Below are 69,887 nucleotides of genomic sequence, written 5' to 3'. Positions count from 1 at the left end.
CAGATCCCTAAATGGCCCCCTCAAGGATTGAACTCACAACCCTGGGTTTAGCAGGCAAATGCTCAAACCACTGAGCTATCCCTCCCCCCAAATCAAAACACATTGATATACAAGTACATAGCCAATATTCATAACAAAAATGATACACACATACAGACAGCATAATCATAATTAGCAAATCATAACCTTTCCACAGACACCTTACACGACAACCTTTGTACAATATTTGCTGCAAATATATAACAGTGGTTGCACCAATGATCTATACGGTCACAGGTTATATTAATAACGTCTCAGTTGGACTACAGAGAGAAAGCAGAAGCATGAGAATGGCTCTGTAGCCTGGTGGTTCAAGCACTCACCCAGGACGTGGGGGATCCAGTCCCCTGCTCCACTGACAATTTAGTTATCTGAAGTGCACCAGCCACACCAGGAGAGATTGACGAGCCCCATCTCAGAATGTCCCGTAGCTCAATGGTTAAGGTACTTTCCTGAGAGGTGGCAGATCCCTGTTCAAATCCTTTCCTTTACTGGGGGAGGAGGGACTTGAACCAGGGGTCACTCATGCTCCAGGTGAGCATCCTAACCACTGGGCTAAGTGGCGGGGAGGGGTGTCTCGCTCTTCCAACCCCCCCTCAGCTGCTGTGTGTGAACTCACTTCCAGGGCCCCCTCTGGTAGGCAGCCTCTGAGCACGCCTGCCGGCTCAGATCCTGCCTGCGAGGTAGGTGGCTCGACGTCTGTCTTGCCTGGTTCATGAATTCCTGCGGGGCTCAGGTGGGAGACGGGCTTCCAGGCACCTACAGGGGGCAGCAATGCATGAGCCCAGAGGCAGGAACGTAGGCGCCAAGAGAAATTTTGCCTGCAAACATGTTGGTGCCAAGTGTAGTCATCTTCGGAGCCAGTGGGAATTTGGTGATTTGCAGTGGAGCCTTAAACTGGGATTTAGGTGCCTAAATACAGATTTAGGTGCCTAAGCCTGGGGTTTAGGCACTTTTGTGAATCTCAAGGCCATAGTCTCTCCATTCCTCACCTGTACAATGGGAGTAACGGCCCTGCCCTACCTCCTGGGGCTGTTGTGACAATAAATACATCAAACGTTGGGGGGTGCTTAGACATCCCGGGCCCAGGGCCAGGTAAGGACTTCAGAGTTCTAGAGCAGAGCCAAACATGCCCTCAAAACATATACAGTTAAATAAAATGTTAATATTTTGTGTAGGGTTTCAATAAGAGCCAATTTCTCTTGCTAATGACCAATGACAGTTTCCCCTGCCCTCCCTGGAAGCTGCTGCTGGTCATTTTCATAAGGCAGCATCTTTAAAAGGGAGGGGGGAAGCATCTTTAAAAGAGAAAAAAAATTTCCATTGCAATGTTATCATTCCCCTGTGGAACTCGCTGCTGCAGGATACAGTGGAGGCAAGTTGTTTAGTGAGGATTACAAAGAAGGGATTGTAACACTGATACAGCTGAAGACAGCCCCCGCGGTCACAGTAGCCAGGAGAAACTTCTAAGGGTTTTCAGTCCTCATGCTTCAGGGCATGAGCTGGTTGGAGGTCAGGAAGGAATGTATTGCATGGCATAGGTGTGGTACATTTGGCAAGGGGAGGGTCCTGGTCATTAATATCTGCCTCTGTAGCTTTTGACACTGGTTGCTGTCTGCCACAGGAAGCGGGGACAAGATGGGCTATCTGGAGGAAGCAGGGTACCAGTCCCTGCAGCATGATGCCTCTGATCTTTTGAATTGTAACAGCTCTCCTGTGAAAAGAGATATTAACCCCATTTCACTGATGGAGAAACTGAGGCACAGTAAGGGCTTGTGATTGCCCAAGGTCACCCAGGGACAGGCCTGGGGTTAGAAGCCAGGAATCCTGGTTTCCAGTCCTCCCTAAATCCCATTCTCCCCCTGTTTTTTTTTTATTTAAATCCTGGAGGAGTCCCAAGCCCATATCTGTTTGGTATCAGCTGTCATCTTTGATGTGCAATAGCTCTGACCTGGAGAGTGACCTGGGAACTGACACAGCAAGAGGGGCGGAGGGTACTGAGCATTAATTTTGGCCCAGCTGTCTGAGAGCCTCAAGCTGCTCCTTTCCTATTGTGTTTTCCAGGATGCTCACCACCGAGCTGGTTCCGCTTCCCCTGCTCAGATCGGGGCCAGAAGAGAGTCGGGCACCGCACATGCCTTTGGAACGACAAGCTCTATCTTGTGGGGGGCTTTGGCCCAGATGGGAAGGCCCCCTGCCCTGAGATCTGCGTCTTAGAGATCCCCTAGTGAGGAAGAGGAGAGAGAGGAGGACCTCCCCCTCCTCTCCGGTGCCCTCCCCACTCATTCCCTGGCAATCGTGCGGCTCCTGCAAGCGACCCTGAGAGCCAGCTCTCTTTATGTGTAATAAAAGTGCCCCTTGTTGGCCCAGCTCCTCTCTGCAGGGAGCTGCACGCTGGCACCAGGGATTTAACTCAAACAAGAGAGAGACTGGGGAGAAAAAGTTTCTTTGCTAAAGAGTCAGACCCCCCCCGCCGGTCTCTAGGAACACACAGTCGGCTCTCTACGCGGCCTCCCGCACAGCCAGGAGAGGCCAGGTGTGGTGGTTCTGACATGTCTCAGGGGAAAAAGAAACCAAACATGGCTGAATGGGGCAGGTCTGCGTGGTCTGCTGAGAGCAGGGGAAGGGCAGGGAGCTGTTCTCTTCCCCCACGGATCACCGTTAAAATAAAGCCTTCCACCCTCTCGAGAATTCATCAGCGGAAACGACTGGCTGGCCCGTCCCTTGTCCCGAGGCAGGGCCAGGAAGCATCCTGGTGCTAGAACCAGGCCTGGAGAACGAAAGCTGTTCCCAGCCGTTCCCTAGTTCGCGTGTGAAATGACTTGAGGGGGCGAACGGGGGGGGGGTGCCCGCACCACCAGCCCCCAGGAAGGAGGCTGTGCCCTCCAGCGCACAGACTGGTTTCCCCGAAGTTCCAAGCCGCGCTGTCGGAGGATGGCTTAGTACGGCCAGCCCGGCCCTCAGCTCGTGCCAGGAGAAGGGACCTTGGCTTCCGTACAGCTCTCACGACATCACAGCCGGAAACTTTCCCACATTTGTATGCCAAGTGAGCGCTTGTAAATGAAAGAGGCCTCAGCTGGGACAAGTCCCCAGCCAAAGGACTTGGCGTTAATCACCTCCTAAAAATAACTCGGGCCTGTGATTGCTTCCCCATTCAGAGCATGATATGATGGGGCATCACGCCCTCTCAGACTCTTCTGCCAGCCATGTGGTCCTGCAGATGTACCCCACCCTACAGTGGGGCCATATGTGCCCACCACTTCCCTTGGGGGGCACACTCAGCAAAGGGCCAGGGACGGATCCCGGGGCGAGGGCTGGTCTCCTTTCTGCCCCCCACCTCTGAAGGTCACAGCTGAGGCACGGGGGTTTTGGAGCGAAGGGTGACTTGCATGCTCTGGACGCTGTAGAGGAGCAAAGAGAACCACCCTTGCTGGGGAGGGGAGGGGGAAGAGGGTGGGGAAGGCCTGCTCCAACATGTGCATGCCCACGCCCAGCTGTGCTCACCCTCTGTATGTTCCAGCCCTTTCCACCAGACTTGTCTAGTTAGGCTGTAAACTCTTTGATATGAGGACTGGTCCCCCAGTGTGTTGCGTGTGCAGCATCCAGCACAGGGTCCCCGATCTGAGTTGGGGTCCCCTTAGCACTGCTGGACTACATGCACTGACTGTTTCAGACTCTCTGCAAACTCAGACGGGCATCTCTGCAGCCGAGGTGGGTTTTCTTTGCACTCATAACACCTAGAGATTGAGTTATTAAAAATGTCTTCTGCTGAGCTGGTGGAGAACAAGGTCTGTGCATGCCCCAGCCCCTCCCTCGGGTTCTGGAATTAAGCCCCAAAACACTGGGCTGAACTGCCAGTTATCTCCCAGCAACCACTGGGGTCACAGCTCCAAAGTCCTGGCCTGGAATCCAGAGGGATTAGCGCAGATTGGGTCCAGGTTGCTTCTACCCAGCAGGTCACAGAGAGTTTGTCTCCGACTCCTGGCTTAGCTCCAGGCATCCATTCCCCACCGCCGGTGCAGGAGAGTTTTATTTCAGGCCCAGGGTTGCAGTTTCAGCAGGGAGCGGGGATGGACAGTGAACCTCAATCACCACGCGCAAGCTGGGTTTTGCCCTGGAAAAGCTGAGCCCTCTGACAGCCAGCACCTGAATGGGCTGGGAGGGTAGGAACAGAAGGATGGATCCTCTGCTGATTGAAAGGGTGCAGCACCATGCATCCATCAGCTACGGGGCAGGACTAGAATATGTAGCGCCCCTGGTTTTGTTTCACCAAAAACTGTACCACAATTAACTTTGTTCTGAGGCAGGGCTGGATGGGCTGTTGAGCAGTGGCTTTCAAGCTTTTTTTTTCTGGCCACCGAGTTGAAGAAAATTGTTGATGTCCATGACCCAATGGAGCTGGGGATGAGGGGTTTGGGGAGTGGGAGGGGCTCAGGGCTGGGGCAGAGGGTTGGGATGCAGGGGTGAGGGCTGTGGGGTTTGGGTGCAGGAGAGTGCTCTGGGTTTGGGGGGGCTCAGGGCTGGGGCAGGGGGTTGGGGTGCAGGAAGGGGCAGGGGTCGGCTGGGAGTGCAGGCTCTGGGGTGGAGCCGCGATGAGGGGTTTGGGGTTCAGGTAGGGGCTCTGGGTTTGGGGGGGCTCAGGGCTGGGGCAGGGGGTTGGGGTGTGGGAAGGGGGCAGGGCTCGACTGGGAGTGCAGCCTCTGGGGTGGGGCCACAATGAGGGGTTTGGGGTGCGGGAAGGGGCTCTGGGTTTGGGGGGGCTCAGGGCAGGGGATTGGGGCATAGGCTTAACTCAGGCAGCTCCCCGGCACCAGTGGGGATGCTAGGGCAGGCTTCCTCCCTGTCCTGGTATTGTGGACCACGCTGCACCCCAGAAGTGGCCAGCAGCAGGTCCAGCTCCTAGGCAGAAGCGTGCAAGCAGATCTGCGTGGATCTTGCCTGTGGGCACACACACCCCCAGCTCCCATTGGCCAGTTTCCGTGCTCAGGGTGGGGGCAGCACGCGGAGCCCTGTGCCCCCCCCCCCCCCGCTTAGGAGCCGGACCTGCTGCTGGCTGCTTCCAGGGCTCAGCGCGATGTCAGAATGGGGACTAGCCTGCCTCAGCTGGGCAGCACCGCCGACGGGACTTGTAACGGCCCAGTCAGTGGTGCTGACCAGAGCCGCCGCGGCCCAGCACCTTCCATTCTGCAACCCAGTGCTGGGTCACGACCCGCAGTTTGGAAACCACTGTTGTAGAGCAGCTGCAGTGATTCAGCCTAGAGCAAACCAGCTACAAATTCTCCAACCTAGGATGCAGCCCGGCCTCCCGTGTCCTTGTGCTAACACTGACGGAGCCACCAGTTGCAGGATCCCTGCTGCTGGAGGCCAAGCGGTTGAAGTTCAAGTCCTCTCTTCAAAAGCCTCTCAAAGCCAATGGCCGAGCGTGTTTGATGCCCTGCAAGCAGCCGAGGAATCCATGGAGAAGCAGAGGGACTGGTTCCGCAGGCAGAGTGCCCCACACGTGGTTACCGGCTTTGGCTCTAAAATTAGGCCAGGACTAAAAAGCAGGAGGTTTAGTGGCATCCCAGCAAACAGGGAAAGAAAAACAAGTAAGAGGGATAGGGATACGAGGGAAGGTGCTCGCATGGATTGGTAACTGGTTAAAAGATCAGTTTCAGAGTAGCAGCCATGTTAGTCTGTATCCACAAAAAGTAAAGGAGGACTTGTGGCACCTTAGAGACTAACAAATTTATTAGAGCATAAGCTTTCGTGAGCTACAGCTCACTTCATCAGATGCATGCAGTGGAAAATACAGTGGGGAGATTTATATACACAGAGAACATGAAACAATGGGTGTTACCATACACACTGTAACGAGAGTGATCAGGTAAGGTGAGCTATTACCGGGGCGGGGGGGGGGGGAGAGAGTGCGTGCGTGTGTGTGTGTGTGTGTGTGTGAGTGAGAGAGAGAGAATCAAGGTGGGCCATTTCCAGCAGTTGACAAGAACATCTGAGGAACAGACGGAAATAAACATGGGGAAATAGTTTTACTTTGTGTAATAACCCATCCACTCCCGGTCTTTATTCAAGCCTAAGTTAATTGTATCCAGTTTGCAAATTAATTCCAATTCAGCAGTCTCTCCTTGGAGTCTGTTTTTGAAGTTTGGGGGTTTTTTTGAAGAATTGCCACTTTTAGGTCTGTAATCGAGTGACCAAAGAGATTGAAGTGTTCTCCGAGTGGTTTTTGAATGTTATAATTCTTGACATCTGATTTGTGTCCATTTATTCTTTTACGTAGATACCGTCTAGTCTGACCAATGTACATGGCAGAGGGGCATTGCTGGCACATGATGGCATATATCACATTGGTAGATGTGCAGGTGAACGAGCCTCTGATAGTGTGGCTGATGTGATTAAGCCCTATGATGGTGTCCCCTGAATAGATATGTGGACACAGTTGGCAACGGGCTTTGTTGCAAGGCTAGGTTCGTGGGTTAGTGGTTCTGTTGTGTGGTGTGTGGTTGCTGGTGAGTATTTGCTTCAGATTGGGGGGCTGTCTGTAAGCGAGGACTGGCCTGTCTCCCAAGATCTGTGAGAGCGATGGGTCGTCCTTCAGGATAGGTTGTAGATCCTTGATGCTGCGTTGGAGACGTTTTAGTTGGGGGCTGAAGGTGATGGCTAGGGGCGTTCTGTTATTTTCTTTGTTGGGCCTGTCCTGTAGTAGGTGACTTCTGGGAACTCTTCTGGCTCTGTCAATCTGTTTCTTCACTTCAGCAGGTGGGAATTGTAGTTGTAAGAACGCTTGATAGAGATCTTGTAGGTGTTTGTCTCTGTCTGAGGGGTTGGAGCAAATGCGGTTGTATCGTAGAGCTTGGCTGTAGACAATGGATCGTGTGGTGTGGTCTGGATGAAAGCTGGAGGCATGTAGGTAGGCATAGTGGTCAGTAGGTTTCCGGTATAGGGTGGTGTTTATGTGACCATCGCTTATTAGCACTGTAGTGTCCAGGAAGTGGATCTCTTGTGTGGACTGGTCCAGGCTGAGGTTGATGGTGGGATGGAAATTGTTGAAATCATGGTGGAATTCCTCAAGGGCTTCTTTTCCATGAGTCCAGATGATGAAGATGTCATCAGTGTAACGCAAGTAGAGTAGGGGCATTGGCGGACGAGAGCTGAGGAAGCGTTGTTCTAAGTCAGCCATAAAAATGTTGGCATACTGTGGGGCCATGCGGGTACCCAGAGCAGTGCCGCTGATTTGAAGGTATACATTGTCCCACAAATGTAAAATAGTCATGGGTGAGGACAAAGTCACAAAGTTCAGCCACCAGGTTTGCCGTGACATTATCGGGGATACTGTTCCTGATGGCTTGTAGTCCATCTTTGTGTGGAATGTTGGTGTAGAGGGCTTCTACATCCATAGTGGCCAGGATGGTGTTTTCAGGAAGATCACCGACGGATTGTAGTTTCCTCAGGAAGTCAGTGGTGTCTCGAAGGTAGCTGGGAGTGCTGGTAGCGTAGGGCCTGAGGAGGGAGTCTACATAGCCAGACAATCCTGCTGTCAGGGTGGTTAAAAGATAGGAAACAAAGGGTAGGTATAAATGGTCAATTTTCAGAGTGGAGAGAGGTAAATAGTGGTGTCCGCCAGGGGTCTGTTCTGGGACTGGTCCTATTCAACATATTCATAAATGATCTGGAAAAAGGGGTAAACAGTGAGGTGGCAAAATTCACAGATGATACAAAATTACTAAAGATAGTTAAGACCCAGGCAGACTGCGAAGAGCTACAAAAGGATCTCTCAAAACTGTGTGACTGGGCAACAAAATGGCAGATGAAATTTAATGTTGATAAATGCGAAGTAATGCACATTGGAAAGTATAATCCCAACTCGACATATACAATGATGGGGTCTAAATTAGCTGTTACTGCTCAGGAAAGAGATCTTGGAGTCATTGTGGATAGTTCTCTGAAAACATCTGCTCAGTGTGCAGCGGCAGCCAAAAAAGTGATCAGAACGCTGGGAATCATTAAGAAAGGGATAGATAATAGGACAGAAAATATCATGTTGCCTCTCTATAAATCCATGGTACGCCCACATCTTGAATACTGTGTGCAGATGTGGTTGCTGCATCTCAAAAAAGATACATTGGAATTGGAAAAGGTTCAGAAGAGGGCAACAAAAACGATGAGGGGTATGGAACGGCTTCCATATGAGGAGAGATTAATAAGACTGGGACTTTTCAGCTTGGAAAAGAGACAGCTAAGGGAAGATATGATTGAGGTCTATAAAATCATGACTTGTGTAGAGAAAGTAGATAAGGAAGTATTGTTTTCTACTTCTCATAACACAGGAACCAGGGGGCACCAAATGAAATTAATAGGCAGCAGGTTTAAAACAAATAAAAGGAAGTATTTCTTCACACAATGCACAGTCAACCTGTGGAACTCCTTGCCAAAGGCTGTTGTGAAGGCCAAGACCATAACAGGGTTCAAAAAAGAACTAGATAAGTTCATGGAGGATAGGTCCATCAGTGGCTATTAGCCAGTCTGGGCAGGGATGGTGTCCCTAGCCTCTGTTTGCCGGAAGCTGGGAATGGGTTACAGGGGATGGATCACTGGATGATTACCTGTGCTATTCATTCCCTCTGGGGCACCTGGCATTGGCCACTGTTGGAACACAGGATACTGGGCTAGATGGACCCTTGGTCTGACCCAGTAGGGCCATTCTTATGTCTTATGTCGAAAAGCGAGCAAACACCAAATACAGTCAGTTTGCATTAAGCAAGAGCTAAGTGATGAATGCTTGAAATTTTGTACAGTTCCCAGCTGTTGACTTGTTCGTCCCACCATGTGTCCTATTTCTAGATGCATCCTAGGGGTTCAGGCTGTCAAACCCTTCAATCTCCTTCCCTGGTTGAGTCCAGGTTGATCCAATTAAATCATCATTGGGATGGGGGCCATGCTGCAGCTGCAAACTTTCTTGCTTAGCTCTGCGCTTTTTGGCTGTACATTTTAAAAGATCAACATGCTCAAGTTTCTGGTGGGGAGATCTTCCCAGTATCCCAGTGGAATTTTAGGGAACTGGACAGGTTTGCGTGAGGCCAGGGATTATGCTGAACTGTGATCTCCCTTCAGCAGCGGGGGCAGCAGAGCCATGAAAGCAATATCCTTTCACGGTGTAATGGAAGTGGAACTGCTCTGTGCTAATTTATAACCCCTGCGTGCTGGCTTGGTGACTGAGATGTTATTGGAAGACTAGAGTGGTTTAGTTTAATGAGGGTGCAGCTGTAAGGAATAACAGCTCCAGCTAAGAAAACGTGAGAAAGTCAAGAGACACTGCCAGGCTGGGAAGAGGGCTGGGAACCAGACAGTAGCAGTTTTAAGAGAGATCAGAGTCCTCGAATTCAAGGCCAGATCAGCTAGACTGAGCTCCCCTCTAGCACAGGCCGTTAAACACAACACGCGCACAAGCCGACACCCAGAATTAGACCATTGCACGTGTGCGTTGTAGGGGAGCTGTTCAGGGAGGGCTTTGGGGGAACCGTGCTGCTTTACACAAACCCCACTGGCGTGTGTCAAGTCAGGCCTGGCTTGGGGAGGGCAAGGCCTTACGTAAGACAGGCCTGGGTATAGACCATCTGTGATTTGAAATCCATTCCCTCCTAGTCACTTTGTTAAAATAAACAAGCCTGGGGTTTAAGAAGCTGCTTGATCGCTGTATTCACCACAGGGCCCAGCTGCCGAAGAAAAGAACCAAACCCAGCAGGACCTGGTGGGGAAGTGAGACTGAGATGCTGGGGGCTGTAGCCCAGGGCCCATGCAAAAAGTGGGACAATCATAGAAGATCAGGGTTGGAAGGGACCTCAGGAGGTCATCTGCTCAAAGCAGGTCCAATCCCCAATTAAACCAATCACAGGATTCCATGGCAGGACAGCTGAAGGCCCCAGGGTGGGGCAGTCAAAGCAGGTCCCGAGATGCCTCTAGACCCGTCCCTGCGACACAGAGCTCTGCTACAGCCAAGCAACCTCCACTGACGTCAACCCCGCAGCCAGAGCCCCATGAGAGAATGGCCACAGATGGGGAAATCAGCTTCGTCCATGAGCGTCAGATGCATCCAGCAGGGAGCCCAGAGCCTGGCCTCCACTCAGAACTTGGGAAAATGCTGCCAAGACCATTGGGTTTGGTGGGGTTTTAAAGTCATGGGGGGGTGCTGCTGGCAGGGCCAACGCTCTCATCCTTGGTTTGGTTTGTGTGTGTTCGGTTCCTGGGCCCGCAGGTGGCCAGGCCTGTGGGAGCAGGGCATGGACTTGCTCTCTCTCAGTTCTGTACGGCAAGAAGCAGCCTGGGAGCCCCAGCGCGTGGCAGCGTCCGAGGTGAGAGTTTCTGCAAACAGCAGACATTGCAACCGAACACAATTTTTCACGAACCCCCCCCGATTTTTCCATAAAACCGTGGAGGGAAAATTCTCCACCAGCCCTAACTGGAAGGCTCCCGGTGACCTTCCCTGCTGGCAGCAGGGAGGGGATTCCCATGGGACAAAACAGGTGAAATGCAGCCACTGACTCCCATCCCTCCATGGCCAATGCTGCGGCCAGGCAGCACATCTGGCTCCACTTGTTTCCAGGGGGCTGATTAGACTCATTTGTCACTCGCCGCCAGCCGGGGCTCCGGAAAAGGAGCCTCTCCCCGAGACAGGAGCCTCCAAGCGGGAGGGTCGACCAGCTGGAGGTTCTGGTGGTGGGCCGCAGATCCTTGTTCTTTCTACACAGCAGCACAAATCCAGCTACGGCATGGTCGCGAGGGACACCTGCTTGCTGGCGTACGAGAGCCACGCCTCAGAGCAGCTACTGGGAGCATAAAAACCGCAGGTGGTGTCTGGCTCCCGCACTGGCAATATCGTGAGAACTCAAGGACCCACCTATAGAGTGGCCATCCCTTCCCGGTAGCCGGTGCCCCTGCTCGGTGGGCAGAAGACACTAACCTCTAGGGGGCCAGTCCAGCCCCTCCCCCAGCCCCACATTCACCTAAGCTCGTGACAGAAAAATGTTTATTTAACAAAAAAAAAAAAATATTACAAGAGCGACACCAAATAATAAAGTTAAGCCTCAGGGGTCAGGGAGGGGGAGGGAGGCAGAAAGTCCTTTGGGAAGGGGCCTGGACACAGTGGTCTCCCCACTAGGAGACCAGGACCCCGGCAGAGCTGGTCTTGGCTCCCGCCCCGTCGGAGTTCTCCTTGGGCGGCGGTTTCTGGTCGTCCTCCCCCATCACGCGGATGTTGTGCTTCTCCCGGAACTCGTTCAGCTCCTGGCCCTTCGCCTGCAGCTGCTGGGTCAGGGTCTCAATGATTTTGTTGATCTGCAGGGTTGGAAGCAGGGAGGGAGGGAGTCAGGGCTGGGGTGCAGGGCGGGCACCAGCACGCGCCTCCCTCCACCCCCCTAGGGTGGGTCTATTGCAGGGATGGGCAAACTTTTTGGCCTGAGGGCCACACCTGGGAATAGAAATTGTATGGTAAGCCATGAATGCTCACAAAATTGGAGTTGGGGTGCGGGAGGGGGTGAGGGCTCTGGTTGGGGGTGCAGGCTCTGGGGTGGGGCTTGGGATAAGGAGTTTGGGGTGTAGGAGGGTGCTCTTGGGCTGGGACTGAGGGGTTCGGAGAGTAGGAGGGGCATCAGGGCGGGGGTGCAGGTTCCGGCTGGGGGTGCAGGCTCTGGGATGGGGCTGGGGATGAGAGGTTTGGGGTGCAGGAGGGTGCTCCAGGCTGGGACTGAGGGGTTTGGAGAGAGGGAGGGGGATCAGGGCTAGGGCAGGGGTTTGGGGCGTGGGGAGAGCTCAGGGGTGCAAGCTCCGAGCAGCGCTTACCGCAAGTGGCTCTCGGAAGCAATGGCATGTCCCCTCTCCAGCTCCTATGCGGACGCATGGCCAGGCGGCTCTGCAAGTTGCCCCATCCGCAGGCACCGCCCCTGCAGCTCCCATTGGAGCACCAGAGGGGGCCACTGGAGCGCACAGGAGCTAGAGCGGGACGATGCCGTCGCTTCCGGGATCCACGTGGGGCAGCCCCCCACCCAGCCCTCCGGCTGGAGCGCCAGAGCAGGGCCGAGCTGTGTGGTGTGGCCCCCGACCCAGTGCCCCAGAGTGGGGCAAGCCCCAGACTCTGCTCCACAGTGAAAGCTCTCGGGCTGGCTTAAAACGGCTCTGGCCCATGGGCCATAGTTTGCCCATCTCTGGTCTATTGCAATCCCAGGCTGAACAGTGCCATCCTCTCCTCTCCATGTATGATGGCAGGGTCACTTAGCCCCAGGCCAGTGTGTATGGCCAGAAACCCCTGCACCACCACCCAAGGGAGGAGATCAGGGCCACACTGGCCAGGAGTGGGACATAGCAGGGGAGCATATGGCAGTGGGTTGGTCAGTTAACGAGGGGACAGCAGCTGTGCTCACTGTGATGCCAGCAGGGCCCCCTCCCAGCTCCCTGAAGGGGAAAGGGAAGCAATGAGCACAGCCCTGCCTGAGACTAAAGATTCAAATTAGGGATTGAGAAGAGCCCAAGCACAGGAGCCCGGACGCCTGGGTTCTATTCCTGTCTCGGTTACTGACTCGCTGTGACAGCCCGTCCTGGGAAAACGTAGGAACTGTAATATTTTAACGAAAACAGACGCGACTCAGTGTCCCCACCCACACTCTGTGCTACCCCCTGGATGTGAAGGGGTTAACTGCTCCTTTGGGACAAGGGATGGCTTGGCAGCGTCTCTCTGGGACCCAGGGCTGGGAGTTCCACAGGGGCTCAGCTCCCCGTGAAATCCAGGAGACACTGATCCTTTCCAGCTCCCACACAGAGCCCCACGGAGAGGGGTCCAGCACCTCCCCACTCCCAGACATGACGCCCCATCCACGCTGCACTAATCACGTCATGGCCCCTCCAGCGAGATGAAGAAGACACTCCATCACCAAGAGAAACAGGGTGCAGCCAGCACCCATGACCCCCCTATACCAGTGGGGCTCAGAGCACAGCAGCATTCCACAGTGGGCGCAGTGCCCTCCCCAGATCCTGCCAGTGTCCGGCACCTGCATTACCTGCTCTTTGTTGCTCTCCAAGGCAGGGAGGACCTCCTTGACGGTGCGCTCCACCAGCACCCCGCCCACCATGCGGTAACACTTGCGGGTGGGGTCCACCTCCCGCAACGTGTCGATGACCAGGCTGTGGGAAAGGCAGATGCTGCTGAGGTCCCTCCAGACACCACAGAGAGCGTACAGCCAGGGCTGCAGATCCACAGGGCCTGGCTACGTTGGATAGTCTCAGGCCCAGCCTACTCTATACCCAGGGCCCTGTGTTCAGAGTCAAGATGGGATGGGATGGGGGGAGAGGGAGGACGACTCAACTCTTTGGCTGCTGTGCAGTTCTCCAGGCTCCCTAGCTCACCAGCCTACAGCCCCCAACGACCCAAACTCCAGCTCTGCCCGCCTCGCTCCCCCGTCTGGCCCCACTGAACAGTCCAGGGAGCACACACTGGAATCCAATTAAGGATCCCCTGAAGGGAGAGCTGGTGGGCAAGAGGCAGCAGCAGGCGGGTCCCCACGGGGAGCTGAAAAGGACAGCGGCCCACTCAGGGTGCCAGCTGGGACTTGGGAGACCAGAGTTCAATGCCCGACTCCACCAGAGTCCCTGTGCGACCCTGGGCCTGGGCCTCAGAGATTGGGGTTCTCTGCAGGAGCAGGGGTGGGGCCCAGACGCAGAGCCACCAAGATCAGGGCCACGCCGTGTCTGGCTCGGCCCCTGTGCTGAACTGTGGGGGGCTTGGGAGAAGGGCCACGTGCTGCTGCAGCGGGGAGCCCCCAGGGCCCCGAGGGGCTCGGAGCGCAGGGCTCCAGGCTGGCTGGTCAGAGGGCAGCTCAGCGTGGGGGGGGCCCGATCCTGCCCCCACCTGTGCTCGTTCAGCTCCAGCTCCAGCTCCGCCGCCTTCGAGGCCAGGCCCCGCTGCTCCTGCCGCAGCCGGTTGAACCCGGCCACCACCTGCAGGGAGAGAGGAAGGTCAGGCGGGGGGGACAGGACCTCACTCAATATACCCCCCCTTCGGGTGCGGTGGGCCTGCTCGACACACACACGTCCCCCCCATCGGGTGCGATGGGCCCGCCCGACACACACACGTCCCCCCCATCGGGTGCGATGGGCTCGCCCGACACACACACGTCCCCCCCATCGGGTGCGATGGGCTCGCCCGACACACACACGTCCCCCCCATCGGGTGCGATGGGCCCGCCCGACACACACACGTCCCCCCCATCGGGTGCGATGGGCTCGCCCGACACACACACGTCCCCCCCATCGGGTGCGATGGGCTCGCCCGGCACACACACACACACCCACACACACACGTCCCCCCCCCCCATCAGGTGCGATGGGCTGGCCCGGCGCACACACACGTTCCCCCCTCCATCGGGTGCGATGGGCCCGCCCGGTACCTGCTCCGCCGTCAGGCCTTTGCCGGCGGATGGAGCTGTCGGCGCGGCCTTGCTCTTCCCGCTGTCCGCCATCTTCCCGCCAGTTCTGCGCATGGTCCGTTCCTCCCCACTTCCGGGGTCACGACCTCCACCGGCCGGGAAAAAGGGCCCTTCGGGCGCCATATTTGTTTGGGGCACGTCCCCTAGCGACGCTCCTCGGCCGCCGTCGCCTTCCGGCTTCGCGGGCCCTTGCTCCGCTCTCCGCAGGCGTCCGGCGGGGCCGGTCTCGGGGAGCCAGGAGCTGCTTCGCGCGCCCCGTCCCCCGCGGCCTGCTCCATGTAACGGGCCCTGCTCGCGGCGGGGGCGGGGCGGGGCGGGGCGTTACCGGCTCTGGCTCGCCCCGCGGGGCTGGTGACTGGCTATAGGCCCCCCTTGGCGGGCCGGGCCGGGCCGCGCCCCCCCCCTTGGCGGGCCGGGCCGCATCTGATCGCGCCCTTGAGTTTCTGTCCGCCCAGAGCCTGAGAGTTCGGTTCCTGGGCCTGGGTTTCCCCCTTAAAAACTCGGCCCCGGCCTCGGCTTGGCGGCCCCTGGGCGAACTGCCGAGCTCGTGTAAATCCCCAGAGCCCGGCAAGTCCGAGCTGAAAGGGGAAGGGAGCCAAAGTGCTCAGAGCTCTGACTTGTGTGGACTTCAACAGCAAAGGCACGTCTTGGCTGAGGGAAGCCTTCGTGCCTGGGACGGCAGCCCTGCCCTTTGATCGAGTTGCGGGAGCTCTCTGCTCCCCGTGGAGTCTCACGCCCTCAAGCTCGTCTCTGGCGTAGGAGCCCTCCGGTCATGCATTAAGCAACTGCCTGGCATCTGGCATGTGTGGTTCTCGCTCCCTCTCCCTAGGAGAATAAGTGTGTTCAGGGGATGGTTTTGCTTTGGTGGGGTTTGTTCGTGTGGGTGGGGGCCGGTTGTGGGGGGTATTTTCACACGCACGTTGCTCTGCCTTTGTGTTGGAGGAGACAAGCTCAAAGAGCACTGAGCAAATATCGCTGAGCCCTCCCATAGCTCCTCCAGGCAACCCCGGGGAGGCCAGACTTGACCTTCCTGCTGTTGCTGAGATAAGCCACTGAGAGCAAGAGACTGATTTCTTGTCTCTGGCTGCCTGAGCCCCCTTCTTGCGGCCACGTTTCTAGGATGGTCAGTCCAGGAAGCCTCTTGGGTCAGATGTTCAGGGAAAGTGACTGCAAAAGGGACATGAATCTGGATGAAGAAATATTGGTGTTTGTTGGCACAGGTATTTTGGAAAGCTTTGCAAGGAGCGTGCTAAGCTGTGCTACCGAGCACCAGGCTGGTGTGTTGTGCTAGGGTAGTTCATGAGTGCTGGGCTGGCCGGGCTAGGGTTGTTGACGAGCGCTGGGCAGGTTTGTGTTGTGGCAGGGATGTTGACGAGCGCCGGGCCGGCCGGGCTGGTTTGTTGTGGAAAGATTGTTCTTGAAAACCGGGCTGGTTTGTTATGGTAGGATTGTTCACAAGTCCTGGGCTGGCCAGCTGGTGTGTGGTGATCGGGTTGTTTGTGAGCACTGGACTATTCCCATTTCCCATTATGATTATATTCTGTTGAAAAGGGAGACACTGATCTTCTTTTAAAGCCCCCCTGCTCTCACCTCCACTCATCACCCCGGGCTGCCAGCATCAGGCCTCCGAGGAAGGGGGTTGGTCTGGGCCTCTCGCTGCAGGGGTTGAACTGAATCATTAACCCCCCCCTTTCTCTGCGCATCCCCCAGGCTGAGAGTAGTGATCCAGACTGCCCTATGCCCGCTGCACCGGGCCTATCGCCGGGTTCCTGGGAGACAGCTGCAAAGGATCTCATCCCGCACAGCCAGCCGCAGGTACAATGGGCAGGGTTGTGGGGAGTTGGACTCCTGGGGAGGGTTGGAGGAAGCTGATGTTGGATTCTATGAGGCCTTTGCATAGGCTTCCTGTCCAAGGCCTTCTTTGGGAGGACCCTTTACACTCCCGTCCAGCAACATGGCCTCCCCACTGGGACCATAGAGAGCTGGGCTGGCTCTGGGCTGGAGCCCAGAAACTGCAGCCGTCTGCCCCTCCCCATATCAGTCTATTCCACTCTCCTCTTGTTCCTGGCCCCCAGCTCTTCCCTGCTGTCCTGTGCCCCTTGGCAGCCTGGCATAATGGCTGCCACTGCGCTGAAGCCCCTCATCGCCGTGTGCCAGCTCACCTCCACGCCTGACAAGGAGCAGAACTTCGCCAGTTGCTCGCGGCTCATCCGGGAGGCAGCACAACGAGGCGCCTGCGTCGTCTTCCTCCCTGAGGCCTTCGACTTCATCGGCAGCGACACGCAAGAGACCCTGAGCCTGGCCGAGAGCCTGGAGGGGGCCCAGATTCAGCGCTACGCCGGCCTGGCCAGGTACAGCTCTGTACGACAGAAGAGCAGTACGGGCGGCGCTGGGAAATCCCTTTCAGGGCCAGGGCAGGATTGGGCCCACTCGCTCAGCCCGCCCTTGTTCAAATGGCCTGCGTGATGGGGCTCCTGCCCCATCCCTGGGGAGCTGGCCCATGGCAGTACTCTGCTTTCCAGCCAAACTGTGATCCCGTGTTTCGTTTCGCCCTCTTCTCACTATTCTGCCCCCATGTCCCGCCCTGTCTGTCCCTCGTCCGTCTGGAGCTTGCTCCCCTGCCCATGTTGCTTTGAATCTTTCCCCATTGTCACCCCCGATTGTTCCTGAACTCCCTTCACTCTGTCATTATCGCTCTGGAAGCAAGGGACTTGGCGTGGGAGCTGGGTGATGGGAGGGGGCAGGAATGAGCTACCCTAGGTGGTGTCACATTTCTGAAGGGTCAGACCCTCAAGGGGGAGAGGTCAGACGTGACCAGAACCCTGTTTAGAAGAGCCCCAGTGGAGACGATGGGGCTTGTGGTCCCTTCCCAGGCTGGGTGGGCAGGGGATGAGGAGAGGCAGCAAAGCAGAGCTGGTTAGGGTTCACTACAGGCCTCCCAGCCTTGACAGTGTCTCTCTAAATGGCAGCGTGTACAACAGCCACTCTCGTTGGGACAAGCAGTGGAGACCGTCCGCTCTGGGCTGCCGGTTGGGGCATTGTCCCCATCGGGTCCCTGTTCCTATTGGACAGATGTGGCTGGCACTAGCCGGCAGAAGGGCCAAGTGCTGAGTGAGCCATGGAACCAGCGCTATCCTCTGGCGGGGCCTTGGCAGGGCGGGCGCACGCACACAAGCAGGGAAGTGCGGGAGGGAAGCTTGCCTTGGGCTGCAGCTGCTCTGGGGATTGAGGCTGTCAGGCTCCAGAGCCATTGCTCGGGCACGCGGGGGCAGCGAGGGTCTCCGCGCTCCCTGTGTAATGTGGGTGCATCTCTGCCTGACAGGGAGTGCCGAGTGTGGCTGTCTCTGGGTGGCTTCCATGAGAGAGGCGAGGACTGGGCCAGCACCCGGAGGATTTATAACTGTCACCTGCTCCTGGACCCCACAGGTGAGAGCATCGGGTACTGTGCCAGCCATTCCCTGCAGGGAAATCTCCAGGCACTGCCCCTTGTGCCCACTGACCTGGCTCCAAGCCCCTGCCATTGTGGGGTAACTGATGGATGTGAAGGGGTCACCGCTCTCTGCCCGTTGTCACCGTGCCTGGTATGGGTCACAGCTGAGAGGGCCAATCTCAGGTCAGACTGTCAAAAACTAGGCAGGCACTCCCACACTCGGGGTATAGTCTAGAATTAGATTTAACCAGAGCTGCAACAATTGTGTTTTCCTGGATCGCCATACTAGCTTAACCCGGAGCCGCAGACAGTCCCCATAGACATTCCAGTCTATATCATCACCCAGGCAGACTAGACTTCTGTGAGCAAAGGTTATTAAAACAGATCAGTGGATGCTCAGGACCTTAAACCAAAGACAACGCTGTAGCCAATCCTTTAGTAAACTAACTAAAGATTTATGAACTGAGAAAAAGGAATGAGAGTTACTAAAAGGCCAAAGCAAATAAAAGTTGGATCAAACTATGTTGTCCAAATGATAGCAGGATGTTAAATCTGCTAGTTGTCTATAAGTCTTCCTGGGTTGGGCCAAATAGTTTTGGGGACCTCAGTCCATTTATTTGAAATTTCCCCAGTTAGAATTCACCAGTCCTGAGATGAGGTAGGAAAGAGGTGGTGAGGGGCCTTTGGTCTCCCTCTTTATATCTTAACGGGAAAAATCCTGGCTGTGTCATGGGTCAGGCAGTTCTATGGTGTACGTGTTTTGCCATCAGTCCTGGATGTGAACTACAAATTTTGCTGGCACCTCCTGTGCACATACAGTCTGAGGGTCTTCAGGGCAACATGCAGAGGCCCCTATTTACAGTTCTCTTGTTATACCTGAAGAGCCAGCCTGTGGGCATTTCTCAGACATATAACATGTTTGAGTTACGAAATTCTGATATATATTTGTAACTCCCCATACAGTGTTAATACATACATTATAACAGGATAATAATACTCAGCAGCTTACAACTTTTCCAATGATACCTCACAATACATATTTTCAACAAGATTTATCTCGATTTTGTAAAAGTGGTGACCATATTAGTGTAGACTTCCACCTTCCCCTTTAGACAGTATCACACCCATTCTGGCAGTTCTGGGCCAGGGCATGAACCAGACCCCCAATTCATCCAAGCTGGCAAGGAGGAGGCAGTGTGGGAGTCAGGACTCCTGGGTTCTATCCCCAGCTCTGCAGGGGGATTGGGGTCCAATGGGTTAGAGCAGTGGTGGGGCTGGGAGTCAGGACTTCTGGGTTCTGTCCCCAACTCTGTTCTTTGCTGTGGACGTCCCTTCCCCCTGCCTCCAATGGGGACAATGCTGCCGACCCACCTCCTAGAGGCTGTGGAGAGGTGGGGTTGCAAAGCGCTTGGAGTGTTGGCCCTTTGAGTGTCCATGGAGTGTTGGCCCTTTCCCCTAACCCCCTTCTAGTGATTCCCCAGAGGCAGCGGGATGCCCATGCTGCCTGCAGTCTCCTCTCCCCACTCGTCCCCAGGGCATGTCGTGGCCACATACAGGAAGACCCACCTCTGCGATGTAGACCTGGAAGGGCGAGTGTCTATGAAGGAGAGCAACTTCACCAACCCCGGGCCTGAGATTGTGTTGCCTGTCAGCACCCCTGCTGGGAAGGTAGGAGCCCGGGTCTGGCGGGGAGGAGGGTCTGGACAGGGCAGGGTGCTCCAAGATCCGAGATTCTCAGGCCAAGCCTTGTGCTGTCGATCTGGAGCGACGGCACCAACAGCGGGGGTGACTCTGGACTTACCCTGGAGTAGCTGAGTGCAGAGCTGGGCCCTTGCAGTGCTCCTGCAGCCACTGATCCTGAGCCTTATGGCAGCAGTTCCCATGGCTGCCGAGACAGAGCCCTCAGAGTCGGCACATCCCGGTCACCTAGGCAGCTCTGGCTAGGGCTGGGCTGGAGACGGGTTTCCCGTCTGGCGAGTATTTTTGAGAATTCAGAAATGTTTCCGTTGGGAGTTGAGGTCTGGCTGAGTCATTGCTCGGCGGCCCTGACCACTGCCTGCCCCAGGTCGGATTGTTCCACGGAAAATGAGAGTTCAAAGCACGGGGCGGGGGGAGAAGTGCTATTGCAAACTGGGGCGGGGGGAGAAGTGCTATTGCAAACTGAGGCTGGGGGAGCCCTGGGCCCAACTAGGAGCCCCAGTAATCTGTGTTGGCTTCTGTGTTTCCCTGCCGGAGCGGGAGGGGTGGCATCTCACAGGGCTGAATATTTGGCTGGCATCACCATATTTGGTACAGGTAACTGCTTCCAGATACAGTGGTGTGTCAGGACCAGTTCCCTTATTTCACTAACGCATGACAGACCCAACCCCTCCCTCAACAGTGACCATGATGCACCCTGGTGTGAAGTGTGGCTTTATGCCTGGCCCCCAGTAACCCCTGGAGCATGTGGACCGGTGATCCATGTCATTCTGATTCCTGCTAATATCAGTGCAGGTGCCATCCTGGCTCCAGCCCCCTGACTGATCCCTGCCAATGTCTGCTGCAGTGAAATCCTGCAGTAGTGAGTTCTGTGGGTCATCTAGAAGGTAGATTCTTGCAGCTTTCCATGGGTGGCCTGTACAATGCATCTAGCGCCCCTGGGTGTTTGGGCATAGGGTAAATGGGAGCCCAGTTGGCCTTCTCTCCAGTGAAATAGCCCTAGTCACTTGGCTTTTTCCTCCCATGGCTCCCTGCCCTTCTTGTGCCAGGCCTTCCTTGCAATGAGGTTGCCCAAGCTGAATGTGCGAATGCTGTTACACACTGAGCTGATGCACATCATGGAGCTGCCCTGAATCCCTCTCCCAAGAGGGCCAAACCAGTGATCCTAGGGGTGGAGGAGGATGGGGTCTGGGGAGAAGCAGGCACAATCAGGTCCTTGGATCCCTGCCCCCCCCCCACACACACACACTTTGGTGGCACCTGTTGTGCAGACAAGACTGGAGCTGCCCTGGGGGTGAGTTCTGGGGCCCAGGGCAGATGCGGCCCTTGCTTGGTTGAGGCCCATCACTGGCAGCACCCATGGTGATCTCTGTGTCATTTGCCGGCTCAAAGAACCCCTCTTCCTCCCCCCAGGTCGGCCTCGCCATCTGCTATGACCTGCGTTTCCCAGAAATCTCTCTGGCCCTAACCCAGGAGGGGGCGGAGATTCTCACCTACCCATCAGCCTTCACAGTGACCACAGGCTCCGCCCACTGGGAGGTGAGTCCAGCTGTGACTGCCTGTTGCATAGTGACATGGACAATGCAGAGCCTGTGTATATGAGACCATGGCTCACTCTGGTGGGTGTAACACACAGAGCTGTTAGAACAGCTCCTGACCATTATAAGAAGGGGGGGATTCCTTTAGAGGTCTCTGTGTTTGTTTGGTACTGGCAGCCCTGAGTTCAATCCCTACCAATGCCCAATCCTTCCCCTCCCCAGCCATGGCCGCCCCGCCCCCCCCATTCCTCTCCCTCCCTATCCTGGATCCTGCCCCTTTCCCACTTCTTGTTCTTATTCATCTCTCCATCTTCTGCCCTGCCCAGCCCCCATCCTCACCACTCCAAATTCCAATCCCTCCTCCTCTTGGGTGCCCCTGCTCTCAGTTCTGATGCCAGATGAGCCTCCAGTACCCGGAGAAACAAGCAGTGAAAGTCCCGCTCAGCTCTGGCATCCCTAGGCTGGAGCATGTAGGAGCTGGGGTGGGGGAGGCTGGAGCATGCTCCGGGGGAGAACTTAGCTGCCAACTCTAAGAAGTCTCTACTGAGCATGTGCAAACAGATTTTTCAGAGGCTCATAACTTGGCCAAATTTGGGCCAGTTTTCCGGGTGATGGCAAAAGGCACCTCGGTGGCCCCAAGGCCATTTACCCAGTCCCTGCTCCAAAGCCTCTGGGCACTAGAGCCGCTCAATGAAAGAGTGGTGAGAATGTGTTTAACTCGGGCAAAGCCATGTATCCCCTAATCCCGTTCTCAGAAACAGCGGAGCCGTTTTAGCTGCAACTTTCCAAAAGCGTTCACCCTGAGGCTGACGCCTGGCGTGGGGAATCAGCCCGAACAGTTCAAATTTGACAAAGTTGGAAGCCACTGAAAACAGGGTCTCAGAATGGGAAGTGTCAGGCAACCTTAATTATAGGCAGCACTTCCAGCCGAGACTGAGCTGAGACCCACTGGCGGGATGATACGTGGGGAGCCTCCTGCCTTTTTCAGCAGCACAAAACTAGCCCAGGAGCTAGCCGGGAGGGTTGGCTGGTGTGGCGCTTGGAGGAGAGCGTCCGTGGTGAGCTGCCCTGCCCCTTTGTCCGCCCTGCTGCAGGCGCTGCTGCGGGCCCGCGCCATCGAGACCCAGTGCTACGTGGTGGCAGCAGCTCAGACCGGGAAGAACCACGAGCGCCGCACCTCCTACGGCCACACCATGGTGGTGGACCCCTGGGGCTGCGTGATCGCCCAGTGCCAGGAGGGGCCAGGCCTGTGCTACGCAGAGATCGACCTAGGCTACCTGCGCCGCATCCGCCAGGAGATGCCGGTCTGCACCCACCGGCGGGCCGACCTCTACGGCAGGGTCACTGTGCTGAAGAAACCCCCGCCTCCCTGAGGGGCTGCCCCCCCCAGGAAAATCAGCCACTGCCAGCCAAGCCCTGCAACCCTCCATAATCAGGAGGCAGAGCAGGGAGCAGAGACCCCTACCGGTATCACCTCCTCCACCCCCACAGACCCCTCCCGGTATCACCTCCTCCCCCCACCTCCCCCTGCCCAGACCCACTGAGCAGGGCTGAAGGCTCTCCTGGTGTGTGCTGGGGAGAGGCGCCCTCTGGGGGACAGCATGGAACTGCAGCATCCCCCAACAATTCCTGCTCCGGCTGGTGCTGCCTTGTCAGGCCCTAGCGAAGATGGAGCATTTCCCAAGGGTGAAGGCAGCAGCTGATGCGGCAGCCGCCCCATGGAAGGAGCATTTGCAGTGGGCTCCAGCAGCTGAGCAGGTAGAGGGGAGGAAGCGGAAGTGAGGCAGCTGCTGGTAAAAGCCCGGCTCAGAGACGGAGCAGTGGAGAGGTTCCTGGGGAGGCTGGGGCTAGCTGGTGTGTCAGACCCGTTCCCCTCTCAGCAAACGCTCGAGCTGTACCAGTTCCTGAGGCGTCCTGCCTGCTGCCCTTGTCACTACGTCCCTGCCATAAGAACGGCCACGCTGGGTCAGACCAAAGGGCCATCCAGCCCAGGATCCCGTCTTCCAACAGTGGCCAATGCCAGGTGCCCCCAAGGTACTGGTACTGGTCTAGTGATCTCTCTCCTGCCATCCATCTCCACCCTCTGACAAACAGAGGCTAGGGACACCATTCCTTACCCATCCTGGCTAATAGCCATTAATGGCCTTAACCTCTGTGAATTTATCCAATTCTCTTTTAAACCCTGTTAGTCCTAGCCTTCACAATCTCCTCAGGCAAGGAGTTCCCCAGGTTGACTGTGTGCTGAGTGAAGAACAACTTCCTTTTCAACCTGCTACCCATTAATTTCATTGGGTGGCCCCTAGTTCTTATATTATGGGAACAAGTAAATAACTTTTTTCCTTATTCACTTTCTCTACACCACTCATGATTTTATAGACCTCTCTCATATCCTCTTTTAGTGCCCTAAAACTGTCCCATGGTCTGCCTGAGGTGGGGTGGGGCTCAATTTCCCAGCAGAGGGAGAGGGGCTCTCCACCCTGGGCAGTTCCCCTGTGATTTATAACTAGTTAGGAAATTCTAAGAGGGCAAGCAGTCTGTTACTTCTGAGCGTATAGGGTGTTCCTGATTCCGCCCTTTGGCCTCAGCAAGGGATGGATGAGCCTGGGCTACTTCACCTTTAGAGCTCATGGGTCTTGGAGCAGGGAACTGCACCCTAGTTATAGCCCCTACAATGCTGCTCTGAGCCCTCGGGCAGGTCCCTTCCCCCTGCCTCAGTTTCCCCATCTGTCTGATGACACATGCTCCACAATCTTTAAGTGAAAAGCTCCATGTTAGCATGAGACCCAAGCGGCTGGGGAAAGGAGAAGTGACACTTAGTAATTGAGATAATGGGCAGCCCAGAGGGCTGGATGCTGGCCACAACCCTGGGGTGAAGCAGGAGAACTGGATCATCTTCCCACTGTACCTCTCTCCCACAGCTCAGGACCCCCTCCCTGCTGTTATCTCCCCTCTGCAGGCAGCCAATGCCTCCCCAGCCCTGCCCCAGCAAGGTCTCCCATCCCAGCGCTTGATGGTAGCTCTGCCTTGTATCTAAGCTACTGTCCCTCTTGTGTATCACTTTCTCCTCTGATCCCACTGGCCCAATGGAGAGCAAGGCCCAAAGACCCACAGTTTAGCAGGAAACACATTCCCTACCCCAGTAAAGGGACTGTCACTCTAGTGGTTAGAGCAGGAATTCTGGCTCCTATGCCCAGCTTGTAGTGACTTCCCCAGCCTCTTCTACACTACCAGTACCTGTCTGTTCAGGCAGGTGCACTCAGAGCGAGACTGACCGTTGGGACGGTACTTTTACGGTGGCCCTTCGGTTTGCATCTATAAACCAGGGCCAAGGCTGAATTTCCTCCCAGGAAGAGCATGAGGGTTCAGTCCCTAATAGAGAATTGTGAGCTGACTGGGGGGCACTGAGCACACTGTATGGGGGGAGAGGGGTCCAGCCCTAACCTAGCTGGGTGCATTGGCTGAGCCAGTGCAATTAATCAAGGCCGCACTTACATCATCTGCAGGCTGATTTAAATCCAGTGGGGCAGTTCCTGCCTGTTGGAGCTATCGGTTCAGGCTGGCTGCAGACTCAGGCAGACATCGCAAAATGGTTCTGGAGCTGAACTCAGCAGTGAAGAGGGGCAGTCTTTAGCCATGCAACCCCCAGGGCCCCTGCTACTCATGGCTTCTTTTCCCAGCACAGCACCTTTACTTGAAGTGCAGATGTGACACAACAACGAGGACCCACCTTTACAAAACCCAAGGGGGGACCAGCGGCCCAGCCGTAGCACTGCTGGTTAACGTCGCCCTAGGGCTTAGCTGAGCTAGGCCAGCTGGGATCTTAAGAACAAGATGAATGTTGCACTTCCCAGGCATGTGTGCTTCTGCAGAGCTCAAGGTCACCCTGGTAGGAAATGGAAAACCCAAGGCCAGATGCAACACTTCAAAACAAACCACCCCAAACAGCTGGAAGGGAACGGAACTGACCCAGCATCTGTGCAGTAAGGAAGCAGACGAGATGCAGTAGATGTTTATTTCAAGAAAACTGAAAGCTACATGGGGATTATGACTGTTTATATTGGAAGTTTAAAAAATACAGAAGAGTCACAGAAATTACACAGTTTGTGCCAGAATTGTCCTTAAACAGGGAGGTGTGTGCGGGGAGGGAGGGGTCTACACGCTCTCAACTGAGACAGCCTGTGGATAGAAAATGCATCAACACACACACACACACCAAACAACCCCATCATCAAGGCATGAAGGTTGCAGCCTGCAGGGCTATCACATGCCAGCTTTGTTGGATGGGGACTTGGTAAGCACAACACCCTCTTTCTTATCCCTCTGCCCATGCCCGGGTAGGGAGGCAACAATCCGTAACAAACATTTCTCCACCCCACGTGCACTGATCTGGCTTCCAACAGTCTTTTAAGGCACAGCTCCTCAAAAGTACGGAGGTACGTATCTCCCCAGGGGAGTTGGGCACCTGCATTCCTTTGAGCATCTGAACCAATAGGGAAAACGTCCTGCAGCTCAGCAGAGATTTGGGAGGATGGGAAGAAGAAAATCAAATGCAGCAAAAATAACCCTCAGACCCATTTGTTCTCCCTCAACTCAGTGTGGAGTTCTGTGGAGCTGCTTTAGATTTGCAGCTCCTAAATCCTGGGGTGTTTACTTGAGTTACCAGGAAAAGAACTGGGGAGGAAGAGAATTTTCCAATTAAAATGCACTCATGGCTCCTGGAAGATTGGTACTGAGAATGACCATTTCACTGACAAGCCCGCTCAGCCCCAGGCCCACCGTATCCCTGACATGATGTTACCAAGTGGGCACGTAACTGGCTAGGTCTGCCCTGGCACCAAGTTCTGGGCTCAGCAGGAGGGGAGAGAGGAGGGAACAAGCCCAGAGGCCTGTTACCAAAAAGTAACAAAAAAGTCAGCCCAAAATGAAAAATATGCAGCTAAGCCAGCCACTGGCCCAGGCCACCTGCGGCATCCTGCGTGCAGTGGCAGGAGGCGCTCAGACCGCAGCCTCTAGCGTGTTACTGCTTTAGCCAGCCCCACTCCCCATGCTGGGCGAGGGCTCTCTCTCAGCCATGGGGATTGTAAGGGAGGGGCAGGCAGAGGGCCAGCCCTGAGACTGTTTGTATTACAGCAGCCCCGAGGTGACAGGTGCTTTGCAAACAGCCAGCTTGCTGGCCCCAGAGCCATCGCTGTAACTAGACAGGGCCTAATGCAGGACAGCACCTCCTAGTCCTGCCTGTTGGGAGCAGCTCCTTCCTCCTGGGATGGATGTCCAGTGCCAGCAGACAGACAAGACCCAGCGCCAGGGAGCTGACCGGGAGCAAACCAGGCAGCACCATCCTGATTGGCCCCTCCTTGGATTTTTCCCCACCTCTAGAGTCTGTACATCTGGGCAGGGGGAACAAATTTAACTCTCAAACCTTCCGTTATGGGGTAGGATCAAACAGGAGCCATTTTCTTCCCAGTTGGGAATGGGCCCTGTGCCAAAGTCTTACTCTACAACCTGCCCCACTGCATCCCTCCCTGCTGCACAGCCCAGGGGACACAGCCAACCCCACCACCAGAGGAATCTGCACCGCTGCTGGGCCCGGCCTTGTAGTAGCAAGGGGGAGACATTGGGGCATCATCTGTGACATGGGCCAGGGTTGGGCGCTCACCACCCCCAGGCCCTGCTGCCGTGACACTGCCCCTGAACATCCCAAAGGCCTGGCCCTGCCCCCATGCGTTCTCACCCTGCAGGCAAAGGGAGCGAGGGTGCACATCTCTATGTGCAGAACTCTCCTGCTGGGCCTGCAAGCATCTCTCAGCTCTGGGGGGAGCAGCTGTGGCTGGACCAGCTCTATGCATCAGATGGACAGGGCAGGGAGCCCCTTGCTCAGGTTTCCTCTCTGGGGTCAGAGGCAGATGCTGGCCTGGCAGGGATGTGGGGGAGGATTGCAGGGAAGGGGGTAACAAAGGCACACAGGCTGGGAGAAGGGAACACTGGCCCAACAATCAGCTCTTGCCTCTGGAGGCAGATTAACAGCATGGGCTCCATTCGCACAGATGTTACTCCTGAAACAAGCCTGCCCAGCCTAGAGCAGATGATGCCACAGGACCCCGCCAGGGGTTGGGACAGCAATCGCCTTAGCTCAGCCTCCCTCCCCACCATCCCATGCTGGAAAGATACCCAAACTGGCTAAAGGGCACCCCTGCCGGATCGCCAGCTGAGTGCGAAGTGGACTGGTGGAAACGGGCTCCCTGCAATGGAAGGCCAATACCCCAGGCCTCCCCACATGCTGTTCATTCCACACGCACACAGCTCCCGCTGCACTCGTTCATTTTTATTAAAGTGAATAATCAAGAGTCCCACCTCCCCAGCCCATCTCCGCCCCACGTCCCCCACACGCACAGAGCCCCGGTGCCACATGACAGTTCTGCCTTTTTTAAAAAGAAGACCGTATAAAAGAAAAACCAGCACAAGAGAACCGGGGGGGGAGGGGAGGACACGTGAGCACCCAGCGCTCCTGCTGGCAGCTCTCCCTTCCTCCTACCGCTGGGCGGTTCGGCATCCTCCAGCCAGGCTCCTGGAGCAGAGCGGGGAGTTGCTCTCTGGGTTGCCCCAGGTATCGTGGACTCTCGGCGGGGCTGGGGCCACCAGAGAGCTGGCTAAGTGGCAGCACAGCCCTCCTCCCGCTCAGGCAGGTCCTACAGTTACACAGCACTTGGCAGGAGTTTGCTGGGGGGCGGTGGTGCTGGGGGGGGCAGTGGGTATTTAAATGATTTTTCCTTTTAAAAAAAAATGAAACGATTGGCTCCCAAAGAGCCGCCAAGGCCAAGCCTGGGGGAGGGTCAAGGGGCCGTGTGCAGCATCAAGTTCCGCAGGAGTTTCTGGCGCCCAACCTCGTAATCCTCCTCGTCCACGTTGACCAGCAGCTTGATGGCCTCGTGGCCCACGGCTTGCTTGAGCGAGTCCGTGATGAAGACGCCCTTGAGGGCCTCCAGCAAAGAGCCGTTTATGTAGTCGCGCCAGAAGGCGTCGAGGTAGGTGAGCTCTGAGAATTTTATGTCACAGATGATCGAACCCAGGTCCCGGGATTTTAAGATGGTGTTGGCCTGGTTGAAGCGCTCGAATTGCCGCTCCAGGGGATCCTGCTTGTTGGAGAAGACGTTGCCCTGGAGCGCCGTCTCGTGCTGGCAGTACTCAGCTCGGACTCGCAGGCGGATGTCTGGGGGCGGAAGGCAGGGCAGGAGTTAGCGAGTTCACTGCAACCCCCCTCTGCCTGAGGATCCCAGCGCTCTGCCCTGGGGACAGGAGGCTCCGTGCCCCGGGAAGGGGTAGCTGCCCTGTCCAGATGGCACAGAGGGGAGGGATGTAACCAAGGCCAGGCCCAGCAGCGGAGCTCAGACTAGAACCCAAGAGTGGCCAGTAGCTCACCGCTCCTTCCCCACTCCCTCTGCACTTCCCCATACGTCTGTCACCAAGCATCGGCTGTGGAGAGGTGGCTCTGGTGTTGGGTGGGGAGGTGGGACCACAGGTTCTGGCTATTGGACCCAGTCTTGCCTCTCCCGTATGCTGTGTGCCTAGATGTCAGGGCAACCAGCACAAAAACCAAGAGACAATGAACAGTCACAAATATCAATGACAGCTGGTCTCTTTCCAGCTGACAGGGCAGTGCCTTGTGCCCAGCCCTACGCTTGTTGCCAGCAGCACCCCTGCAGCATCCCCCTGAGCAGGAGCTGCTGGACAAGCCCTTCGCTATAAGCGCCTAACCGGGAGTGGAGCTCTTCCGAAAACCCGGCCCAGAGTGCTCAGATTCCCAGCTCAGTATCGCCACCCAGCGCACTGCAGAGACGACAACCTGTCTCCTCCAAAGCCCCAACCCCTTCTGCTGATTTACATCAGCTGTGCGATCCAAACCTGTGCCCTGATGTCCGCACGCCCATGCAGATTCCCACGGACAAATCAGGTCAGCGTGACTGCCAGCTCTGAGCTCGGGGCGCTGTCTAACTGAGCACATGTGCACCGAGCGGGCCTTGCTGTCGTCGAGCGCCAGGAGCTTTCCCACCACAGCAGCACCATGGCCAGTTTTTTCTTGTGAATTAAAACATGGGCCAAACTCTGACAGTGGCTACTGCCCTCCACTCCCAAGTCCTGTTCAGCTTATGGAGGAGGAAGATGGGGGAAAGCAAGGGGGCAGGGCCAGCTGTAACAGCTCTCAGAGTCAAGCAGAACAGTCTCCAGGCTCGGGTGAGACAGGCACGAATGAGCTGCCTCAGTCTGGCTAACGGAGCCATGGGGCTGGTGTGTGTGTGTGTGGGGGGGGGCAGCGAGAAGAGGGATGGGGTCTCTGCCTGCTCCATGTGCTGCAGACATGGTCACCCCTTGCCAGAGGCCAGGACTCCGGGCTGCTCTTGACTTTGCAGGTAGTAGTGGTGGCTCAAACAGGTTTATCTGTGGGTGGCCAAGAGGCCACACACTCTCCTCACCTGTCAATACCTCCAGGTGGGACTATCCCAACAAGCTCCCATCTAGAGGCACCTGCTGGCCACACAGTCTCCTGTGCTCCAGGGACTCTGCCACCTTCTCCCTTGATTCAGAGAGTGATGGAAGGTGTATATTTAACCTACCCAGTCCCAGGTGGTGTGGGACCCACCTGGCCTAGGGACCACTTCTCCTCCAGGCAGTACTAATGGCTGCAAACAGCAGAGGTCACTCTGCTGACAGTCCCTAGATGGTGATCATGTTTGAAGAGTGGAGATAGCAGAGGGTCCCCGGCTGGGGAACCAGCTCCTTTTGGCAATCTGCCCACCAGTGCCTTCAGAGCCCCAGGCTGGACTCACTGCTGGGAGGTGGGGGTGGTATTAATGCTGTCTCATGAGGGCCGTTTAAAAATCACGTGCCCAGAGGCCACAGCACCAGTGAACTGGAAGTCAGACCAATCAGTCAATCTCACTCATCGCAGAAGATCGCTCTCCGCGCAGGCAATAGAGGAGAAGGCCATTCAGGGTCATCTGGAGGAGATCAAAGGAGCTGACTGGTTTTTGCACCTCACTTTCAATGGGAAAGTTTGGAATTAAGTCCTGCCATCACAACCGAAGGCAGCCTTTCCAAGCCCCTCGAGAAGAGCTGAAGCGACAGAGCTCATGGCCAGGAGCCCCTCCCAACTGACTGATCTCCAAGGAGACTGTGTCATCCCCACGACGAAGCAGAGTAAAGAAGGGGGTCTACTGATGCCAAGTCTTCCAAACTTGACCATGCTGTAAGTACCCAATTCCCATCACACAACATTTAGCATCTCAATGAAGACCTCAACTGCTTCTCAACCCCTTGGAGAGATCCCTCATTCACACCAGGACTAAAAAACCCTTTTGCGGGGGCCGGGATTATACAAACGTTGATTTCTTGCACAGGCAGAGATTCACCACCTGAAACTGGAGGTTCACCATCTCTATTGTATTCCAGTAGTTTCTACAGGCTCCAAGCCAGACCAGGACCCCACTGTGGGTACGCTGGGTAAAAGGGATATAACAACAAGCAGAATTAAGAGTGACAGTTGGCAAGTGTCATGTTAGTCCCAATGTATTATTTTTTTAAAATAATCTAGCCCTTGTGACAGCTAGAGACTCCTAGAAACGGGGGGCTGGAGGGGAACTCCAAAGGGCATTTGGGCCCTCCCCGCACAATGCGGCAGGGTCAAGTAAAGGAGACCAGCCCTGTCAGGAGTTTGTGTAACCTGTTTTTAAAAACCTCCAAGGACAGAAGGTTTAAAAACCTCAAGCTGCTGATCAACGTAACTGCTCCTCCTATTATGTCCAATACCCTTAAGGTGCCTGTGACCTCTAGGGTTTGAATTGTGAGCATCTGCACAACGGATTCTTTCCGGTCTAGGAATTGCATTGAAAATATTTAGTTTTACTAAACTCACTCTTTGGACTCTCTTTCTCCTCCTAAACTGGCGTGCGCAGGGAGCAATAGTCGGAGGTTTCATTCCCCCCTTGCCCTCCCGCCAAACTAGGCTGAGGATCCAGCTGCACACACAAAATGGGCTTGGGTTGTTTAAATCAGACTATTGATATTTTCCTTAATTTCTTCTAATGCAGCCTTTGGAAGACAGGTGCCAAACTATCAAGCTCAGGTACAAGATCAGCCAGCCCCACCCTTCACACAAGGAGGGGAATAAAATTTAACTCCCTAGTCCAAAAAAAGACCCCAACCGTCTCTCCCACCCCCAAGCTACTCCCCTCTGCCCCATCAACAAAATCAGAATACAAAGCTTTTGACCAGTTCCAGGCCGGGCTAGATCCCAATTTGTGGCTAACCTTGTTACAGACTGAGCCAGAACACCGGATCTGAAGCAAAGCAGAATTTTGTCAGGCTGTTCTGATGCTGGTGGATGAAAATACAGGCATCAAAATGCTCCAAAAATGTTTAGAGACCTCAGCACGGTGTTCAATTCGGCCACCAACCCCCCGCCCCGGAACTTAGTATTAATTTATATTATCTGCAAAGTAAAAATAATAGAACTCTGCTTCCAAACCTGCCCCACCATTGAGCCTTGCTGGGAGAGTTGGGTAAAGTGGGGATGCAGATCTTTTTACCAGCCAAGCAAGATGACCATATGAAATAAAACCTGTCCCTGGAAGGAGGAAGAATGTGCTTCTCCCAGCACCCCAGTGCGTAACCCACAAACCCACCACAGCCGCAGACAGGCATAAGAACAGAAGGATGGCCACAGTGGGTTCCATCTAGCCCAGTGTCCTGTCTTGGACAGTGGCCAGTGTTAGATGCTTCTGACAGTTGGAGGTTTAGGGACACCTGGATATGGGGTTGTGTCCCTGACCATCTGGGGTATTAGCCATTGATGGACCTATCCTCCAGGAACTTAGGCTCCTCACAAGTTCTTACCACAAGTCTGTTTCTCTTTAGGATCCGGCGTCATTGACTTCCTCCTCTTATGCTGGCTACTGAGGAGGGCTCTCCCACGGCCAGGCCTCTTGGTACAGATTGGAGGTCCAGTGGAGGAGCGGCAGACCACAGGGTGATGGGGAGGCACTAATGCAGAGAAAGAGGAGCCAGGGGTTAGAAAGGGAAGGGTAGATAGAGCCCAGGATCACATCACTTCTCCAAGGGGAAACAATATCACACCAAGTAAAGACAGAGGAAGCCTCTCGGCTCCCATGTATTCCTTCCCCAGCCATGGCAGAGCACTTGCTGTGGGAAGTTTTGTAGGTCTCCAGTGATGGGGACTGCAGCCTCTCCTTTGGGAAGGTGGTCAACATCCCATCAGTCTGGAAGTTCCTTACAGTAGGGAGGCTGTTCAGTTAGCCCTGACCCCTGCAGCACCCTAGAGAATTCCTCACCCTCCTTGCTGTGTACAGCCTCTAAAGATCAGCAGACGTATGCCCCAGCCTTGCCCAGTGCTTTCACTCCATCTCCTCCTCGTCGCCCCCATCCAGCCAAACCCTCCACCTCCCAGATGATTTTGCTGCTCTTCTCTTAACTCTCCCCAGTCTCTCTCCATCTTTCTGGAAACACAGCACCAATACCCAAAGACAGAGAGAACTGAGCCAGAGAGACGGATGGTCACTTTCTTGCTTAGTGATACCTGTGCTCATGCTGCCCAAAGTTGCACTCATCTTTTTTGGTCAAATATTACAATGCAAACACTAGTCTAATTTACTGTCCATGATCACTTTTAACCACAACTTAAATGCAGCTGCCTCTTGGGTGGGGCATGGTAGCGGTTTAACAGCTCACAACACTGCTCACCAGAGCATTCTTCACTTCTGCTCCCATGTTATCCCCAATTCAAACTACAGGGAGGAATTTAAGGAAGCAGAATATATGGCATTTGGCCAGGTTAACACTCCAGCTCTTACCAACAGTGCTAGAGCATATTTAATGGCCCCATATGGTCAGGACTGCAGTTTGGCATCTCATGCAAAAGAAACTCCTTCAGCAGCACAGTGCTTCTCAAAGCATGTTGGGGCGCATGACCCACTGAGGGAAAAGCACCGCTTCTGAACATTTAACATCACTCTCCCAAGCCTGCAAGCTCCCACAAGATCACAGCACAGGCTGGGATGGCTGCAGAGGCAGACATTAGCAAGCACAATGGGACAAGAAAAATAATTCTGGCTCATCGAGGGCGGCGGCACATACCACAGCAACCTGCTGCTCTGGAACAAAATGACACAGGATTTCAGAGACAGGCCTGGGTGTCTGAGGCTAAGACTTTGCTCACTGAATTCAATGCATGGCTGTTATTGCAGTTAACCCCGCACTGAGGTGTTTGGGTGGAGTATGCTCGGAGAGTTACCTTTGAAAATTTCAGCCCCAGAGCTTAAAGTTAGACACCTGCCAAGGCAACATTTGATAATTTTGACATAAGCCTCCAGAAGGAAATGACGCTCCTTAAATTCAGTTTTACGCCTGCTGGGATTTCATTCATCACAGAGAGCCTTTTAATCTGTTTCAATATCATTTCTGCACTGATTCAATGAATGAGAGCCTTTAGCTGTGTTCGCAAAAAGAAAAGGAGGACTATTGGCACCTTAGAGACTAACCAATTTATTTGAGCATAAGCTTTCGTGAGCTACAGCTCACTTACCGGCTTGAAGTGTCACAAGCACCCTCTAGTGGCAGGCTCCAGTACGGCAGCAAGCAAGTGTATTTTAGATGCAGCCTATCTACAAGGAGTTGCTTTATTGTTCCTATGCAGGATTAGAGCATATTTAGGCCTAAAATCTATAGTCAGAGGAATATAACCCTCCGGAACCCAAGGAGCGCTTGTATGTGTGTTCTTTTTGAAAGGGGCTATGTAAAAACACTGCTACCTCATTCCCTGTGTGTGTCAGAGTTATATTGCTAATTTTAAGCAACTGTAGCAAAGTACAATAGCAAGGATGGTTTTGCCCTTAATGTTCATTTAATCAAAACCCAAAGAATTAGAATTCATACTCTGGCTCATCCTTTGGGAGTCTGATTGCTGAGCACGGCCAAATGCAGAATCATAATTGCTGGACAAGGTCAGAAGCAGCAGCAGCTTGATTTTCAGATTCCAAGAGGAGTTTGCAATACCAGCAGTTAGAAGTTCCCCCCCCCCCCCAACTTAATAGGGCACATTTGGTCTGGAATCACAGAGGAGCGACATGGAGTCACACTGGGTCCTCTTCGGAGGGTAACAATATATTTTGATTTTAGAAGTAGAGATTTGGTCATAATATTTTTCCACCCTAAACTGTGTTGGGATACACAGGGCTATGTCTGAGCAGAAGTCTTTCACAGTGTAGTGGGTGCCTCCAACAGCCCGCTGAGGAAAACACTCCGTTTGCCATGGAAAGAACCTCACTTTAAAAGTTCGTGAACCTTTTCCATTGAGCGTGTTCTACAAGCTGAAAAGTTAATTCTCACCCTGAACAAGGCTTGAAATCACAGCTGTGAGCTGGACTTGTAACAAGTGACATTTCTGAGCCAGAAATTACAGGCTTGAACTCTTCCAGGAAAAAAAAATGAGCATTTGGGACAACCTGGGACCACAGTTTGGGAGCCCAGGACTCCAGCTTGCCGCAAGCACTGCTGCTAAGTAGTACTTTCCCTTTCTAGAGCCTTCATTGGAAGGTCTCAGTTGGCTTTACAAACATTTATAAATTCATAGATTTTAAACCCAAAAGGGACAGTTACGATCGCCTAATCCAACCTCTGCATAACACAGGCCAGAGAATTTCCCTCAGCAATTCCTGCCCAAAACTTCTGGTTCAACTAGAGCACCTCTAAACAGGGTGTAATATGCATCAGTTTCAATATGTTAAGAGTTTAGTGCCATGGAAGTAAAGGGATGCAGACAAGGAGATCAAAGGGGAAAAAGGACAGTTCCGATAATCCACATTTAACCTACAACACAGTGATGCATAAGTCTCAGGAGATCCCAGCTGCTTACGACCAAGGATTCCAGTGAAACCCTGGTATGAGGCAGCAGTACCGAACTCTGACCTGATTTGTGGGGGGGAGCGAGACCATGCTCTGCGTCGCTGTGAGCTCGGGGCATCACGTAACGAATGGACGTCTCTTCTAGGTACTTGTCCACGAGGTCTGGGCACACTGGAAAAGAGGAAAATGTATTTTTTTTTAAAAGGAGGGCAGAGGAGACCATTGCTGATCTAGGTGACACTAACATGAAGGCATAGGGAACTGTTCAAAATCAGGGTGTGAGAAATTTGACATCTACCTGCCAGAGGCCAACATGAAAGATTTTTCAGGGTGAAGGAAGGGTTCACACAAAGGAGGTCCAGGGGTAAGAGCTCCAATACAGAGACTGCCTTCCCAAGAATGAAATTTATCATCATTCTCGTCACTTTCACGGTTGCCCACTGGGTTCTGAAGAGCAGCAAGGGAACTGTTGTCAGTTTCACTTTGCTGCTTGAGAAATCTATAAGCAGCAGTTGAGGCGGTGGACCTTTGAGCGCAGAGCCATGTTCCTGAGACTGCTCGTTAACCATTCAAAATGTGTTCTTCCCAACCGTAATGGCTAGATTTTTTTTTTTAATTAAACCTTAGATTCTAAAAAAGTTGATGGCTTGGATCCCAGGGACAAGAAGATTTTTCTAGCCCTAACAGTGATGATCTAATATTTATTCCCAAACTTAATTAAGTTTGCAAAATGATAGACATAACCTAACAAAAAGCGGCACAACCCATTTTCAAATTAAACAGCACATCAAGAACTGCAGCGTGTAGAACTATTAATTGTTCTTTAAGATCAGACTCCCTTTGGCTGGACATATTTTAAAACAAAATACTCAAAACGTGAGAGCATACCAATGACTTTATAAAACAGAACTTACAGAAACACTTCTATTTGGATTTACTACCACTATTACTTACATCATCTCAACTCATTAGAAGCTGGAGGGCCTAATGATTGGTCAGACTTAACTGGGCGTTACATGTCACACACATACACACAACCCTTTGTTAGAAAGTTAACAACCGTAACCAGGCAATGCAGCGTCTGAGTAAAAGCAGGATCGTAAGGTATGCAGATGACCTAGCCCTGTGCAAGGCTTCAACCAGTGACGCACTCAAACTCAGACTTTAAGGTCAGAAGGGACCATCGTGATCATCTAGTCTGTTCTCCTGCACATCGCAGGCCACAAACCTCACCCACTCATGAAATAGACCCCTAACCTCTGACTGAGTGACTGAAGTCCTCAAATCATGGTTTAAGACTTCAAGTTACACAGAATCCACCATTTACATTAGTTTAAACCCACAAGTGACCTGTGCCCCATGCTGCAGAGGAAGGCAACCACCCCTCTCCCCACCCCCGGGTCTTGGCAAATCTGACCTGGGGGAAAATTCCTCCCTGATCCCAAACATGGCGATCAGTTAGACCCTGAGCATGTGGGTAAGACCTCCAAGGCAAATACCTGGGAAAGAATTCTCTGTAGTAACTCAGAGTGTCCCGTTTCTGGCCATTGGGGATTTTTGCAACTGGCAGTCACTGATGAGCCGCATGTCATCGTAGGCAGTTCCATTACACCATCCCCTCCATAAACTTATCAAGTTCAATCTTGAAGCCAGTTAGGTTTTTTGTCCCCCACTGCTCCCCTTGGAAGGCTGTTTCAGAACTTCACTCCTTGGATCCTAATTTTGAGCTAAACTTGTTGATGATCAGTTTATAGTCACTTGTTCTTGTGTCCACACTGGTGCTTACCTTACATAACTCCCTCTTCCTCCCTGGTATTCATCCTGCTGATGCATTTAGAGAGAGCAATCACATCTCCCCTCAGCCTTCTTTTGGTTAGGCTAAACAAGTCAAGCTCTTTGAGTCTCCTCTCATAAGGTAGGTTTTCCATTCCTTGCATCATCCTAGCAGCCCTTCTCTGCCCCCTTCCAGTTTTAATTCATCCTCCTTAAACACAGGAAACTAGAATTGCACAGAGAATTCCAGATGAGGTCTCACCAGCGCCTTGTATAACATTAACATTCCCTGTCTCTATTGGAAATACCTCACCCGATGCATCCTAGGACTGCATTAGCCTTTTTTCACAGCTGCATCACACTGATGGCTCATAATCATCCTGTGATCAACCAATACACCCAGGTCCTTCTCCTCCTCTGTTGCTTCCAACTGATAAATCCCCAGCTTATAGCAAAAATTCTTGTTGTTAGTCCCTAAGTGCATGACCTCACACTTGGCACTATTAAATTTCATCCCATTTCTATTACTCCAGTTTACAAGGTCACCCAGATCTTCTTGTACAATAATCCAGTCCTCCTCCACATTGGCCATACCTCCCAACTTTGTGTGTCATCCACAAATTTTATTAGCACACACCCACTTTTTGTGCCACGGTCAGTAATAAAAATGTTAAATAAGATAGGTCCCAAGACCGATCCCTGAGGAACTCCACTAGTAACCTTCCACCAGCCTGACAGTTCACTTTTCAGTATGACACACTATAGTCATCCCTTTAACAAGTTCCTTATCCACCTTTCCATGCTCATACTAGTCACCATCTTCTCCAAATTAACTAATAATTTCCCACATGGAACTGTATCAAATGCCTCACTGAAATCCAGATAGATTAGATCTACTACATTTCCTTTGTCTAAAAAAAAAAAAAAAAAAAAAACCACTTAACTTCTCAAAGGAGGAGATCAGGTTGTTCTAGCACAATCTACCTTCTGTAAAACCATGTTGTATTTTATCCCAATTACTGTTCACATCAATGTCCTTAACTACTTTCTCTTTCAAAATTTGTTCCAAGACTCTCCATACAATTGAGGTCAAACTAACAGGCCTGTAGTTTCTGGTCCTGCTTTGAGCAGGGGGTTGGACTAGATGACCTCCTGAGGTCCCTTCCAACCCTGATATTCTATGATTCTATGATCACTTTCCCCCCCTTTCTTGAAAATAGGGACTATTAGCAATACTCCAGTCATAGGGTATGCCTCCTGAGTTTACAGATTCATTAAAAATCCTTGCTATTGGGGTTGCAGTTTCATGTGCCAGTTCCTTTAATATTCTTGGATGGAGATTATCCAGGCCCCCCGATTTAGTCCCATTAAGATGTTTGAGTTTGACTTCCACCTCGGATATGGTAATTTCTAGCTCCATATCCTTGTTGCCATTAGCCACCCTGCCACTACCCCTAAGCTCTTAATTAGCCTCATTAAAAACAGAGGCAACATATTTGTTTAGATGTTGGGTCATGCCTAGATTATCTTTAATCTCCACGTCATCATCAGTGCTTAGTGGTCCCACTTCTTCCTGTGTTTTCTTATTTATATGGCTACAAAACCTTTAATTATTGGTTTTGATTCAAGGCCCAACTCTGCTTGGCTTTTGGCAGTTCTCCCTTTATCTCTGTACTTTCTGACTCCAAGAGATAGCCTACAAGAAATGGAAGATGGCAGGAACCAGCGAGGAAAGCTTTCTGTTTTCTCTACGGCCATACCACCCTGAACATGCCCGATCTCATCTGATCTCGGAAGCTAAGCAGGGTCGGGCCTGGTTAGTACTTGGATGAGAGACCTCCTGGGAATACTGGGTGCTGTAGGCTTTTCTTGAGGGGGAGGGATAGCTCAGTGGTTTGAGCATTGGCTTGCTAAACCCAGAGTTGTGAGTTCAATCCTTGAGGGGGCCATTTAGGGATCTGGCGCAAAAACTGGGGATTGGTCCTGCTTTGAGCAGGGGGTTGGACTAGATGATCTCCTGAGGTCCCTTCCAACCCTGATACTCTATGATTAATAACCTGTCAGATTCTTGCTCATCCAGCTTGGTCTGCAACCCTTCCCTATGAATTTTTTCCCCTTGCTTGGGATCCAGACTTTAGATAGCTTCTGCAACTTTGACAAAGTAACGCCAAGCCTCCTCCACATTGAGATCCCCGAGTTCTTCAATCCAGTCCACTTCCCCTACTAATTAATTTAATTAGCTCTTTTGAAATCAAGGACCCTTGTTTTAGATTTATTTTTGTGTACCCTTCCCTTTAGTTTAAGCTGAATTAACTCATGATCACTCTAACCAAGGTCGTCCTCTACAATCAGTTCTTCTAGGAGGTCCTCACTACTCACCAATACCAAATCTAAAATGGCATCACCTCTCGTTTGTTCAACAATTATTTGGTGAACAAATCTGTCAGCTATCACATCCAGGAAAACCTGGGCCCTACTATTATTAGTAACATTTGTCCTCCAATCTATAGCTGGGAAGTTAGTCTCACATAATCATACAATTCCCCATAGTATTTATTTCAGTATCAACATTAAAGAGGTCTCTATCCAGATCCAAATTGGATCCTGGTGGTCTGTAACACACCCCAACCACCATATCAGGGGAACCTCTAGACGTTTTCTTCCCCAAAGTGGTTTTGGCCCAAACAGACTGTCTTATCCATTCCATCACTTCTCATTTCTTTACAGTCTACCTCAACATTAACATACAGTGCTACTCCACCATCTTTGCCTTTATTTCTGTCTTTCCGGAACAGCATACACTCTTCAATACCTGTATTCCAGTCATGACTACTATTCTACCATGTCTCTCTTATCCCTATAAATCGGGTTTCACTTCCTGCACCAGTAGTTCTAGTTCCTCCATTTTGTTACCAGGCTCCTTGCATTAGTTTACAAACATCTTAGCGGTTGCTGCTTGGTTTCGCCCAAATTCCTCGCCTAATTGGGTACAGTCATTCCACTGCCAGTATCGCCTATCTATCCTTCCTCTTAATGTCCATTCTCCTACCCACGGCTGTTCCTTTCTTCATTAATGTATCTTCTCTTACTTGATTTTCCTCCCTCTCAATGTTAAAATCAGGAGTCTTCTCTGAGTTCCTAGTTTAAAGCTCTTTTAATGAGTTGTGCCCACCCCATCCCAGAAGTCTATTTCCCTCCCTGTTCAGGTGGAGTCCATCCCTTAAGAACTGTCCTCTGTCCATGAATGCCTCCCAGTGGTCAAACATCCCAAAGGCCTCCTTATAGCCTAATTGCCTGAGCAATCTGTTGATAACCATAACAGTTCTCTCATTTAACTCTCACCCAGGTTCCAGTCTTACATTCGCAAGGAATCACTAATCCAAGTTTTCCTTGCTTCAGGGCATGACACAGTTATCCTTCACTTGCAGGTGCGTATTGTCCAGAAAGCAGTATGTATAGATCAGCGCAGTCTATTCTCACAGGTGCCCAACTGAATGAACCTTTCATCCTTGACTTACGCTCCCTACATTTGCTGACCAAATTTTGTATTAATTTCTAAATCTATTACTTACTTTTAAAGATACTTAGTAGTTGTGTTCCCTCTGTATCTTAACCCAGTATATTCCAGGCTACCCACAGAGTTCAGACTTGGCCACCCATTTGGCTTGTCCACATTACAACCTGAAATCTCAGATGAAAGACTTAAGTATGCTCAACAATCGCAGAACTCTTTCTTATTTCTCTTCGGATCGCTTAATAAATGGGCGCAAACAGTATGCATTTTAATATGTTAAATGTATATGTATACGTATACATCTAGGAACAAAGAATGTATTGGTCATATTTACAGGATAGGGGACTCTCCCTGAGAAGCAGTGACTGAAAAAGATTTGGGGTCATGGTGGATAATGAGCTGAACATGAGCTCCTAGTGAGACACTGGCCAAAAGACTTAATGAGATCCTGGGAGACAAACGATGGAATCTCAACTAGAAGCAGAAAGGCTATTTTACCTCTGTATTTGGCACTAGAATAGTGTGTCTAGTTCCGGTGCCTACAACTCAAGAAGAATGTTGAATAACTGGAGAAGGTTCAGAGAAGAGCCATGAGAATGATTAAAGGATTAGAAAACCTATCATATATAGTGACAGACTCCAGGAACTCAACCTATTTAGTTTACCAAAGAGAAGGTTACAGGGTGACTTGATTATAGTTTATAAGTACCTACATGGGGAACAAATATTTAATAATGGCTCTTCAGTCTAGCAGAGTAAGGTATAATACAATCCAATGCGTGGGAACTGAAGCTAGACAAATTCAGACTAGAAATAAGGTATACATTTTTAATGGTAAGAGTAATTAACAACTGGAACAACTTACCAAGACTGTAGTGGGATTCTCCATCACTGACAATTTTTAAATCAAGACTGGATGTATTTTCTAACAGATCTGCTCTAGGAATTATTTTGGGGAAGTTGTCTGACCTGTGTTAGGTAGGAGGTCAGATTAGATCATCATAATGGTGCCTTCTGGCCTTGGAATCTATGAATCATGCCGCAGTGGACTGAAACATAGTAAGATCACATGAGTCTGGGGTCAGTGGTGCATAAACTTTCTAGTTGCGCACCGCCCCCCCCCCCTTACTATTAACGGAATCTATTGCTCCCTTCCTTCACACATTAATGCACAGCCAAGGCTTCCTCAGCAGGGGAGCTTGGGCTGAAGGTGGAGCTGGGGGAAGAACCAGGAATGGAGGAGTAGCAGGGGCTAAAGGCAGAGCAGGTCTGGAGACAGAGCTAGACTGGGGGTGGAACTGGGCCTGTGGGCAGAGCAGGGCTGGAAATATGGCACTCCCTTTCCTGCTCCCCATGGGGGCACTGGCCTGGGCCCCACTGCATGCCCCCATGAACATTCCTCCATGCCCCACAGTTTGAGAACCACTGGTCTAGGCATTTGATTCCAGCCAGTTTCAAAACTGTATTAAAGGAGTCTGGCAGGAAACTGCTATTACGCAAGATCAGAGTGCAATCATTGAGCATAGTTACTATCCTCTTATGCCAGTGAAAACAACCTGGAGACTCGATAAAAATTGATGAAAAATTCTGATTAAATAAATTTAAATTATGACATCCTTTGTTAAGACCTAAACTTATTTTAATCTACTAAAATCATTTAAATTAAATAAAAATAATATTCAAGCAGTACACATATGCTGCCAAAGTTTTAAAGAAAGTCAAACCCCTGAACTGGTGGAAATCACAGGCTCAAGATCTGGAAATCATGGGCTGAGTATCTGGAAATAGAGTTCGCTGAAGTGCTAAAGCAGCTTTTGTCAGCAGCAGCAGCAGCCTCTATTTCCTTCATTCCAGTTTATTCAACCAGTTCAGTTCAATAGTTAGTTCTTTCAAAGTAAGAAACTGATTGTAAGTTTTAATAAAAAGCATGCTGCCCTCTTCCAACCTATAAATAAAAATGAGGTGAGAGAGGATACGGTCTACTAGTTCTAAAACATTGCAGGATATGTCGACCAAAAACAAATCAGTTCGATTCACTAAATATAAAAATTTCCTTTGTTTAATAAATCAGTTTTAAATGTATACAGCACATTTAAGATAAATTTAATTCAACCAATAATTTTAAAATGCTGGTTTTGTGTGTTTTTAATTCCGTTCCAATTTCCCTCCAAATGCAGCTCAACAATCAGTAAAAAAAGTTAATCTAGTAAATAAGAAATGCTTCACTGTTTTTTAACAATAAAATATAAAAATTATGAATCTGAATAAGTTTATGTTAAGCTATATAACTGCTTAAATAAATGTGTATAGATACAGTGTTGTGCTGGTGAACAAAAATGTAATTAATTATACCAAGCTTTGAGAATCTTTAGGAAAAGAAGAGTTTAAAAAGTACAAATGCAAAATTAGATTGAAACGGATTATTTAAATCAATCTGCCATGCAACAGGACATAGAGATGAAGATTAAAATAGAAGAAGTGCTGTTTGTACAAATGTAAAATGTTGCGAATGTATGTGCAAATTCAAAAGAGAGGCCTTCAGTTTAGATTTTTTTAAAATAAAGCATGCTTCACTGAATTTTTACCTACTATTGTTCCAATATCAGAGACCCCTGTACACCTCAAACACAAAAACAAAACAAAAATCAAGAAAAAAAACCTTTTTTGTTCTCAGCATTTTTTACACACTCAATTTCTCAGTTACTGCTTATTTGTCTGGATTTGTCACACAAGAGGGAAGAGAAAAGCATTTAATGAAAATATGAAAGTTATTGTAATGCTCAGAAAAATGGCAGGGGGAGTTCTGGGACACATGAATTACCTGAAACTAATGAAATCATTATTTAGCTAACTTTTTTTTTTTTTAAATCCAGGTGTCTTCAGGGAATCTCAAAGCAATATTAATTCAGTCACAATGTGCGTAAGTGTTTGTACTGTGAATTTATGTACCATATATATCTAATATGGTTAACACTGCTGTGGGGAACTAACTCTGGATTTCAGTCTGCTTCAATTCTGAAACTTTCCTTTTTTCCCTTTAATTTTGTTGGTTAAAACCCAAACAGGGGAAGGAGAAATGAAATATAATTGAGTGTGGCTGCACATTCAAGTCACTGGAGCCTTTATGTCAGGGCTTAAAAGTTTGCCAGTCACTCACTAGCCAGAGGATGACACATGAGCAAAAGAGGAGGGCCCCATCCCCAAGGAAGTTCAGGGATGATGCATGGATGAAAAGCCCAGCCCTACTCCAACTGCTTACCGAGATTCCTACAAGGTTGCTGACTATAGACCCAGCTTGTGGGTTCTATCATGAGCCTCTGGCTAATAGGTCTTAACATTTGAAGGCCACCCCCATGCTGGAGGAAAGATGCTTGCCCTCCTATTGAAGCTCCTCCTGACTTAAAGGAAAGGTGGATCCCAGACACTATAATGAAGGAAGCCTTAAAACACATGATTGATAAAAAGCTGAATTATCTTACTTTCTTTAGAGGCTTTCTATGGCTCTGTCCCTCAGCACAGCAATCTCTGAGCACCTCACAAACACAGAGGAGTTTATCATCACACCACCACGACCAGGACAAAAAACCTTATCCCCACTTTCCAGATGGAGAACTGAGGCACAGATTAAGTGACCTGCCCAATGTCAATGTCTGTGGCCATCAGGAGGAGAACCCAAATGTCCAAGTTCCAGTCCAGTGCCTTGACCACAGTCATCCCTTCCTCCCACAGGTGCAGTAAACTTAGCTCTTCTATTCATTTTCCAGGTAAATGCAAATCTACTTTCATCTGTATAACAATTGTTGTTAGAACACTATATGGCAAAATACCAATTAAAAAAAATAGTGTTGACACTCTGCTCATCTGTTTAGACAGCTCTTTGATTCACTTCCAGGTTTACCATACATTATTGAGGAAATGAAACTATTACACTGATGACTACTTCCAACACTATTGTCGAGAAAAATCAAGAGTTGGCATATATGTTCCTCCCAATCTCCTCTTCTATTAGGGTTTGTCTTCACTGCAACTGTTAGCTTGAATTACTAATACCCTCCAGTCACACCATTCAAACTAGCTTAGCTCAAGTGAGGGCAGCCACACTGTGAAACACTCACTACACAGATTTCAGAGTAGCAGCCGTGTTAGTTTGTATCCGCAAAAAGAACAGGAGTACTTGTGGCACCTTAGAGACTAACAAATTTGTTAGTCTCTAAGGTGCCACAAGTACTCCTGTTCTTTTCACTACACAGAATGATTGGATTAGCAGCCGAGGAGCTGTAACTCAAGTCCCTGCATCTCCCAGCTCTAGATTCAGCAGCACTCCAGCTCCAACTCTCATCCACAACAGGACACCTAGCATGAGCTTAAAGGACCACTTAACTCAAGCAAGACATTTGTGGGTGTGGGCAGGAGTTGGGTGAGAGGCAACACTTAAGTTATATCTTGAGCTAACAATGCTGTGAAGACAAGTCAATGAACAGAGCAAATGGGTGTCCTTCTCAGAGAAAGGTAATATACGCTGATTTACAGTGGATACCTTTAAATTGTCAACATTTACCTACAGTTGCCATATAGGCAAGACAACACCATAATATGATAACTGGGATGCCATCAATTTTTAATGTTAACCCTTGCCTAAACACTAAAGAAGGAGGAGGATTCTTCAGGGTGCCACAAGGTGACACAGCTAAAAGTAATCAGATTAAATTAAGAGACTAATATAGACAGCAGCAAGAGCTATTCAACAGCTATGGAGAACCCAGGTGTCATGTTCTAGGAGTTTACATGGGGATGAATAGCTATTCTGATTCACCCTAGTTACCAGACCAGGTGGGTCTCCTTAGCTCCAAATCAAGAGTATCAAAGTTTAAAGTCTCTAAGGCAAATGAAATGGAGAGCATGGTATGTCCTGCTAGGAGAAAGCCTGGGAACAGCCAGCTCAGGAGGAAGTTTGGGGCTTTAGTTACTAACTTGACACCTCCCCCAGCCTGTTTTTGGTCCCCTTTTCCCTCCACCTGTGTATCATTTCTATGCCTGCCTATATAGCTGCTCACAGCTTTCCCAAGCAGTAGCATGAAATGCCACTGCTGTCCATAATGCTATGAACAACAACAGTGAAAACTGATCAAATACTTGTCAATTTCGTGCTGCCAAGTTTCCCTCAGTTTGCAGAGTGAAATTGAGAAGTCTAAGATCAGTTTTCATTTTCACTCTGAAAACTGATCAGACACATGTCAATTTTATGGTGGTTTAGGAAGGCCAGAAGCAGCTGACTCAGCCAGAATTAGCTTGATTTACATTTGCAGCTATAAGGGCTAGTTGTGTTTTGTTTTTTATGAAAAATAAAAGTTTGTCATCAATGTTTTGCAGAATTTAATCTTCCCTTGTTATAAATGAAAGTTTCTATCTGACTTCTGGCAGGTGGATCTCTCAGGTTCTGTTTAATTTGGGTCAAAGTTTCTTAGGCTAAGCACTGGAATCCTGGCATGCTCTAAGGCAGTACACAGCCAGTGGATGCATGGCATTGATCCAGGAAGGATTAGAAGCTGGAAAATTGGTACAGAGTTGTGGTGTGGCTGAGACCCTACAGGTTAATTTGCTCAGATCTGGAAGGGAGAATCACTGTACCTGGGTGGTTACTGAAATGTTCACTACATCCTACATTCAAATACATCTCTCAGACCAGTGCTTTGCAGAATGCTGAGTGTGCAGAGCACACAATGTATGAAAGCAGGTTATGGGACAGGGCAGGGGAGAAAGCAGAAGGGTCATTAACCCCTTCTGAACAGATTTTTTGTGGGATGAAGGAAAGAAGGAGGGATTGAGAAACAGTGCTAGCCCCCCCCCCCCCCCCCCCACACACACACACACACACTATCTTTGACACTGGAGGACGACAAATGTGTTTTTCAAACCTCACTCCCAGAGAGTTACACCCTTGCACCCTAGTCTATTTCAAAGTTCACCCTGATTTACTTACAATGTGCACGTCCCCAGGGGCTTAGTAAGGGGAGGGTATAACCAGGACATTATTAACATTTCAAAATGTTTCCCTCCCACAGTGTAGTGAATATCAAGTCATCATCAAAGTCAGCAGGTACACAGTGCACTGGAGTTTGTAACACCCAATTTTGAATTGAGTGCAAGAGAAGTGAAAACAATTTGTATCAAGAAAGCTCCCAAGCATATGCTTGCCATTCCTATCCTCACCTTACACATACAAGCATCAAAACCAACTGAACTTATTCCATTTTTCCCAAAAGACTTTCACAGCTGGGACAGCACCAAGTGAGAGACTTCAGTCTAAAAAGGAATATTTTCTGCAAAACTTCTGTAAATAAATGAATAGGGTAGCTTCATTTTGCTTTGTTTTAAAAAAGATGATCCATGACTACATGGCAAATATGCAGCCCTATCTCTATCCAAGTACCAACAGATATTTAGTGGTTTGTTTTGTAGGAGTAACAAAGCATTAGCAACAGGAGACCACACTACAGCTCTCTGCTATTAGAGAAAATGGAAGACCCTGCTGCATGTGGGAACTATAACCGGACTCTACCATACTTCAGGATTTCTTTGCTTCTCAAGTGTGTGAATTTGTACCTTCTCAGGGTGGCAGGACCAGTCACTGAAATCCTGCATGGCATTGCTATTGGTAAGCAAAGAAATGGAGGAAAGAGGCAGGCATCTCCATCTCAGCTCCCCCACGTTCCTTGTCTGAGCATCTCACACCAGTACAGTAACCCCCTCCATCATCCCCATTATGCTTCTAGGCTCACGGGGACCAGTAGGGATTCCTTTCAGGACACTTCTCTGCTGCTGCTCATTGATCTGATCAACTTCATAATATAGTAGAACCTCAGAGTTATGAGCACCTCGGGAATGAACATTGTTCGTAACTCCGGTATATTCATAACGCCGAACAAAACATCATGGTAGTGCTTTCAAAAGTTGACAACTGAACATTGACTTAATATAGTTTTGAAACTACTATACAGAAGAAAAATGCTGCTTTTAACCATCTTAATTTAAATGAAACAAGCACAGAAAGTTCTATCTTGTCAAATTTTTTTTTAAACTTTCCCTTAATTTTTTTAGTACCTTATGTTTAACAAAATACTGTACTGTATTTGCTTTTTTTTTTTTTTTTGGGGGGGGGGGGGTGCGGGGGTGTCTCTGCTGCTGCCTGATTGCATACTTCCGGTTCCAAATGAGAGGTGTGTGGTTGACTGGTCATAACTCTGGTGTTAGTAACTCTGAGATTCTACTGTATGGTCTACCCCGCCTTCTGATGGGACAGGTTATCTTAACAGCCCTCAGAACTCAACTAGGTTGTCCCTCACGGCAGCACAGACCATTGCCCACATGGTTACTGGACAGCCACAGACAGGCTTATCTCACTTCTCAGCAACACAAAGCAGCAGCAGCTTGACTTAAACTGCCAACAGAGTTCTAAAGCTCTCAATAGAGCATTAAGAGCAGCCTAGGACACAGATCAGATGACTTACCGGCCCTTCTCCTCTTCAGCGTGACATAGGGCAATAGGTCATGGCGCGTGATAATCCTCAGCAGCTGCAGCACCTGGCGGAAGTTGGTCTCATCACAGCGGCCCTGCCTTTCTAGTGCCAGCAGGAAGTCCCGGCCACTGCGGATCATCCCCCTCTCGTAGTCATCAATCACATCCACAAAAAGAAAGGACAACACACGTACGTCCCGGTGGGTCAGGTGAGTGCCCACAATGTCAAACATGCGGTGCAAACTATAGAGTCCATGCTCCCTGTCCCCAGTCTCCTCTGGCCAGGCTTGTGCTCGACTCCGTTTCAAGGTGTCCATCCTGCACGATGGCTGATCCTGCCACGTGCCACCCAATTCCAAAGGATTGGGGGGCTGTTCGCAGCACTGCAACCCTGGAAGATAAAGAGGTCCAACAGGCTTTAATCAAGAATTTTGCTGGTTTGTTCCCTAATTACTCTTCACAAGATACTTAAATGAAAATCGTTGTCTGAATTCCTGCATCAGGAGCAGTCTGTGCTCAGATCCTCCTTATGCAGAGTCATAATATTCATGCTAATACTTCCCACCTCTCTCTATATAGTGCTTTTCACCTAAGTCCCTACGGTGATCAGGCAGGATTATATTTCCCCCATCTGGAAAGTGGGGTTACTTAGGCTCAGAGTGTGTTCAAGGGCCAAACAACAAGTCTGTGTCAGAGCTGGAAATAGAAACAAGGAGTCCTGATCACCAGCCCTGTATCTGATCTCCTCTACGAACTCCTCCTCCTATAAAGATGCTGGAAATCACTCCATCTTGCTGTTCACTAGAGACCAGTCTACTGGCCTTCAAGACATACTTCGGCTTTTTACGAAGGGGAGGGGGGAGAGAAGCTTTCCATGAAGTATCTAGCCAGGTACTGACCCTACTCCCATGGCTGAATGGCCAGCGTGAACATACCTATAGACCAATATAAAGTACTATATCATTTTACATCTAAGCATCTCAAAGTATTTTAAACATTAAGTTTCACAGTTTCCCTTCTGAGAAAGGTGCAGTCTCTCTCTTACAGAGGAATACTCTGGCACATAGAGGGAGTAAGCGATTTGCCCAAGGCCATCCAATGGACGGGTGGCAAATCTAGGAAGAGAACCCAGGAGCCCTGACACCTAGTTCCCCACTCTAAATACGAGCACAACTGAAGCATTTCATTCATGGAGGTTACGGTAGTTTAACTTTTCCTCCTCCCACTCACACCATATGGCTCAATTCTCACCCTGCTTGGTAATCTGTCATCCTGCCACCTGCACATGTGTAAGACTTAGATTAAGAGCGAAAGAGAGAGAGAGACTTGGTGCAAAATGTATGGCACAGACTCTATCCAACCCTTCAAGGGGTGGAATAGAAATTAATTGTATTGCAGGTCTTTCATCGGTCATCAGGCTGCCCAACCTTGAGTGCCCTCCTGTGACAGGCTGTGGCATAACAGGCACACCTGCCTCGGCTTCCCTCCTTCAGAGTTGCCAGAAACAGTGCAAAGACTTAGTTCCCATAGCCCTTGTGCATTTAATTTATTACAAGAGAAACACACACACCCTTGGGCACATAAGTCACAACACCACAGTCCAGACAAAGCATCATATACAGCTTCAGCAGCCCTCAGCACACCCCAGCTCCCTAGCACTGCCCTGGCATCCCTCACCATATCCTGGCTCTGTCAATTCTCTCCTGTCCTTGTACCAGAATAGCCAACCTAACCCTTCCAACTGGAGAGCACCCTTGTTCTTCCCAGTGGGAACCCCCACAACCTCATTGCTGGGGAGCTTTTTTGCCAGGGAAGCATCCCTCACTTCCCCAGTTCTCTCATGGCTCTGCTAGGTCCAGCTCTCTGGCCCTGTGAGTAAGCCCCTCCGCTACTACCCTGCCTTCAGCCCCCATCCCCATTCCCCTACCCCTCCAGCTTAGAGCCAGCAAGCAACTCTCTATGGTGCTCCTTCAGTTCTGCTCTCTGGCTTGGGGATGCCAGCCAGCAAACCCCTCTTGCTGCTCTCCCTGCCTTCAGCCTTTCCCCAGGAAATACCTCCTGCTTCCTATCAGGATTCCTCCAGTCCCCTGGCAGCTCTCACCTACCCTCCTGACTGAACCAGTCTGCTCTGACTCATGGGGACTCCCCTTCCTAATACCGAACAGCCCCAGGCTGAACAGCCTAATACTGCCCAGCACTCTTAATTAGCCAAATGGGAGCACCTGTCCTGGCACAGGGGCACTGAACCTACTTCATTTACAGGGACCAGCCTTTCTGTGACACCATCTTTAACTATTATGATCCCAAATACCTTCCAGCAAGCATATATACAAGTTACAATGAAGTGGTTAGTGTATTCTAAAGGAATCCAAGCAAGTAATCAAGTGAACAGTTAGCTTTTTCCATTCCAGCAACGACCCCTGCATCTAACAGTAGTGCATCCAACTACGGAGATAAACCAGAGTCTGCTTAATGGCCCCATCCAAGGCCTATGAGCAGGGTTTTTACGATAAAGGCCATCAAATATATAAAATCATTGAGAGCAGCCATTGGTATCACAATGAAACAGCAAGCCCAATATGTCAAGTATTGGCAAGAACCTGTTTCACTTTTAAAATCAGATGGGAACAGACTTTTGTGACCCCTTCTTGCTTCAGAGTAACAGCCGTGTTAGTCTGTATTTGCAAAAAGAAAAGGAGTACTTGTGGCACCTTAGAGACTAACACATTTATTTGAGCATAAGCTTTCGTGAGCTACAGCTCACTTCATCGGATGCATCCAATGAAGTGAGCTGTAGCTCACGAAAACTTATGCTCAAATAAATGTGTTAGTCTCTAAGGTGCCACAAGTACTCCTTTTCTTCTTGCTTCAGTGAATCTCTAGACTAGTCTATGTCACCTGTCTACCATTCAGTTATGCACACTCACCTGCTATAAAACTGCCCCAAAAGGCTGGAAAAACCCTGCCATGCCAGACATCTAAGTCTGATGCCCAGACATTACTCCCACGGTGACAGGGGCTGTCAGTGTAGAGCAGCTGATTTGGTAGGTGTCCGCATCTTAATGTTCTCATACCCATAACTGATTAAAAGTGGCATTGACCTGTTCCAACAAGGGAGTTCTATCAAGCCCCTAATCTGGGGGCAGGCGGGGAGAGAAGAGGGAATTCTCAGAGCTTTGAGAACATAAACCCTATCCACCTACACATGCTCTGAAAGTGATCAAAGGAGAGGATACCTGGACACTAACATAGCTAAGGAAAGTTGCCCATGGTAGGTTGTTCAGCGTTAAGAGACCTTGTAAAGACAGGCCCTGTCAATATTTAAGTACATTAATGGGACTGAATTTAATCATATTTTAAATAGGTTCCCTGTCGATATTAAAACTTCACCTTAGACTATTAAAAAACTGATAATCTTTTAAAAACCCAGTTTCCTGGTCCTTCTTTCTACAGTGTTTTTTTTGCATTTCTCTCATCTTGACATATGCCCCATTTAGCCATTTATGGTTTTGTTTAGAATCAGCTTGACTTCCAGGTTCTCACTACAAGGGAAGGTTGAGGGGGAGGGGGAGAGGAGGAGAAGAGAAGCAACAGGTTGTTGTTTTTTTTTTTTAAGCAAAATTTAAGTTTTAGGACAATTTTGAGTTGAAAAGTTCTCACAGGCCAAGACAGCGATAGCTGTGAATTTCTGAACTTGTCCTTTAAAAAATAAACTTACAATTACTTTTACATAGCTTTTACACCTAATATGAAGTTTGCATATCATCAGCATGGATATTTGTAGGCAAGGTAGGCTGCTTGGGATAGGCAGAGAATGCTTTGCATGCCCTATTTTGGGTCACACACAGTGCGATCTCTGCCCCCTGTTGCACCGGGGCTCTGATGGGAGGCATCTATATGATTTATTTTTGCCTACCCCCTTTCAGAGAAGGTTGTCCTCCATAGTTGCTAAGCTACATGGGAAAAAAAACTGCATATGTCTGAATTGTTTTAACAGACTGCACTAGATTGGAAGCAGGCACTGCAGAGCACAAAGCACACTGTGGGAACAAATAATGCCGTAAGAAACTGACAGGGGAACATTTTAAAGACATTAAAAAGGCTTGTATTGAAGGCTTCTGATTTTTGGAGTTTATTAATTTAATTTGGGGGGGAATATATATATTTTTTTAACTAATTTTTGAGTTCCATGTAGCTGTCCAAAAATCAGCAGGTTTCAGGGATCTCTTTGTATACACAGGTAGTCCTGTTTCAAACAGCACTATGTTACGAGCGTGCACCAGTAGGGTCTATACAGACCAGTTCATGTGGAACACCTTTATGCACTTTAGAAATCAATCCCCATAGCCAGCATTACTGCTCTGTGTAGACAAGCCCTTAGATATGAGCCAAGGAGCAGGAACATCACATTTATAAACAAACTGCACTAGGAAAGAGGTGAAGTCAATATGAATTGAGTAACCATTTCTGGTGTTTATTGAATAAATACTGCACTTATGTGCATGTGGGGGGAGGGATGTTTTATTGGTTAAAATCTAAAATCAGAAGCCCTGCTTATCTCTTTTGATATGCAGCTGCTCCTGAAGGAGCTGTACTTTTATAAGGTACACACTGGACTTAGATGTAGCAACTGTTAAAAGTAAAGATCAAACAATGGAGAAAAGGTTGTTTCAAAGTCTCAACCAAGGGAGTGTATATATGTTGCCAATTAAAATCTTAGAAAAGAGACCTCCTCCTTCCACCTCCTGCTCCTGTCTCTCAGCAAGAAAATGACCATGCTGAAGCACAGTTGCCTAACAGTTGGGGACTGATAGGATTATATCCTTTAACTGTCAAAAACCTGTACCACAGAGGAGCTCCTCTGACTTTTCATGCTGTCCGGGAATTAATCTCTTCCAGGGCTGCTATGGAATCCTCACGCTCCAATTAAAAGTGCACGTGTGTGCACAGGCATGCACGGGCACGCACACACACCCACCCACCCATCCACACGCACTCTTTTCAAATAAAGTTAGTGTAAGTTAACTCATGTCTACACTTCAACTGTAGGGTCTTCCATCAAGGTCAGCGACACCCCTACCATCAGAAACGTCTACAGGGATGTCCTCACTGCATAATTAACTCCAGTGATCAGCACCCAGGCCTAGCATGGGTGTGAGCAACCAAAGAAAGCCCTGCTCAAATCACTGCACCCTCACTGGTGCTGAACACACCCAAGTGTGTCACTAGGACTTCAAGGGGCATATCCTATGGTTCTTTGTGCTGCAATAAGCTGAGCCACTCTATGATTCTTTCCCAGTGAACTTGTCTGTCCTTCTGGGCGCACAGAGGGAAACTGTGGAAAAGCACTGGAGGAGCATTGAAATACTCCAGTGGTTTAGCTTGTATCCTCACTGCAAAGCGGGCAGGTTATCAGCCCAGTTGAAAGCAGCACACAGTTCTAACCTACACTTCCAGCCAGCCCAAGCTGTGAAAGCACCAAGCAAAGATGAGAGGGATGTGATTGTGGGCAGGAGGGGAGTTAGGGGAAACAGCCAAATAAGAGCCTGAACTAGCTCTGCAGAGAAGACACAGCCTAAGTCAAGAGATGTACGTCTGAGGTTGCAACAGAATGTAAAAGCAAGCAGTAAAAAAGCCACGGGAAAGAGACCCATCTCAAATGAGTGGTGGGCTGAAGAGAGCCAGCATTTTAAAAGAGAACCACAAGTGGTGAAACATCAAGAGATGTTCAATTTGCCAGCTTGGGAAGATCCAGCAGCTTCATTTAATCAAACCGCTTTTGTTTCCTTCGAAGAATGCAGGCCCTTTACAGTCTGTGTCCAAGATTTCCTCCTGTTCTTTCCTGTGACATGTCAAACCAAGGTCCTGAGCAGTCCTTTCACAAGAGTCAGGATGTTAACTACGGAGTCTCCCTAACTTGGCCTTGTGGTTTCAACCCACAGACACAGCAACATTTTCTTGCCTGGGAGAGCAGGCCCAGGGATATCAAACCAGTTTGGAGATTGGAAAAGGGAAAGAGCAGTGGAGGCCGAGAAAACTGCAGAACCCTGGATGATCATCTCCATCCACTGCAACCTGCTCCCCTGACTGCAGGTGGTGGCTCCTAGAAAACCACCAGTCTTTTCCCCCACTGCAGCTGGCCATTGAAGCAGCTCACACACAGGGCTGCAGGCAGCAGCTGACCTGATCAAGTTTCCCTTCCATCCCCCAATCTCTAGCCCTGTGGCACTTGACTCGGGTGCAAGAAAACAAGGTCCAAACCCAGAGAGTCAGTGGACGATCACCCTGAGTAGCACATAGCCTTTTAGAGAAGGGAGGCAATGGAGACAACTAGAAAAAAAAAAGGAGGGAAAGAAAATGGACAGAACGAGAAGTTAGTCACGGCATGGTACAAAAAGGGGATATAGAAAGAGGGCACCCCTCTACCAACTCACAGAATGGGGGGACTTCAACAAAATGAGGGTGGGCACTGCCAAGGTGCATTATTCTGAGAGGGAATATGGCCTGATGGAGTAAGCATGAATGGAGAGACAGGAATCTTTTAAGTTCTATTTCTGGCTCCATCAATGACTCACGACTGAGGATGACAATACTGACCTACTTCACAGGCTGTTGTGAGGCTTAATGAATGTTTGTGCACCACTTTGAAGATATAAGAGCTGTAAGGGCTAAGCTCATTCACTTTCTGCTCTGAAGTGCTGTGTGCTGTTGATATAGGATGCTAAGGTGCACTCACGTTCCACCCCAGAAAGGAGTGCATTTCAGCAGTAAGCAAACCAATCTCTAAATACTTCTTCCACAACTCACAGGACACCATGAAGTTTAACTGGTTAAGGCAAAGTGCTTTGAGATCCTTGGGTAGAAGGTGCTGTAACAGTGTGAAATATTAAGACTGCAATGGATAGTGATTTTTTTTTTAATTCCTGTAACAAAAGTGGCCAAAAGCATTCTTCAAAATGAGCAATCAATGTTATATTTAGAGGCCAACAATATATTCCAACTTTTAGGCCTGGACTACACAGGTTTTATATTTGTATAACCATTTTGGTCAGGGGTCTGATTATTTTTAACCAAAATAGCTATAGCACTCCACCCCCAAGTGTGGACACAGTTATATCGAGATAAAGGTACTTTACTCCAGTATTGCTTATTCCCCTTTCCACACAGGGATTGCTATACTGGTATAAGCACCTTTGTACCAATACAACCACATCCACTGAGGAAGGTCATGCTGCTTTAACTACAGCAGTTTAAGAACCACATCATTAACGCGCATACCCCTTCCACATGCTGGATGTAGTATAAAGCTTTCTTTCTGCTGCATTTGGGCAAGCCAACCCTTTGCTTGGTGTGTGACAACTTCTCTTCATGACCAAGTGGATTAACTATACTAGTTCCCTCTCTGCTGCCTGCAGCTAGTGCAGAAGGCAGAAGTGCCTAGCTTGCAGAAGCTAGGATCATATCGTCCCCATCACATATTTTTTACTTTGGCTGTCTGTGAAGTGATAGCAAGCAGCAGGGATCCACACACACTCGCTTCATGACCTTGTGTGTGTCACTGAGGATCTGATCCCAACCCAACTGAAGCTGATGGAGTTGCTCCACTGACTTCACTGGGTGTAGGCTCATAATCTGTGACTCAGTTTCCTCCAGCTACAAAAAGGGGAGAATGACGCTTGCCTTCCTCAATCATAAGTCTTAGTGTTTGTGCGATGCTTTGAGATCTCTATAGAGATGACACCAAAGTAGTGCCAAGTATCATTCAGCCGAATTCATTAGCTAGACTGTACCTAGCAGCTTACACAGTAACATTTTCCTCCTCCTTCCCACACTCCACCAGTAGCAGCAACACCACAAAAGACTGGAGTGGCAACACTAATCATTTTAGATATGGGGACAGCCCATGCAACCAAATTTCTATCCTGAAGCACCTGTTGTACATGATTTGCACTCCTCAGCCTCCGCACACTCAGGTCAGTTTAAGGGGCACTATCAAGAAAATAACTTACCTTCCATGTTTTAGAAACATATTTTAAAAAACCAACTCTAAAAGTCTAGCTCGCTTTTCCCCATTTATGCTGTTTGTTTATTATGGGCACTTCAGTTTCACTCTGTTTCTGCTCAAGTTTCACTTCCTGGTTCCCATGCTCTAGGCCTGATGCTGAATCTGGGAATCCAAGACTGCAGGGCAAGGTTTGAATGCCAAATATACATATGCATTTGTTTAAATAAGTATTTTTGTTCTCATGAGTCATTTCTAGGGACATTAGGATTTATAAAACCTACACTTGAGGTATAAACTAAATTAACACAACCCCTTACTCTAGAATTCAAAGGCATGTATGTATATTTTATATATACATAAGTACCAAACACCTGGAAAATGAAGTGCAAAGTTTAAAAAAAATTAATAAGCATAAGGAAATTCTATGCTGTACACTCTGGACAGAAATGAGAATTCAGCACAAAAACTCCAGTCTCTTGAAGTCCCAGCAGGCAGCTTCTCATTGCTGCAATACCCCAGAACGACATTTAAGTCTGTTGTATTCAGGCTAATTTAATCAGGGGCTTCCATTGTGTCCAGGATAGAAGACACTCCACTTCCCCTCCAACTCTGCTCTCCTCCAATTTCGAAGTCACCCAACCAGGAGAACGCAACCTGTTTTGTTGTAAAGTAGCATGTATATAAAGGACTAGAATCCTTTGATTTTTTACAGCTGCTCTGTGATTGAAGGTATGGGTGTATGGATGGGAAACAGAATCTCTCACTGAAGACTAAAACCCTGTGTACAGGACAGTTCTTAATCCCAGTTTGCAACAAGCAAGTGGCATGATTTTTTGGGGGGTGTGGGGGAGGAAGTGAGTCCAGCTCCTCAAACTGGAATAGCTTCCTGCCAAAATAAGCCAGGTGAAGATCTGCTCCGACTGTTTGTGTCCACACCCCACATGATTAAAGGGACACAATCAACTGGAGAGGCAGCCAGTTTCAAAAGTTTAATTACAAAGTAGTAGTTACGTGTCTTACACCTGTCCCAACTCTTCCAGCCAATTTTAGAGATTTTTTTTAAAACACATGATTCCCTGTTTGTGTGGGTCTTTCACACAACAGCAGGAGAGAGAAAGTGAACTATAAAAACTGCTGTAAAATACATGAAGCAAAACGGCAAAAACAGAGAAGAGTTCTTCTCTTTTACTCAGTGATCTTAGGTGTTTTATTATTTGTAACAAAAATGGGTAAAAACTGCATGCAGAAGTGTGATTTTAAGTTGATGGTATCCCTTTAATATGCTGTTGGCATGCTCGGTTGTTTTCCTGTAAACACTTCATAGCACTTATTTTGCAGCATACCCAAGACCACTGGCAGTGAGCATGTACGACTGGTTTGGCAGTTCCCCCTTCCTCCCAGCTCTTCGTGCTCGAGGAGCACATTGTCCACAGGCTGCTGACACTATACGTGCACATATCCTCTGGGCACTCTGTCCCTCTGAGGCATTAGACAGCTGCCCAGGTTCTCCCAGAATGCACTGACAAACACACACACAGGTGCATGTACTTGCAAGCATCTATCTGAGCCACATGGCTATATTCTGCAGAAAGAGGATGTACAGGTACAACTCAACTGTGTTCACTGTAACCGAGTAAGACAAGCCTGTTATGGCATGGCTACAAAAACACCACTGCACCCGCACACGTGGTATAAAGTATCTGATCATTCTAGCATCACAGCCTGGCTAGCTATTACTGAGTTTAATAGCCAGTACATAAACATTTATTCCCCCCCCCCCCCACACACACACACACCTATTCAAATGAAGGAGTTTGTTATTGTTTTTTTTTCTCCTTCCACACTACTCAAAGACATAGGTACAATAAGTAACTTGAACAGCCAAAAAACAAAACAAAAAAACCACAACCCTACTTAAGTCACATATGTTCTACAATAGATCAACTCAAATAATATTAGGAGACTAGATTATTACTACACACAGATTCCTGGGATGTTTTCTCAAAATACTCACTTTTTAAATTAAGACAATGGCCAAAAAATTATTCCATGGAGCAACAGATCTATGGTACCCTTTATACATAAAAATTGCACGCACGCAATATATTAAAAGCTATACAAGTGCAAACCTTAGGTTGAGATTTTGCATAAAACTCAGAAAATGGAAGGTTAATGTTCTAAAGTCAACCTTAACGCTCTACCTCTTGCAGAGTAAATTGTATTTTTTAAGTCTTGTTTTCATAATTCAGGAATTTACTAGTAACACACAAGGAATATTTTTAAAAGGGCCACCATCAACTTTGAAATCTAATCAAGGTTCAGATAGTTTCAGCTTCTCCACCAGTCCTGAGGCAGCCCTGCCTATTCTTTTAGTTTTACAATCACACTTTATTAGTTTTTTTGTTTTAAAACACGTTGCTTTCTCCATCTGTTGTACAGTGAAAGACTCACAAAACCAGAGGAAGCCCACTATACAGGGGAAATACTTCAACTGACACTAGACAAAGTACCGCTATAAACACCCTCCCCAAACCCCCTCCCCCCCAATCCCTATCCCTATCAGTAATGGCAATCTTAGGTCTCAATCCATCAGACTTATGCACATGTTTAACTTTACACATTGCGAACAGTTCCACTAATCTTCAGTGAAACTACACCCAGTGCATGAGGTTAAGCATGTGGAAAAGTCTTTGCAGGATCAGGACTGTAAACCCTAATCCTGCAAAAACTTAAGCATGTGAATAGTCCTGTTGAAGTCATATGTCCAAACACATACTCTCATACTTAAGTTTTTGCAAAACTGTTTTGCCCTTACATATTACTTGAAACCAGAGTACATGAAAAAAGTTAAACCCCTGGTTTGAAAATTTGATTAAGTTGACAAGGTCTTTTTAAAAACAGATACCTTTCCCTTTTAAATGCAATTAACTATATAAGTGCAAAATTCTGGAGGGACAGAAGCAATTATTTATTCTTATAATACTAAAAATGTCTCTTTCCTCAAGGATTCTCTTTTTCTTCAATTTCCCAGACCATCACAACCACCATAAACTCCCTAATTCTTTACTCAAAGGGACCAATACAGTATTTTTTGTCTGTATCTAAGTTCCATAAGCTCCAGCATCAAGAATCCTCCGTCTCTTGGTTCCATATTATGATCAGCATGTCTTTCTAGTGCTCCGCTTGAAAGCTAATTTATAGTATGTGAATGACACTCCTTATTTGTCTGGGTTTGTGAGCTGTTGACCAGTGACCCAGTTTTTGTGTCTCTGGCCCATTCCCATCCAGCATCACTGAGACCCAGTACAAATAAAGACACTGTACAGTTAGCATTCCCGATCTTTCTAAAGCAAAACTTTTTTTGGTGGGTGGGGTGGAGGAGGTGTTAACTTAAGGCCTTCTATATCAAAGCAGGAAAAAAATAGCATAGCTTGTTTTTAAAAAAAAAAATCACACTAGAGCCTTTGAGTGCCTATATACAACATATTTAGGCTTGACAAAATTTGATTATTTTTGTAATTTTGACAATATTGTTTTTTATTTGTAAGGCTTCACAATAATTATTTTTATTTGTAAGAATTTTTTCATTTTTAATCATTTTAATTTTTGCAGTTGCAGGAAATTAAGGGGGGGGAGGGTTGGATTCGTGCAGCATGGACAGCGGGGCTGTAGGGAGCTCTTAGTGCTAACAGCAGGGCCTGAGACACCCGGGCACAGGAAAGGCTGTGGAGCAGTGACCCCAGGCCAGGCTCATGAAGAGAAGGACAAGCTCCCAGCCACTAGAGAGACCATCCCACTGCTGAATAGGCCCCATACTCCCAGCCATGAGTGAGCGAGCGAGCGAGCAAGCGGGCGGGCGGGCAGAGCCATGACAGGGGACTGCACAGGGCTCCCTGCATAGCCCTGGGCCAGGGACACCGGATCTCTACAGGCCCTAGATGTTGTGGAGGCCATGCTTGCTAGCTGTTCTGTGTGTCAGGTGAAATTGACATTTACCAACAATTAATTATTTAAATTGAATCATGCCAAGCTTAAACATATTTAACACATGGCTCCCAACTGTGCATGTGGCATAATGTTTCAACCCTGCACATGAGATGAACAACGTGATCGTCAGGCCTGCTGCAATCAGGTTCTTGGGTGGTTCTTCTGCCGCGTAGACTAGAACACTTAAATGCGTGTATAACAAGGTTAGCAAGTCTTCTTAATTCTCCGGCTTCTAAGCACCGGATACCCCAATGTGGACTACATCATCTGAAAGACACCCACAATCCTCTACCTATGGCACCTGGGGAGGGAAGATGGGAGAACTGCCTGATTTTTGCCAGAATGCAAACAAATGTAACTGTGAAGCATGGTATGTATGGACAAGCAAACAACAATTCAATAAAGTTCAGGCACATTAGATAGGATTATTTTTAAATATCAGGGGTATAAGCACTCTTGCTTCAGGGTATAAGCCAATCACTAATCGGAGTTTCAAAGAAACCTGTATTATTCCATAATTGTCTACTATGGAGTTTCTTGCACCTTCCTCTGCAACTGGTATTTGTCACTGCCAGAGACAGGATCCTGGACTGCAGGAACCGTTGATCTGATACAGTATGGAGATTTCTGTACATTGGCAGAAATGCCACTGAGTGGTTGCATTGAACTAGATTGAGCCCAATGTGTGTTACACAGCTAACAGCTGAAATTGAATTACTGGGGTTCTAAGCTGTATTGCAGGCAGGACATGGGCATTCGACATCAGCTAGCCCTGCTCAGTGGCTAGTTATTAAAAAGCCTGTTGCACCTGTGCTATTCACCTGCCAAATACTGTTACAAGTTTTCTAGTACAGCTGGGAACTGTTTACCAGGTCATGAGTGTGTCAGTAACCTGTTATAATCAATGTGATTCAATCTGTAGCATAGACAGGGGTTAGAGAAGGGCTCTTAGAGAAGGAACTAGTGTAGCCAAAGTTTTTAAAACATGGTTTACACTGTTAGACAAAGTGATTGTAACCCTGTTGGGGTGACCCACTGTTTTAAAGCAGTCCTTTCAAAAGTTTCTTCTTCAGTGCAGAGATGGCTTTCAATATGACACGCCCATTCCATGGCTGACTCCAACACCAAATAACTTAAAATACTGTCTACACTATAACGACAGCCATGGTTTTGTATCCTGGTCATGACACCCTTATCTAACCAGGTTACAACAAAAATGGTTGTGGCCACGCAACAGGCTTTTTTTTCCCACATATCCATCCTGTTTGCACATCCACACTACAAACACTGGTTGGCAGCATGGTATCAGTGTATCATGGGAAAACTAGGTCGTTTTCTTTTCAGGTATTTATACCACTAACTGGCACAGTATCCAAGTGCTCTCCTATAATGCCTTAGCAATGGATGGAGTGCCAGGAGGACACACACACAGAGGAGTAAGACATACAGAAATGCACTCAGATACTTCCTACCACTCAGAAAACTGGGAGGATAAGACCAGCCAACTGAGATGCACAGGCACAGTGAGAGAATCCATCTACAAAGCAAATTAAGTTTGTCAGAACAGTTAGAGAAAAACAGCCACGCAGCAGCCCAGGCTGCTGGCAAGGGTGCAACAGCTACCAGAGTTAACAACTGTAATATAACCATGTTGGGCATAGACACAAGCTATGTTTACAGCCAAACAGAGGACTAGTTACAAACTCAGTTAAAAGTTATAGCGTAGGCAGGGCCTAAGGAGCCACAGACAGCAGAACTAACCAAGCACGCTAGTTTAAATGAGTGGGCTTCAAAGCTGGATCTAGCCAAATGTCAGGCTCAAATCAGGAGCCCAAGTTTGGACCCCAAGTTTAAGACTACATGGAAGTTCAACTAAGAATCCAGAGTTTCTTCTGAAAAATAAGTGTTCTGAACAGCGCTTTGGCTATTTATATACTACTGAGCTCTAATACAGCATTGTCCCAATCCAGCGAACTCAAAGGAGGTCAGTATCATCTCCATTTTACAGAACATCTTCTGTATTTTCCACAGTATGCATCCGATGAAGTGAGCTGTAGCTCACGAAAGCTTATTCTCAAATAAACTGGTTAGTCTCTAAGGTGCCACAAGTACTCCTTTTCTTTTTGCGAATACAGACTAACATGGCTGTTACTCTGAAACCTGTCATTTTACAGATCAGGAACCTAAGGCACAGAAAGGTGAAGCAGCTCGCTCACAGTCACACAGCAGATCAGTGTCAGAGCCACGAATTGGACCCACATCTCCAGACTCCCAGCCCAGTACTCTATCACCTGGACCACACTGCAAAAACTTCTCAAGTCTAGCCAACCTTACCCAAAAACCTGTTTATATAAGCAAAGAGGTCAGAGATGTCAGATATATTAAGTCACTTCTCATCCATCCTCCCTTCCCATTCATCTCCACGATAGAATTTTCTGCTATGTATTTGTCTAAGAGCAGCGTTTCTCAAACTTTTGGAAGCTGAATCCCACCATCAAGAAAATGAAACTAATCACAGAACTGTGCCATGTGTTGTTAAAGGCCTACCCACCTTAAGGTATATGTCTTCTTCACACATATGTGCACACAGCTTCAGACAACCCTAGGGAGGTTTAACACCACACTTTAAGAAATGCTCATTTAGGGCACTATCCAGTCTAGTTTTAAATGTTTCAAGTCATGGAATTTCTAGCATTCTCCTTTATTCTATGATTCTAGAAGGCTGGCAAGAAGATAAACCAAGAGCAACTGGACTCAGTCCTAGCAATTAGTATCATGTCTTGGATTGAGAACCATACTCACACCCCTCCCTCAAATCACATGTTCAGTTTTAAATGAATCAATGGTTTAAGGCTTACACAGTGTGAGAAACTTTTACACATCAGCTGGGCAGTTGGAGGCTAAGTCAGTTCACACAACAGAAGCTGGCACAATATCTCCACTTATGGAGTAATAGAACCTCCCATGAAGATAAACTGAAGCGGATGAATCACTAGCATATTATAAAATGATATAGAAATACAGACAAAAGAGAGACCAACCTTAATTTGAAGCTCTTCTTGTCTTGTTTATATCCGCTCTACTGCACTGATTCGAACATGGGGCTGAACAAGAATTTTTAAAGAGTCTTCTAGTCCTCCCTTTTACTTTACTTTTTAAATAAACAAAAAACCCAGCAGAACAGCTTAAGCTCTTTGTGAATGATTTTACAGTATGGCTCTCGTGTCAGGGAAGCCTAACTTCTACAGTTAGAGCATCAGAGTGTGGTATTAAAGCAGGTACACTTGCCTAAAGAATTTTCCTAATAACTCTGATGCCAAAATCTCCCCATCTATCTCACCCCACTGAGAAAAGGAAGGGGAGGAGGGGAAGATCCAAAATCTATCCTGCACCCTCTAGGTCATTTCTTTTAAAAACATTTTTCTAAAGCTTTGATGAGTCTCTGTTTCCTTATTACTAGTAGCTCCTTTGCCACTCTTGCAAAAACAGAGATGATCTCTTTTTTAAAAGGAGGGTTTGTCTACTTTCCTCTGCTCCCAAGTTATTTTGTTCTAGTTTTATTAGAACTAACTGAATTTCTGGGAAATTTAAGTAGAGACTCTACCACAATAACCAAGAAAAAGTCATTAGAATCTCCGAAATACTTGAAAATTCAACCTGTACTTTCTTCTTTATTTTTAATTGTGATTGTTACTTTTAGTGCTTGTCTTCCCCCACACACACTCTTCCCATAATACTACTTTACCCCAAAGAACAGACCCCTCTCCAAAAGCAGGAGATTTAGAAATTGGGGGTTAAATTTTCAGAAAACTGGCTTGCCACACAGCTGTTCAACTTTAAGCCTCTTCCCCACTTTGTACAGCTGTATCTTCCTACATTCTTTTTAAATATTAAAAAAATTAAAAATCTGACTCCCCCAGAAATTAAGAATAAGCTCCCAAAATATAACTAACCCACCAAAATAGGGTTATCTGAAGATGCTTAATGTCATCACACAGCTTGCTTTTTACCTGTGATTGCTTCTTTCCTCCCTTTTCATTAACTAATATTTGCTATAACTACCTAGCAGTTCCCACATTTCAATATGCAGTTCTAGTCCTGCTGTCCTGTCCCTGACCCCCTTTCCTCTCCCTTCCTAGACCAGGGAAATTTGGTTTAATATGAAGCTGAGAAAAGGTTTTTAAAGTGTCTTGTTTTAATTTCTGCAACTCTCCCCCCCAGAGACGATCCCCTCCTCTCCCACACGTCAATATACACATTTAATCCTGCCTCCTCAGATAAAAAATAAATCAGGAAAACTGGGTTTATTAGAAGCTGGAAAATGTGGATGTTTCTAACTGGCTTATTTCTCCCCCTCCCCCCGAAAAAGCCACCCTGAGACTCTCCACCTGCCTGTCATGCGTCTCTCTCCAGCTCTATTGCCCCTTTCCCTCCCCCCCAACAAAAATAAAGATCCCAGGGAAAGAGGGCTGATGGGAAGCTAGAAATGAATGGCTCGCTCCTCCCCAGCAATGATCAACCCAGGGACCCTCCTAGCTGCCTGCTCTCTACCCTCTCTTCCCCATCCCCCCCCGTACCCCAGGAGGTGGGGCTCAGTGGGAGCTGGCACAGGGGGGCTATGGCAAGTGCTCCCCTCCCCCCAGGATCAGCTAGAGGCTGCCCCTCCCCCCAGAGAACAGGACACCCAGGGCCCGGGGGGGTGGCAGGAGCTGGGGGGAGCTTGGACCTTTGCAGGGGCTGGTTCCCCCCGCTCCTCCTTTCCCCGCCCCCAGGGGCTGCTGCTGTCGGACTGGGGGGCTGCCCCGGGCTCCCTAGGCCTCTCACTCTCTCCTCAGGATCAGGGCGGCCATATTGGATCCGTCAGCTTCTCTCCCCGTCCGAGGGAGGCGGCCGCTGCCGCTAGAGCAGAGCAACATCCGGGTAACCAGCACCGCCTCCCGAGTGGGCGGGGGGCGGGGGAGGAGGAGGGGCTGCGTACATCCGGGTTCCCGCCGCCTTCCTTCACCGCCACAGGAAGGAATGGGGGCACGGCCGCCATCTTTGTGGAGGGAGGCTGGCGGCTCCATCCGGGGTATTCGTGGGTGGTTTCAATACCATGAGAATGGGGAGGCGGCCGCCATGTTGGTAGAGGGCAGACGGGCCGGCACATCCGGGATCTGACTTCACACTACTGAAGAGAATGGGAGAGTGCTACCATCTTGGTTAAGGGCAAATGGGCACGTGGGAAAGTAGGGTCGGCTCTTGAGGCGGCTCGCGGAACGCCGCTGGTCAGCGTTCCCTTGTGTTTATTAGGATCTAAACAAAACAGGCGTAGTGCCGAACACCAGTAAACACCGGGCCATTGCCTCTCTTGCTATTGCCTGGCTTACCGTCAGGAATATTGTTATTAATTGCTGTTTATAAAGAGGGCTGATGGGTGAGCTGGGAGTGAGGAGACCTGGATTCTCTTCCTGGCTCAGCCACTGATCTTGGGCATGTCACTACCCGTGCACCTCAGTTTCACCATCTGTAATATGGGGATCATTGTTATTATTTATTTCTATTCTGAGAGTGTCTGGCGGCCCCGAGCAGGGAGCAAGGTCCCAATGCGCTAAGATCATGGTCACAGCCATACAGACAAGATGATCCTTGCCTTAAAGAGCTCACAATCTAATTCTCTAATCCTGCAAAGACATGAGTTTAACTAAGTTAAACTATAGAAGCACTAGCCATTATTGACATTAGGTACTGCGAGCAGTCCTCCCGAATAACTAAACCTAAACCAGCCCTTACAGGTTGAACAAACCCCTGTCAGGGAAGGTCCTAGGTTTACTAGGTCCTGCCTCAGCACAGGGAGGTGGACTTGAGGACGCTTCCAGCCCTACATTTCTAGGATTCTATGATCTACAGTTAAGTCTTTGGAGGATCAGGCCCTAGGTAGATGATAAATAATATTTACATTAATTTTCTTTTGAAAGCACTTTGAGATCTACAGTTGAGAAGTGCTAGAGACGAGCTAATGCATCCGATGAAGTGAGCTATAGCTCACGAAAGCTTATGCTCAAATAAATTGGTTAGTCTCTAAGGTGCCACAAGTACTCCTTTTTGCGAATACAGATTAACATGGCTGCTACTCTGAAACCAAGAATTATTATGTAGATCCATATGCATTTCTTTTAAAATACATATTTTAATATTATGGTCAAATATTCCTTGTTTATAACAGAGACCCAGCTTCATATGTGACTCCAGCTGGGTCTGTACTATCAGTTCTAGCAGGATCAGGGCCTTAAGGTCTGAATTGTCATTAATCTACTGTGAGAATGTATCAGCTCCTCAGAAATAAGAAGGAAAAAGCAGAGGAAAACCAGGGTTAATATGTACCAATTGGAAAGGAAAAAGAAGCAGCAGCCAGCAACCCGGTGCAGTGGCAAATCACCATTTTAGGGCTGCTGGTATTTGGCTCTGTCAAATTTAAAGGGCTAACCCCCAGAAAAGCATGCTGGGAAAAAAGTTACTCTGGTTTATAGGGATGAGGCAGCTACAAAGAAAGGTGCTTAGGAGCTGTTTGTGTGCATTGTGTATTGTATAAATGGCAGTGGATGTCTGAAAAAGAGACATGCCTCTCTGGAAACCACTGGTATTTGGGCAAATAATTTCCCTGCTCTGTGACTCTGTTTCACCCTCCACTCTTTATCTGTCTTGTCTATTTAGCTAGTCAGCTCCTTGAGTCTGAGGTTGCCTCTCACCATATGATTGTACAGCACCTAACACAATGGGGCCCTGATTTGTTTGGACTCTCCAGATGCTCCTGTAATATATTAATAATCAGCTGTAGAAATTCTGCTTTTCACTAGCCCTATAACTCAGCAGGTCAGAAAAAAATTAAAAGTCTCATTCTGGCATTCTGGAAGAAGTAGCTATTGACCACAGCTTACTAGCTCCGAACTCCAAGTGTTGAGCCTACAGAATGACTTCAGACATATTTCTTCCAGTCCCCACTACCCACAAAGGGTGGTGGAAAGATCAGAACAGTTTGTTAAGAGGATTCTATGACAAAAAGACTCCATGTTATCCCCGATGTCAATCCAGCACTAACCCCAGCTCAGCTACTTATGGGTGGAGTGACAGCTCAAAACAAATACGCCAACTCTTACAGGTAGAGTTTTGCCCTATGTGCCTCTCCTTTATATGGCATGAGGTTGAGAAACACCAAATCAGGTCTTCTTTAACTGCTAAAATGCAGCCCAAAGCTGTCTACCAATATGACACCCCGCCCTTGCCATGCTATCTGAGCACCTCATAACCTGTAATGCAGGGGTAGTCAGTAGCCGGACTGCGGGCCAAATCCGGACCTCCAGATGCTTTTGAACAGACCTTAAAATCTTTTCATTTACTTTCTATCATTATCATTGGGGTTTTTTTTTAATTATTATTTTCTCTGAAGGCTGGACCTTGAGTATACCTTTGACCAAGAAATTTGGACCTTGACAAAAAAATAATTGACTACCCCTGCTTTAATGTGTTTATCCTCACAACACTCCTGTGGGGCAGGGCCATGCTGTTCTCCCCATGTTACCGATGGGAAACTGAGGCACAGAGAAGCTAAGTGACTTGTGCAAGTGTAACGCTGACAGACCCCGGTCCTCGGTGGGCGGGATTGAACCTGGGGCTTCTAGAGCTTAGTGCCTGAGCCTTTACCGCAAGAGCTAAAACCCAACTGGCTGTTAGCTAAGACTGTAGAGCAGATTTCAGAGTAACAGCCGTGTTAGTCTGTATTCGCAAAAAGAAAAGGAGTACTTGTGGCACCTTAGAGACTAATAAAATGAGTCTGTAGAGCAGACTCATTTTATCTCTCTCTCTAAGTGGTCTTGGTGCCACTAGATGGGACAGAACACTACACCCAGAAGGTGTGTGGGTTATACAAGGTCACACAGGGAGTCTGACGTTGCAGGGAATTGTCTTACCCAAGTCCTAGGCTAGTGTTCTAAGCACTGGACCATCCTTCCTCTTCCTTAAACCCCCTCAGGAGACCCAGTCTTGATAAATCTGAATGAGAAACAATACTGAATACAAGTAACAACTCCCTGCTCTGCCACACACGGCCTCAGCCAGTCACTTTGCCTCTCTGTGCCTTGGTTCCCCATCTGTGCAATAGCGATAGTAGCCCTGCCCTGCCCTCTAGAGGCATGAGCTGTTATCCAGTAGACATCTCTGCACTCTGAGATCATTGCGGAGACCAAGCAATGGGGGAGGGAAGATTTGAAGATAGGGACAGACCTCTTAAGCCCACCTCGTTTTTGTCCCCCAGTTACCTCCGTTCCGCACAGAGCCATTGTTCTCTCACCTTTAACACTGAATGTTATTTACACCAGTTCTTGGTTTCCGAGGATTGAGTGTAGCTGGACTCAATCCAGTTCTGGAAGGGCACAAGGCGCTTGGTGTTCATGAAATTTGGGAGCTTTTCAAATCATATTATGTTTTCTGCAAGAACGGCTTCTATGTCCCTCATTTTGGGTCTTTGTCACACGTTAAACTCTGCATCTGGGCCTTCGCGGGTAGAGAGAGAGATGGACACGTACTGTTTCTTTAAATCTGGAGCAGGGACCCAGGCAGAGGTGGGGCTGGGGAGTCCACATGAGAGAGAAGTGCCATCAGTGCACATACTGTAGGAAAAGTAAACTGGAACTTAGTCCTCATTGGATCACTTGATGATTACCAGTTCTGTTCATTTCCTCTGGGGCACCTGGCATTGGCGACTGTCAGAAGACAGGATACTGGGCTAGATGGACCTTTGGTCTGACCCAGTATGGCTGTTCTTATGTTCTTATGCCCATGAGGGAATCCCACCTGGAGAGAAACCCTGTCAAACTGCTGCCATGGGGAAAAGCAACTCAACACTTAGGAAGAATCAGAGGCCACATGGAGGAGAAAGTGGAGATGCGTTCCCATTTGGGGTCTAGTCCACACACAATAATAAAATGGGACGGAACAATGGTGGGGAAAGGAGCTGGGTGCTGCTGGTAGTTATTGTTGAAGGACCAGGAAGAGATGAAAGTGAGGAGGAGGAGAGAGAGCAGGTTCATGGGGATCCCCAAGGGAATGGGTGTTGGGAACCAGAAAGGGAGGGAGGTAGGGAATGGGGAATGACCAAGAGGATTATGACAGAATGTTACACTTGTGTTCACATCCTACACACTATTGTGATAATTTTTGTACAAAGTGTGCCTTGTGAGGTATCATTTGAAAACCCATAATCAGCTGATTATTATTGTCCTGGTGAAACGCGTGGCAAGATTGTATGTAGAGTTATAAAATACCGCTGTATGGTGTTGTTAACACATGTTCCAAACCCCACAATGCTGCCCAAAATGAGGTTGGCAAACAGGTCTATCCTAAACAAAGGAACGTGTGCTCTGCTTAATTTGCATTTAAGCAGTAGACAGAATCATCAAGCAGGAAGGGAATCAAAGAAAGCTCAAACAGGTGAGAAAAAAGCAGCAGGGAACATCCTTCCACACAGACTCTTTGTCCCCTAGTGCCTAGCTTGAAAAGTTTTTCAAGAGAGGGACTGAAATTATAAAAAGGAGGAACAAACACATCACAGGACTCCCACTCCTGCCCATTGCTTTCACTGCACCTGAAGTGACAAAAGAAGCATTCGCTGGACTCTGGGAAAGGGGTCCTGACCTATAGTTTGGCCAGTAAAACTGCTGAAACCATGTGATGAGAAATTTTGCTTGAATCTGATAGTTTGTTAAGTTAGATGTTAGTAAACCTCTTATCTTTATTTTTCGTAACCATTTCTGACTTTGATTCCTCATTGCTTGTACTCACTTAAAAGCTCTCTCTTTGTAGCTAAGCGGTTTGTTTTATTGTTTTATCTAATCCAGTGTGTTTAAATTGAAGTGTCTGGGAAAGTCCATTTGGGGTGGCAAGTTATATGCATTTTTTCTATTAAAGCAATAACTGACTTTATATAAACTTGTATTGTCTGGGAGAGGGCTGGGCAGTACAGGACGTACATTT

General features: G+C 49.1%; 4 protein-coding genes and 1 non-coding gene across 10 annotated transcripts in view; 3 read left to right on the top strand and 2 right to left on the bottom strand.

The window, feature by feature from the left end:
- KLHDC9 (kelch domain containing 9) overlaps positions 1-3,478 on the top strand; it is a 12,076-nt gene extending 8,598 nt beyond the window's left edge. For all 4 annotated transcript variants that reach the window (XM_074938183.1, XM_074938181.1, XM_074938180.1 and 1 more), the window contains exon 5: positions 2,104-3,478. In XM_074938183.1, coding sequence (XP_074794284.1) covers positions 2,104-2,267 — 164 coding nt within the window. In that variant the 3' untranslated portion in view covers positions 2,268-3,478. The remainder of the gene's footprint in view (positions 1-2,103) is intronic.
- Positions 3,479-11,105: 7,627 nt separating this feature from the next.
- PFDN2 (prefoldin subunit 2) lies at positions 11,106-14,645 on the bottom strand. Its single transcript, XM_074938799.1, has 4 exons — positions 14,469-14,645; positions 13,931-14,019; positions 13,083-13,206; positions 11,106-11,367 (listed from the first exon to the last, which is right to left on the bottom strand). The coding sequence occupies exons 1-4, from the start codon at positions 14,628-14,630 to the stop codon at positions 11,188-11,190; spliced, it is 555 nt and encodes a 184-aa protein (XP_074794900.1). The 5' UTR covers positions 14,631-14,645; the 3' UTR covers positions 11,106-11,187.
- NIT1 (nitrilase 1) lies at positions 14,643-25,262 on the top strand. Of its 3 annotated transcripts, none has more exons than XM_074938796.1 (7): positions 14,643-14,785; positions 16,218-16,322; positions 16,583-16,858; positions 17,830-17,933; positions 19,472-19,605; positions 21,049-21,174; positions 22,268-25,262. In XM_074938796.1, coding segments are annotated over exons 1-7 (1,026 nt in total). In that variant the 5' UTR covers positions 14,643-14,783; the 3' UTR covers positions 22,547-25,262. The 3 variants fall into 3 exon arrangements, with proteins under 3 accessions (XP_074794897.1, XP_074794899.1, XP_074794898.1); XM_074938798.1 differs by lacking the exon at positions 14,643-14,785 and adding an exon at positions 14,964-15,306; XM_074938797.1 differs by lacking the exon at positions 14,643-14,785 and adding an exon at positions 14,964-15,344.
- Positions 25,263-27,573: 2,311 nt separating this feature from the next.
- Positions 27,574-64,227, bottom strand: DEDD (death effector domain containing). Its single transcript, XM_074938540.1, has 5 exons — positions 62,921-64,227; positions 47,880-48,278; positions 35,148-35,255; positions 32,061-32,207; positions 27,574-28,380 (listed from the first exon to the last, which is right to left on the bottom strand). Exons 2-5 carry the CDS (start codon positions 48,202-48,204, stop codon positions 28,004-28,006), a joined length of 957 nt encoding a protein of 318 aa, XP_074794641.1. The 5' UTR covers positions 48,205-48,278; positions 62,921-64,227; the 3' UTR covers positions 27,574-28,003.
- On the top strand, positions 38,604-38,722 carry LOC141977616 (5S ribosomal RNA). The gene has a single exon (XR_012636245.1). It is a non-coding gene; the product is annotated as a 5S ribosomal RNA (ribosomal RNA).
- Positions 64,228-69,887: the final 5,660 nt, after the last annotated feature.

This window comes from Natator depressus, chromosome 24 (genome assembly GCF_965152275.1).
Source record: "Natator depressus isolate rNatDep1 chromosome 24, rNatDep2.hap1, whole genome shotgun sequence".
Classification (NCBI taxonomy): domain Eukaryota; kingdom Metazoa; phylum Chordata; order Testudines; family Cheloniidae; genus Natator; species Natator depressus.
Note: the sequence above shows the minus strand (reverse complement) of the source record. Positions and strands in the feature narration are given on the sequence as shown.

Bases quoted from the DNA above. Each gene is read 5' to 3' on its own strand.
- NIT1 (XM_074938796.1), top strand. The intron at 16,323-16,582 runs GTACAATGGGCA...CCTGGCCCCCAG, and splicing joins TCCCGCACAGCCAGCCGCAG to CTCTTCCCTGCTGTCCTGTG. The intron at 16,859-17,829 runs GTACAGCTCTGT...TCTGCCTGACAG, and splicing joins CGCTACGCCGGCCTGGCCAG to GGAGTGCCGAGTGTGGCTGT.
- DEDD (XM_074938540.1), bottom strand. From the start codon at position 48,204: ATGGACACCTTGAAACGGAGTCGAGCACAAGCCTGGCCAGAGGAGACT. The intron at 35,256-47,879 runs GTAAGTCATCTG...CCTCTTTTCCAG, and splicing joins GCTGAAGAGGAGAAGGGCCG to TGTGCCCAGACCTCGTGGAC. The intron at 28,381-32,060 runs GTAAGAACTTGT...TTCCGCCCCCAG, and splicing joins TAAAGAGAAACAGACTTGTG to ACATCCGCCTGCGAGTCCGA.
- PFDN2 (XM_074938799.1), bottom strand. From the start codon at position 14,630: ATGGCGCCCGAAGGGCCCTTTTTCCCGGCCGGTGGAGGTCGTGACCCC. The intron at 13,207-13,930 runs GTGGGGGCAGGA...CCTTTCCCACAG, and splicing joins CTGGAGCTGAACGAGCACAG to CCTGGTCATCGACACGTTGC. The intron at 11,368-13,082 runs GTAATGCAGGTG...CCAACCCTGCAG, and splicing joins TGGAGAGCAACAAAGAGCAG to ATCAACAAAATCATTGAGAC.